The sequence below is a fragment of the Lagopus muta genome, chromosome 13 (genome assembly GCF_023343835.1).
Source record: "Lagopus muta isolate bLagMut1 chromosome 13, bLagMut1 primary, whole genome shotgun sequence".
NCBI classification, from domain to species: Eukaryota; Metazoa; Chordata; class Aves; order Galliformes; family Phasianidae; genus Lagopus; species Lagopus muta.
Window position 1 is genome coordinate 17,768,206 of NC_064445.1, and position 70,877 is coordinate 17,839,082.

Genomic DNA, 70,877 nt, shown 5'->3' on the forward strand with positions numbered 1-70,877 from the left:
TGCATAGGGAATTATTGCCTGACTGTGGTAACTGGCAGTTACAAGAAATACATATATATGTAGATAAATAGAGTAGGTGTTACATTTCTAATGCAAGTAGGCATTTACCAAATAGAATAGCTGCACTGTGTGAGTTACTAAGGACATTTGGTTTCCATAAGCAGAACGTCGTACAGGTGACAACTGATGCTTCTGGCAGCTTGCAGTGCATGCTACATGCATTTTAAACAGCAAGAAGATACGTAAAAGGTATTCAGGTAAATACTGTAGTGGTTTCCAAGTCCTGGAGGCTTTCACAGCAATGTGACACCGCACCTCAGGAGGAGGCAACAAACAATCGTGGCTTTAGATTTTAAGCACCAGGTAAAGAAACACTTTCCTTGTGGAATCCTAAAGCTGCAAAACTTTGATATGTTGCATTCGCCCCATGCCGTGTTCACAGGCACTAACAGCACGTTAGGTTCTGCTGTCTTCAGCTCTGCCAAAACCAATAGATCAGATTTCAAGTGGGTTTAAATACTTCTCTCTGGATCTGCTATTTTCAGGCTCTGCATTCAAGCCTAGCAACTTGTGCACACGCTCTCAACCCAAGCGCGCCGGGTGTTCACATGGCACAGAGGATGACGATAGCTGTGCTGGTGCTGCAGCTCCCTCCGCAGCAGGCAGACCCTGGCAGGAAGGCAGGGCTCAGCCACCCCCAGCCTGGCTGGGGCAGGACTCCATCACTGACTCATTGCACAAACTCACAGCGTTCTCAGCGGTGAGATCATGAATTAAAAATGTTCCCGTTTTCTCAGGCGAAACATACGTAGCCGTGCTTCAAAAGTTTTGCCTTCTTTATAACTAATGTTTGCGAGAGGAATCAAAATATTTAAGGAAACCACGCTGTGAAATGACACTTGTTATATAAGTGTAAAAATACAGAATTCTTAGCCAAAAAATACCAAGGAAACAGGGCTGCAATTCTGATTTAAGACCAGATTTTTAAACACTACTTTCCTACTAGAAAGATGTCCTTCCAAGAACATTTACCTGTACAACCCCCCAGGGGTCAGTGCTGGAACTGATATTCTTTAGTATCTTCATCAATTACACTGATAGTGGGAATGAGTGAAACTTCAGCAGTCTGCAGATGACACCAAGCCGTGGGGTGTAGTCGAAACACCCAAAGGATGGGATGGCATCCAGAGAGACCCAGACAGGCTGAGCAGGGGACCCAGGAGAACCCAAAGAGGGTCAACAAAGCCAAGTGCAAGGTCTGGCACCCGGGTCATGGCAACCCTCACTACCAATACAAGCTTGGGAATATAACAATATGCCAAAAGGGACCGGGGGGTGCTGGTGGATGGCAGCTGGAATGAGCCAGCACTGTGCCCTCACAGACCAGAAATCCAACTGGATCCTGGGTGCATCCAAAGCAGCACAGCCAGCAGGGCGAGAAGAGGGGATCTGTGCATGTCCCTGTTTATCTGTGCATGTCCCTGTTTATTGCAGGGGACTTGGACTAGATGACTTTTGGAAGTCTCTTCCAACTCTGTAACACAATTCTATGATTCTAAACATACCACCCTTCACAGTAAAACCGTTTTTACTGACACCTGAATTCTCTATTGGAAACAAACACCCTGACTAGCCTGCCTGTAGTCACCTCCAGTGCCACATGGCCCCAGCTGCTTCTTTCTTTACCAACGAGTGCACTCCTGACCTTGCATGCTGGTACTTCCACCATCACTGTTGGAAAGCCACCCAGACAGAGCAGTGGGCATCACACCAGGAATCACATGTTGGGAATTACACCACACAAGCTATATTCACACAGAATACTTGTACCAAGACTGGTCCCCCTAAAAGTCAATGCCTTGGTCTTAGAGCTTCCTCCAAATGCAAGAACAGGAATCACAACAAAAATTCAGAAAGAACTGATGGCCTGTAGCAGAACATTTCTGATCCACAGCACCAACTGACAATATTTAGCTGCAGAAGAACACTGTCTTTCCAAATATGAATTTCAACGGTGATTAATGTTTTATTAAAACAAAAGGAAATAACTCGGTAAGACTTTGCTTTGCTAAGCAATCATATGAATAAGATCTGTTGGAGAAAGCCCATTAGATGAGCAGTAACAAGTTGTCAGAAAAGGAATGAGAATTTACAATTACTACTAAACAAGCACTCTATCCTTCTGTGCCTAACAAAGCATAGGTACAACAGACACCACACAGGACATCTCAGCTGAGAGGCTGCACTGCTGCTTTAGACGAAGTGTAACCAGACACTGAGGGCCTATCAAAAATTCCAAAAGAGTCTGTGTGAGATTTTAAGCTACTTACTGCTCATGGAACATCATTGGTTTGGTGCTCTCAGGTGCAGCAATACAGGTTGCATCTATAATGGTATTTTAGTTCAGATCAGGAACTTCTGAAGCACAGGATGTGAAATGGACCGGATGGGGTCAGAGCAGAGCCAGTCTCATCCCCTGAAACACACACCCTGTGTGCAGCAGGTTCTCAGCTCCAGCTCTGCACCCTGCTAGCTTCTGATACAGGCAGCCACAAGGAACAACTCTAACAGATGAAGACAAGCAGGAAAGAGATACGTGGGTTTTGTTACTAGAACTTTGTGCAACTGACAGCAAATAGATGACAGTCACAACCAAGCAGGTATTAAAATCAAAGACAACTTTTTCACCAAGAACTGCAGCCTTGGGATAATTACTATTAATAGTAATTTCATTATTTGTTGCTTACTGCATTCTCCATTCTCTGTATTTTTACATGTCAAAAAACATCCTCCTGCCTGACGATAGTTAATGGTCAGTTAGTCTGTGGTTCGCAAGAGAAGCATTCTAGAACACAGCTCCGAACTCTCTACGATAGCCAAATTAACTCAGAAAATATGCGTTCTATTAGTTCTAAAAGAATTTTAAAAATCAACAAAACCCAGAATCATGCTCCAAACTGAAGACCACAAAAATGTCTCATAATACCAATTCTTCACGAGACACCACTGCATCCATTCCACCTCCCTTTTTATTATGTGAAAATTCTCAAACAACCTGCAGGGCTGGGCACTGGATATCATGCTGCCCTTCAAATTCAGCTCTGTCATCCATACAACTCCAGCTGCAAAAGATTCCCAATTCCTCTCTGTCCAAAGCATCTAATGTCATACCTCAGAAGATCCATGTGAAGTAAACTTGTGTGTAGTCTGCTTGGGAAGCATGAAAGCATGGCAGCTGCTGCAGACAAACATTTCCTCTGCCAGCACACCAAAAATACCATGCCACTTTTGATCGTGTAGTAATTGTGGAATCATTGCTAGCGGTGACTTAGAAGTTAGATTTATATTAAAGATACAGAGTTCTTTACAAATTAAGGAAAAGTGCAAAAGCAGAGTGCAGCTGGTGTGCAAAGAATCCATTCTACAGAAGCTCCCTAGGAAACCTTCAAGTGTTGTCAACATGAAAGGAGCTTGATGTGCTGGCTCTAAGAGAAACAGCATGGAGGTGGAGCAGAGTGAAGACACCATGGCCAGGTCTGTGATACCACTGCCAGGATGGGAACCTGACAGTACTACAGAACTGATCAGCTGCCTGGTTGTTACCCAGAGCCAATGCTCTGTCATTCTTTGAGAAAATACCATCCTCTGGGTGAAATTTGCTCATTATAATAATAAAACACACATCCAACACAAAAGCTGCCTGCCTTGAAGATGTGACTACTCCTCATTGAGCATGCACCCTGAATTCTTCTAGTCAGTACCTTGAAAAATGAAGCAAGAGCATTGTACACCTATCATAACAAAGGTATGACGCCAGGGACAGACCACCTCTGACTCCTGGAAGCAGTTGGCAGGCTTCTCCTTCCACCCATAGGGGCACCTCTGGGTAAGATTTGAACTCTTGATAATATTCAGCATTTCCTCAGGAAACTCAGACATCCCTGTAGAGTTGGTCTTATAACTGATGCGTTTGTGGACAGGCTTCTCCTTCCTTTGTGTGTGCTTTGCAGGCAGTAAAGTTATGACCAGGAATCCCAAGAATTGGTGCATCTGTTGCTTCAACGTAGTACACTATTCATGAATGTAGCCATAAGAGTTCTCACTGAATGCAACCAGATTCCTTAAGTATGACCATAGGAGCTCACTGAATGCAACTAGATTGGAAGTGTATCATGCTGTTAGTACATCTGTAATTGTCACAGTTCAATACATTGAATGCTGCCGGGCTATTATTACTGAATTAGGGCATCACTTAGAATCTAAGCCCAGCCATCCCCTCTGGTATCTGGGGGCAGTCTGGAACGCAAGGGTTTTATTTTCTGCCAAATTGTGTTACACCTTAATGAAACAGTGGTGGAAACACTGGCTCTAGAAAGCTCACAACATACCTGTTATTGGTATGGTATATATTGGTATATATATGGTATATATTGGTAACATCTATTGATAAGAAATGTAGACACTAACATTAGTAACTTACTAAAGCAACTTACTATCTGATACTCTTATCCAGATACGAATAACTGTAACAAAACAAGCTGCTAGGAACAAGCTTTTTTTGGTTTTGTTTTGTTTTGGTTTTGGTTTGTTTTTTTTTGCTATCATTATCAAATCTCAGTTGCCAAAGAGGAATTGTTCCAGTGAGGAAGCAGTACTTTCCTCTTGAGAACAAAAACAAAACACGAATCTAGTGATGTCACACTGTAGTCCTCTTAGTAAAGTGAATCATGTTTTTGGTTTTTTTTTTTTTCAGAAGAGATTAAATGCTTCATACTTAATGTTTGACAACCAGAACTTTCATGTGTCCCACACGTCCTTGCACTTAGCAGCCACACAAGCGATAGATGCAGGAGTGGTAACAGTGCCAGCACAGCAGGACCAGGACTGGAGCTGTGCTAGGAGCACTTACACCAACAGCAGCTCCTTGCAAACGGAGCTCAAGCATGTCACAGCCTATTGCACTGCTCGGTGTCCTTCCTTGCTTTACTGCAAAGGAATTAAGTTATCTACATCAGACGCTTCCAAGTTGATTTTCCAAGTTCATAACAACTAAAACCATTAGTTGATCGAGTTCTAATCACTAGCATTTGTGACTTAGCAGGACAACAACGCTGTCTCTGGAGGAATGGTAGCAGTAACTAAAGGATGGGCAACCACTGAGCGCTCAACAGAGTGTTTCTGCGGTGCCACCAGCAGCTCTGGGGCCTTTTCGGAAGGCAGGGGGCCGTTCTGTGGGTCCTGGTGCCACCTAGGGGACAGCTGCAAAAGACCGAGGAACACGGCACAAACAGGACAGCAGCGTTCAACATAACTCTCAAAATTTGGTCCAGTTGACCTAACTTTGAGAAATTAAGAGCACATACTAAATTATTTAACTTGTTTAATTAAAAACGTGACTTGGCACACATGGGCTTATTAGAAAGAGTAAGCAATTTGAAAATCCTAGGAATGCTAGAACAAGAATTTTACCACTAGCCAGCAAACCAATCTGCTCTAGATGTGGCATTTATCTGTTTTTCTAATCACCACAAACATACGCAAGTGCATCAAGTCTTCTATACACACATCTGTTTTACAAGCCTCCATTTTATCTCAAATCCCTTAGACAACATGTAACTACCCTGCATTGGCTGTCCTTCCTAAGCTGTTTGATAACATCCCTGCCAGAAATATAATAGATCATTGCTTACTTCCTTCTCTAACACAGTGTTGACACCAATGAATGCCATTAACAAAAGCACACCATCACCACCAGCAGGAAAAGAAACAAAAACCAGAAGCAGCACTGGGCTGACTCCCCAGGTGGGGGCACTTCTCCCAGTGGAGGTGGTGCTGAGAGTTTTTCACTTAATCCGGAGACAGAAACTGCCTTTTCTATTTTTACTAATGCTTTAATAAGAGTAAAAAAGAAATGTTTTATTTGCAAAAGAGCTTTACAGGAACAGTGTGAAAATGCATTTACTTCTGCATATGAATTCTTTTTCTCATAGTTCCTCCCAGAAATATCTTCTGTTATTAATTCAAAGGGATGAGACAAGTCCTTTTCTCCTCCTTCCTTATGAGTCTTCTGATGAGACGGAACAAAAAGGCACTTAGCTAAACACAGTAAGAACCGAGGACGATTTCCTAACCTGCGTAAGTGTCATGTAAGATATATACTACTAAAGAAACAAAGGAAAGCTGTCCATATTTTAGAACAAATTGCATCTGAAAACGAAAGAAAAACTGAGATAATTGTGAAGCTGGAAGGAAAGCATCTATCAGATGGACTAAGAATGCACTCTTTAAAGTGGGACTGGAAAGATGTATTATCAAAAAAAAAGCCTTCAGCATTTCAGAGGAGATGAAACATGGGCAGGGATCCACGGACACACAGAGGTGCTGCTCAGTTTTATCTTTAAAAATCTTTTATGCAGTTGTACTGCACCCAGAGTTGCCTGTGGAATAGGATATCATAATCAGCATGGAAAGGCAACGAGCTCTCCTTCCCCTGCAGCTTACCTCAGCGTGAAGCCATACATCTCAATAACAGCAACAAAAATCAATTGCTACTGAGAGCTTCCCAAGGTGTTTCTAAATCAGCTAGCTTGGTGCTCACCCTGAAGTCATCACCTTCTTTTAACCTTCAGAAAAGCTCCAGCACAGTCTCTGAATACTGGCAGCCTTCCAGTTTAGGATCACTAAGTGGGCAACACCAGCAGCAGAGCAGGCCTGCCCCATGCTCATGTAACTGGGTCTGCTTTCACACGGGTGGAACATTCAGAAGCAAGACCTGGTGTAAAAGGGACAAGGTGGGACGTTCAGTATTTAGGGAAGGTGGTGCAGAGAGCGTCTACTACACTGTAGGACAACGAGAAAAACCTTATACTGGCCTGTCAGAAATCTACAGACTCCCACTTACAGAAGAAGTCCAAATTGTAACAATCAGTGCCTGGGCAACTTCATAATCAGAAAGTGCAGTTCTGGAAAGAAATCATTTCTTTGCAAACAAGTAGGAAAATTAGGGATCTGTGGCAATCCTTAGTATAAAAGATGCCATAAGATTGGAGATTGGTATGCAACATGAAGATTGCCAAAATGATGATGTAAAAAAATGCTATGAAATGACCAGAAAAAAAGAAAAAAAGAAAAGAAAACTCATTGTCTACAATGGAATTTTAGAAGTTTAACTCCTGTGTTAATAGGACGTTAATGAGGCAGTCACTATTTGCACTACATCTAATCTATCTCAGTACATGGAATTGCTGACTCCTCCTTCCACAACAAAGCTATACAAACAGTGTGCGCAGCTCCAGCCTGCATTCTCAGTAGGAACACGTCTAAGCTTCGGTCCCTTTGCCAAAATGTGACACATTTGTATACATTCTGTATGCATCTCTTTCCCACAGCCGAAGGAAGACTTGAACAGTGTTTTAATGCAAATGCATGACTAGAACCTGGTTTAAATGTTCATTTAAACGTCTGATCAAAGAATGTAAATCTTCTATCTCATTTGCAGCTCACTTTTGTCCAGCCTACAAGCTTCTGTACCAACCAAAGCATTCCTGTTCTTCATAAAGATGTGCATTGAGGCATTTTCTGAAGATGTTTGTTCTCTTCTTACTCAAGTCTTTGAAATTAAAAGGCACTCAACTGCTTGAACAACAGATGAAAGCAAACAGACATGAGCACAGCCAAAACACATTGCATTCATTTTTAATTTTTGGCAATGTGCCTGAAAGTTTCCTTGCACTCTTTTTCACAGAATCATAGACTGGCTTAGGTTGGAATGGACCTTAAAGATCATCAAGCTTCAACCCCTGCTGTGGGCTGGCTGCTCCCCCAGCTCAGGCTGCCCAGGGCCCAGCCAGCCTGGCCTGGCACCTCCAGGGATGGGACCACAGCTCAGGGCAGCAGTGCCAGGGCCTCGCCACCCTCTGTGTAAAGAATTTTCTCCTAACATATAAGCCCCCACTAACTTCTCCCCTCTTTTATTCAAACTCATTCCCCTTTGTCCTATCACTATCAGATCACGGATAAGTTGGTTTCCTTCCTGCTTATAAACTCCCTTCAAGTATTTGAAGGCTGCAGTGAGATCTGCCTGGATCCTTCTCCTTTCTAGGCAGAACAAACCCAGCTCCCTCAGCCTTCTTCTTCTTCACAGGAGAGGTGCACCAGCCCTACGAGCATCTTCCTCCTCTGGACCGCTCCAACAGCCCCACATCCTTCTTGTGCTGGGGGCCCCATGCTGTACTGCAGATGGGGTCTCACAAGAGCAAAGCAGAGGGGACAATCACCTCCCTGCCCACTGCCAGCCCCCTGTTGATGCAGCCCAGGACACTGTTGACCTGGGCTGTGAGCACACACTGCTGACTCATGTCTGGATTTTCACCCACCAGGAAGCCCCAGGTCCTTCTCTGCAGGGCTGCTCTCAATCAATTCTCCCCATCTGTACACGGATCTGGCACTGCACCAATCCACGACCAACACCTGGCACTTGGCCTTGTTCAACCTCATTCTGCTCACATGTGCCCACTTGTCAAGCCTGTCCATGTCATCCCTTTCTTATATCATATCAACTCACCACACAGCTTGGTGCCATCATTTACCAGAGGCTTACACTCTCCTTGGCCAGTCTCTTCTGACAAATGCACCTGTAAAATCCCTTCTTGTTATTTTTCATATTCCTTGCCAAGTTCAGTAGATGTTTTCTAGTAGTAAATGTATTCATTCTGAACAACAACAAATAAAACACCTATTTATGAAAATGCTTTCCATTTTGTTTAGGGAAATAATTCTAACTGAGGAAAGCAAGGCTTTCTTAGAACACCACAGCAGGCTTGATAATCTTCAGTGATGGTTTTTTTTGTTTGTTTTCTGTACAGAAAGGAAGTTACATTCAATAAATCAGGAAAAACTACCAGTACTTGGCTACTACATACCACCACGATTGGTGTCACAAACCATTACAAAAGGCAATATGTTTGACTGCAAACATGCAGAAGAGTAATGCTTGCAATCTAACTTATACTTTCATACATGTTTCATTCATGTTTCTTACTTAAAAATGAATAGTTGCTACCATGGAATTCAACAGTCTGTATGTTCTTATATAAGATTTGTCATACGCATATAATCTGATAGGAAAGCATACTGAAATCTGCATAAGAAAATTCAATGTGCATGCATTTTATTCTTCAGCAGCACTTAAATACATGTAAATTTTCAACACCAAGTTACCTACGCTGAGAAACCTCACGGAAACAGACAGGAGAAAATTCTGCTATAAGTAACCAACCATTCATTCAGCAGTCATTACTGCTCACAGTACATACAAAGAAACAGAGATCAGCATGGTAAAATGTAAGTATTTAAGTTCATTCACAATTAAAGGCTCTTTATTTGGCTTGAAGAATAACATGAAGCTGGAGCTGTTTTTTCAACACATACTCAGGCTATGTAAATGATAGTTTTTAAAGTTTGGGGCTGTTGGATGGCTAGGCTTTTTTAATAGTTACAGTAAATTTTATTCACTTTTAGAAGCAGATTACTTCTATTTGGAATCTAGCAAAGTTACTACCATGTCCTTTAGCAATCAGTTGAAGGTTTCACCGTGAGAAGTTACAGGCTCTTTAAATTAATGTAATTTATTCTACCACCCAAAATTTCCTGAAAACTTTTGGCATCTCTTACTGATTAAATCAAAATCAGCAGCCAGCTGAATGCCTCAGACCAAATTTGTTTTGATTCTGGAGTTTTTATTAATGTGATTGTTATATGTAATGAACATGCAAGATATAAAAGAGGTTTACAAGTCCTTGACTGCAGAAGCTTGAATAATAATAAAAAAGTAATGGCAGACACTTATGTCAGCTGTATAAAACAGCAGGTCTTCTCCCTCTGAACGCACTGGAGGGAATATGTAATTTACAGAATACACTTCCTTTCTGAAACAGACTACATCATGCAAATGTTGTAATAAAGAATCTTTTCCGAAGCTACTGTAAAACACATGGACAAAAACTAAACCAAAACGAGTAACAGCAACAACAGATTGATCAGACCATATGATCCACTGAGCTGGGCATAGCACAAAACCTACACAACTCCAAGACAAAAAATGCTTCTGCATTGCTACTACTAGATCAAAACTTCCACAATCACACAAAACAAAGCACTTTTGGGGTCACAAATATTTTGACCACTTAAACCTTTTGACATTCAGCATCCAATATTAACTAGTAGTGAATCATCAGCACACACTGCACACCATGTCTTGTGTTTATTTGTCAGAAGTGTAGCCTCACGGTATACATGATGACGACCAACCATATCTTGGGTTGTGCCAACTGCACCCTGGGCTGCATCAAGGGAAGTGTGACCAGTAGTTTGAGAGAGGTGATTCTGCCCATCTCCTCTGCTCTCACTCCTACCTGTACTGCATCCACTTCTGGGATCCCCAGCACAAGGACACAGAGCTGCTGGAGCGGGTCCAGAGGAGGGGCATGAAGGTGATCAGAGGGTTGGAGTACCTCCCCTATGAAGACAGGCTGAGAGAGCTTGGGGCTGTTCAGACCAGAGAAGAGAAGGCCCTGGGGGGACCTTATAGCAGCCTTCCAGTACCTAAAGGGGGCATACAGGAAAGATGGGCAGAGACTTCCTATAAGGGCAGGTAGCAACAGGACAAGGGGAAATGGTTTTAAACTGGCAGAGAGTAGGTTTAGACTAGATATTAAGATGAAATTCTTTACTGTGAGGGAGGTGAGGCACTGGAACAGGTTGCCCAGAGAGGCTGTGGATGCCCCATCCCTGGAAGCATTCAAGGCCAGGCTGGATGCAGCTCTAAGCAATCTGATCTAGAGGGAGGTGTCCATGCCTACAGCAGGGAGGTTGGAACTAGATCATCTTAAAGGTCCCTTCCAACCCAAACCATTCTATGATTCCATGATTTTATGTTCTGCTACAAGATCCTGTGAAGTATGTTTCCAGCATTAATTACAGTGGAACCTGTGTTCCAAATATTTTTAAATCACCAAGATTCTGAACACAACTCGGTCTTGGAATAATGGACTTTAAGCAAATTCTTAATCGTTAATTCTGCAGTTGAAAGGCCAAAATGGTAGGTGAAATGTGGAAAAGTTAGGAATGAATGTAAAGCCCTTGTTCCATTTACTCTCCCCCTGACAGCAAAGCCACAGTATGAGTTCCATGCCCCAGTTTCACCTCCATGTTTTCACTCAATTTTTAGGGGCTGTTGCATCAGTGAAATATTGCTAAAAACATTACTGACATGTGGAACCAAGCCCCTTTGCCCCAGTTCTGTATACAGTTTCAGGAAATGACAGTGAGAAAGGAAGGCTGAGCAGAATTAAGGGAAAAAAGAGATAATGCAGAAGGTTGGTAGGACGCCTTCAGATGGAATCACTGTCAAAAACTACTGAATCACATTTCACATTGATGTCCTAAAAGATGGGAAATAGCAGCGAGTGTCCATATGTCAGTATGTCCTGTATCTTTTTGTGAATGATGATTTTTGACAAGTGACCGCTCAGTACAAGTAATTGCAGTGCACAGTATGTGATGTGTTTCATGGTTTGTTAACACCTGAAATTTCATTTCTGTCTTCCAGTATCGTGGAGCATACAGCGCAGTGCCTCTACCAGCTTCTGAAATAAACTGTAACTGATCACCAAGAATCTCGCCCTGATTTTGACCCAAGATATTCCAGCACATTCCACTTTGCACTGAATCATGTAAAATCAGTTCTTGAACAAATTTGACAGGAAACACAGCAATGCTTGCTTATCTAGATGAGATCAAGCCTGAGTCCTTGTAAATGATGTACTAGGCATTGCTTAACTCCACAGAAAGAGGTAATTCTGCAATGAGAATTATGCAGTCTTTATTGGACCATAAAATTAAAGTGAGGAATACCCTAAGGAAAACAAATTTAGAGATACTGAAGTGAGATACACTTTCCTGAAAAGTAGACCAAACTTGTAGAATTTTCTGTAGTTGGAACATTAATGTTATCATGTTAAACACTGTTCTGCAAATAGATAAATTGGTGTTAGAATCTGAAGGAGCCGAAGGTGTAAAAATCATATGGATCTAAGACCTTCAAAATAAGCTGATCATCTGCCAAGATCAGAATGCTTGCTTGGCTGTCTTACATCCCACTAAATCCACTAAAGTCGGCTTTCCACTCACCACACCAAGTGCTAACGCACACACACAGAACAAGACCATGTCACAGCCTTATTTACGTGCTGCTGCTAATTGCTTTTCAGTCTTCTAGTGAATGTCTCAGTGTAACGGACAAGGCTTCTACAAACCGTGACAGGCAGTTCTCTGACATAACATTTAATCACCCTTAGTAACAGCATGAGTCTTTTGCCATTCACATTTTACTTAAAATTGTTAAACTTGAGAGCTTAATTAACAGTGAGATTTTTGCTTCAATCAGGAAAAAAAAATATTTTATTTGTGCAACCAAACGTCATACACATCTTGCTAAAATTTCTATGAGAGTAAAGCAAACCAAGCATACAACACAGAAGAAAACCTCCCCCGAGCCCTCATATAAACGAATAATGCAGGGGAAAAATACTGAAATACAAGAAAAAGCACAAAAGCTTATTACATACTTGCAATGCTAATCAGATTCAACAGGTTCCTCAACTAATGCACATCTAGTAAGATGGAAATAGCTTAAAGCTAAGGGACATTTAAAATAATAACCCCGTAAAAACTACAACGACCTTAAATTCACGTCATCCATTACTCTCTCCTGATATGACATTATATAAAAGGCTGAAATGATTCCATCTGGAACATCTGGAACACTTCATTAGCTGCAGGAAAGAAGGGGACAGGCTCTTCAGCACGGTCTGTTGTGACACAACAAGGGGAGATGGTTTCAAGCTTAAAGAGGGTAGATTTAGGTTGGATGTAAGGAAAAAGTCTTTTACAGTGTGGGTGGTGAGGGACTGGCACAGGTTGCCCAGGGAGGTGCTGGTGCCCCATTCCTGGAGATGCACAAGGTCAGGCTGGACAGGCCCTGAGTACCTGATGGAGCTGTGGGTGTCCTTGTTCGCTGCAGGGGAGTTGGACCAGATGGTCTTTAAGGGTCCCTTCCAATTCTAAGGATTCTATGACTCTATGAAGTGTCCAAGGAAAAAAAAAAAAAAAAAAAGGAAACTCAGACAACAGAAATATGATAAATGAGCTCTCAGCATTTAAATGCTATCAGCCATTAAATAATTCAGCGTACAAAATAATCACCGAGGGGGCGCTGGGAGCGCTCAGCAGAAGAAGCCCCTAAAGCGCCGCTCATCAACCCCCGCCGCCACTGCCCTGGGCGGCTGCAGAGCCGCGCGGTGACGGCGGAGCCCCGCTGCTACACAGCGCTGACAAACAACTGCACAGAACAAAAGCATCCTCTCGATCTTACCTTTCGCCAGTGAACTTCCTCTGCCTTTCTCAACTAAACGAGCGGCCCGTCTCTGATTCTACCGGATCATCCTTCTCTTCCTGCCTTTGAGATCCCGCTATTTTGAGACTTCTCGTGGTTTAGAACGCGTTTTCACACAGCGCTAAAAGCCACCGCAGCCAGGATTCACCGTCGGCGAGCTCGGTCGCTTTCCCGCGTGTGAGCGTGACTATTCCTCCCTGCAGCTCCCGCAGCTCTCCTCCCCGCTCAGCCATCCAGCAGGCGGCAGCGCCTCGGCTCGGCAGCGCCACGGCCGCCCAGCGCCGCTCCGCCCCGTCTCGCTCCTTCCGCCGGCAGCCCTGAGCGCGGTGCGGAACGGGAGCGGGGCCGGCCGCGCCGTGCTGGGCGGTGAGGGCCGGGTAAGGGCCGGCGATAGCGGGGTGCTGCCGGCCGCGCTTGCGTATCCGAAAACCGGCGGGTGCCGATGAACGCAGAGATGAAGGTCGGGTGCCTCTCCTTCCGCCAGCCCTACGCTGGTCTGGTTTTAAACCGGATCAAGACCATAGAGACTCGCTGGCGGCCGGTGCTCGCCAAGTACCGGAACCGCACCGTGGCTGTTCATATCGCCGTTAAGGACTGGGAGGATGAGTCGTGGAGGGCGATTCTTTTGGAGAGGTGGGGAATGACGCTGCAGGAGGTGCAGGAGCTGCTGGAAAAAGGGGAGCAGTTCGGCAGAGGAGTTATCGCAGGTGGGCAGCTGTGGGCCGTGCATTTCCGAGCAAGCTTTTCATCTCTCGGCGTGTTTTCTTCGGATGGGTGCCTGCTTTGCACGGCCGGGCTCGTCACGGCATCGCCATCCAGCTGTGCTGGGCAATGCTGCTCCCCGAGCTGAGCAGCTCTGGGCAGGGTGGCAGTTCCACTTTTTTTATTACATCTTTGAGTGTATGAAAACCTGCAGCGTTTTGCAGTGCAGTACAGTCAAGTGAACTTGTGATACGGCATTGCTTTTCATGTCATGTTAGATCAATTCTGTTTCAGTTCTACAGCTGCTCTATCGGTCTTATTACTTGGGCAGCGAATTATTTTATTTCTGTAGTACAAAGTTAGGATTGAGTGATGCTTCTTGAATTATTTTGTGCAGAATGTAGGAATGGAATGTTGTTTCTGCATTAGATATTAAAAAGGGAAATTGATCTGAAGAAGTAGAGCACAATGTATTTGTATTTTGTAACTTAGAAATAGCTGTTGTGAAAAAGTAGAAATACCATCTATGTTACAAATATAGTTGCTGAATTGTGATTAATTTTTGCTTGCAACACTGCAATAGTTTTTAAATGTTCCAAATAGCATAGGTATAGTGGTATGGACTAGAAAGCATGTTGTAGGGCTATTCTGTTTGGATAAGAGACCCTCAGCAAAAGAAAAACAGACTTAACAAACATCGTAGAAGCCAGGGCCTCTACACAAGGCTGGCTTGCCTTGCTCTGTGGGTAGGTTGGGATGCAACAGGCAGGCATCAAGATGCTCCCCCTTGTCCTCCTTCCAAGCTTATCTCTATGCAAGGACGAGCAGAAGTCCAGAAACAATGACCAAGTGTTGAATGAGCAAATGTGAGAACTTAACTAATTAGTGATATATACTTAGCTAGCAGAAATTGATGTTTAGCAAGTATCTGTATGTTTAGTTGAGTGTCGGGAAGACTGTGATCCTGAAGTACCCAGCCAACGAGGAACCAGGGGAGAAAGAGATCAGCATCAAGTAGTGGGGCATAAAAGATGTAAGGCTGCTTTCTGCAAGCTCTCCTGCTTGCAGGAGGCCCAACATTGCAACTGCGAATAAAATCTGCTTTATCAGAGATACCGTCCTGATACATTATTTGAATATTTCCAACAGGAAGAATAATGTGTGTTACTGCTCTGAATACTCAAAGTGTGTGTCAAACATTCCTTCTAGGTATCAGTTCAGTTTTCACACCCTGTATCTCACATTCTCATTTGCATATTTTTAGCAATTCCTTCTATTGCTTGTTCCAGAAGACTGGTTCTAGGGTGCAAAAAATTGTTAGGTATTAAGCAATGTGTGGATTGGTAACCTTCATGTAAACTGCGTGCTAAACTGGGTAGTTGTAAAAGCTTCCTTGGTAATTTAGTATTTTTAATCTTTAGACAACATTGAAATTCCCTCTTGCAACAAGCTGTCTTCTGCAACGACCAACACTTGTTTAAGGTGTGCATATTTTGTACTGTCTTCTTCTGGCAGCATAAATCAGCAGCTTTGTATGTCCTCTGGGAGGTTTTACTTTTGGAAAACTTTTTTCTAGTTTCTCAAACTGTTTTGTTTTCTGATACAGGATTAATTGACATTGGAGAGACATCCTTGTATCCAGAAGATGTACCTCCTGAAAAGACTTTGGAGCTGGAAAACAAAGCTGTTCTCAGTAATCTAGAACAGAAATACCTGACTGTTGTTTCAAATCCAAGATGGCTTCTGGAACCAATCCCTGCAAAAGGGAGCAGAGGAGTGTGGCAGGTCGACATCCCTGATGAATTGATCCCTTCAGCATCATAGGAGTTGCCCCACACTGTGTTTTCTTCTGCCTAAGTGCAAACTTCTTGACAGATCGCCTTCTTAAATACCAGTGAATTGAACAGTATTCCTTCCAAAAGTAATTGCTTGAAGAATTGCTATTCTGAAGAGAGAGAATCAAGATCCCATTTTTTACGATCATTACTGAAAATGAGTCACGTTTCACTAGATGTTTTATGTACATACAAGTGTAAATAAATCATAAGTTTATAATGCATGGTCAAGGTAATGTGTTCCGATTTAAAATCCAATCTAATGCTGTGTGATGCATGTGTGTCTGGTTATACATATACATATACATATACATATACATATACATATACATATACATATACATATACATATACATATACATATACATATACATATACATATACATATACATATACATATACATATACATATACATATACATATACATATACATATATATATATAAAGAACTAACAAACACTAGACCTCTCAGTCAGCTGCTAAATCTGAAGCAGTTTCTTCAAGATTGGAATTACAAACCACCACTGGGAAACAATTGCTTAAAAGATTATGTGAATCTCATACACTGATCTTGAACTCTTTTTCTCACATGAAACAGAGGCATTACCATAGTATTTTCATTTCTGAATGAAACATTATTTCCTGATAGCAAGCCCACACATTCTCTTCAATGAAAACCAGTGACACTCACCCCTCTTAGTTTTGGTCTGAAGCTGTTCTCTTTTAGGAGCTAAGCAGGATTCCAGTTCAAAAAAAAAAAAAAAAACAAAAAAAAAAACACCCAAAAAAGGATAAGAGAACTGGAGAACATTTTTCATTAAGACAGATTATTGGAACATTTGCATGTCTTGCCTTGGAGCTGCTGAGAACGGAGCAGCTCCCCATGCAGGCAGAACACCCCTGCTTCTCCCTGGGTGGCATTTATTCCACTTTGGACACAGGGCAGATGCAGGGAATATGCTCTTCTTTTCTTGTACCAAAGCTTTACTTGCATTTTGGACAATCCTTATTAAGTTTGGGCTGCACTAGAAACATCAGTGTAAAATGCAAAGGAGACAGTTGTCATCATTTCAAGATTGAAGAACTAAAAATTTTAATCTCATAATATATTAAAAAGAACTTTCAGGAGCATTCTCTCCCTTTCACAGGTTCAGAAGAGCTTGTTTGGGCATAAATGTGCCACACAAGAGTGTTCTGAGAAATTAGCTCACATAAAGAGGATCCGACATACGCCCCCCAGCTGCTGCTCCATCTAAAGAGCTTTTGAACATGCCGAAGCTTGGAAGTATTTTCTGCTGAATCCCCAGAGATGAAGGTCATGAGTGAAATGTTTCATGTTTCCAATTTCAGAACATCCCAGCAGCCCTCTCCTTACTTGCACTTCCTCTTCAAGCTGTTCTAGGTACCACACACCACAGTGTCCTCATCTCACTGAAGAGTCTGAAATGGAATGCTTCCAGAAAGGTTCCAGGGCTGCTTAAAAAGAAAATATATATATATTATTATTATTTTTTTTTTTATATATATATATATATAAATATGGAAAGCTACCAGCTCCCATAGAGCTCTCCCTAGTAGAATTAAGCACATTCTTTTTACCTGAGGTTGATGGAAAAGCCTCTTCAACTGGAGTTCCTGAGATTGTACCAGAAGCTTCTCTTCTGTCACATACTAGGACAGAAGTTGAGACTGCCAAGTTAACTAGCTTGTTCAGAAGACCAGACCAGAAGACCTCCTGGTCAAGAAAGCTCTATTTTTTCCTCAGCTTAGCTGAATCCTTCAGCAGAAGGTAGTTAGAGCACCAGCTGGGCTGCATCCTGCTAGCCAGGCCACTAGGAACAAATGGCACCAACTGAGAAGGGAGGAACAAGGTGGGCTGCAGCACTAGAAATTAAGTTCTTTGCAGCTTTTCAGTTGAAGGCCTTTCATACACACAGAAGTGTCCATACACTCTTATATCACTGCCATACTAAGAGAGAGGAAATATGATCCATGATATTTAAATAAGCCGTGGGTTTGTGCAAACAGAAAGAGGAAGTACAAGGTACAGGCAGCTGATGGTAGGTGGTAGAACTTAATGGAATATAGGTTTCAAAGACTAATTTCTTGAAATCAGCTGGATGCTAAGTAAACCAGTAAATACAGATCTCTCCTCAAATGAAAAAAACTATACCAACATGGACCAGTTCCTATTTTCAACAGTTTAATCATCTGTACTAAAGATATCATACAAAAAAGTTGGTAACGAAGACTGAGTTAAGATATTTATATCAGCAAACCAACCTGAAAACTAATCTTTCTGGCATAGATTACGCACACAATGCAAGAGGCAACAGTTTATTAAACAGCCAAACTAATGACAGGGTGGCATACATAATGCTCAGGAGGAGTTAGAAAGTGAACCTGGAAAAGCAACTTCACTCCCAAGCCACTGCAAAAATTGAAATATGTACCAATCTACGTAGCTAACTCAAAAGCATCAAGTAAGCTGCTATACATTCAATTTCCTCCCCAAAATCTTTCCAGTCCTTCCTCAGAAGCACAACACACCAGTGCTTTCACAATTAAACTAATGATTGTGGCTGAGCAGAAAAGAAAAAAGAGGTACTATATCAAGACATCCACAACTACTCAGCACAGACATGGAAAATGAGCGTATATTTATAACCCGAAAGACACTTGGAATAGAACAGGCATTTCATACAGGCTTTTTAAAAAAATACTTTTAGATAATACTTATACTGTACAGGACGAGACTTTTAAACAATATATTACACTGCTAAAATGTTCATATAAATACTATACAGGCATGTGTGCCAAGTGAACCATTAGGGAGGTTCACAAAATCTCTGTGGAAAAACTCTCAATCTTCAAGATCTCCGATTTTTGTGATCCACGCCACTGAATCAAGCAAAAGCTATTTTAAATTAATTGGGACGAGGCATGAGATGAACTGCATTTGTCTGTTGATTCCCAGTTCCAGTTTTAACAGGCTGCTGTCATCTTAATCTGGCATATCGATATTTAATTTGGGAGGTGGAATCACATATTTCCCAGGACTCTGTGTAATGACCACTCCAGTCTTTTTTCGAAACATCGGTGCAATTTTTGGTGGCTCAGGAACTGGGGTTTCTTCTGCTTCCTCGTTATCTTCGTGATGAAGATCATAGGAAATATTTCCATATTCACGTAGGAATGGGAAAATCTCAAGCAGGAACTGGCAGAAGTCTTTGCGAATTCCAAACCACCCTAAAAAAAAACAACCAAACAAACCACCACCTTTCACATGACTGCAAACAGTTAGAAGTAAACTGAAGAAACCAAGACTGCTTCATCTGCCTTCTTAGGTTCTCCTGACTGTTTTCATTAGCAATCTAAAATTTACATTAGTGCTGTTTCTCTGCACCACTGACAGCAGCCATAACATTACAGGTCAGGTGATACATACACAAGTGTGTGTGCACATGTACACATTACAGCTATACACTATAGCAAGAAGCCAGTACAATTCATGTTAAGCAGCACATCAGTAAATAAACAGAACAAGAAAGGCCTTGCATCACTCCAGCAATCAAAAACTGCCACCTGAGAAGACATTCATGCCTATTTTCACAGATATGCATAGGCTACAGTACCAGAGATGCTGCAATGACATAGATTTACTAATGTATGTCAGGCTATGTGTCCAGTATTCCCCAAATACTTCTGTTGTTAGCTACAGAGTAGCATCTCATCCTCGGCATTTATTCTAGATTAAAACAACAGCACCTCTTCTGTTTATCATGTACTTTCTATCTAAACATTTGAAAGAGAGCATTTAATGAAGTGCCACTTGTGATTCAGTAGATGGCACTCTTCTGTCAATGAATACCAAGGTCAGCGTTGAGCAGTCTGCCCCAAGTCAAACCTTTCAGTGAACCAAGTTAAGATAATTAAAGATTTGCCTATAAAACCCACACCCATCTTTTCGCAGAGATTATACCTGATGACCAACTGCTCTACTTCATATATCATACAACCCTAACAAAAGATAAATTGGATGTTTGCCTTTCCAAACTAATTTGGCTGCAAATTAGCAACAGCATGAAAATTCACCCAGAACAATTTTCTGTGCAGGCTTCTTTTCAACTCTGAAAAATCCTATTAAGTTACATTGCCTTGTTGTGAAAGAACACCAAACTGCAACATCCATAGCATCAATTAATAAATACTTACAGTGATTTCCTCCTTTTTGCCCAAATGTTGTTGCCATTAAAGTTATCAGTGAAAGCCACAGAGGAACAAATATGGGTATAAAAGAGAAAGAATTGTGCCCATCTAGTCTGTGTACTAGTAAAATCTAAACAGGAAAAAAAAATAATGTCAGTTTGTAATATCCATCTCCAAAGTTCTCAAAAACGTGCAGTGATCTTGGACCTTTAGCTTCAGAAATTTAAGGAAAATGGCCTCTACAGAAATAGGAATTAGCAGATTCATTGTGAAACAGATTTTACACACACACAAACAAAAACGTGATTCTTGGTTTTCCTATTTACAGTTTATATTTATTCCCAAACAAAACAGGGCATCTTAATTTCAAGTTTAGAGAGAGAGAGAGCACACACAGTATTCATTACTCACTGAACAAAGAAGATACACAAAACTCCTCACACTTCATCCTACCTCAAAGGTGAGCAGAGGAACCACAATTGTCATCCAGCTGACAGCCATTGTGATGTGCGTCCTCCTCTGTTCAGCAATCACATCCATTGAACGCAAGAACAGAACAGACCAAACGATGTAATAGAGCACCACCAGGCAGAGAAAGGACATCAAGATCCACAATGGAACGCAGACAACCTGAAAGAAAAAAGAAGTTTACTGCTTTCTGCCCTACCCAGTGATGCATTTTCATTAGCCTTTATTTATTTACATAAGGCACTAACGGTAAGTTACAATAAGGACCCACATATTAAGACTAAAAAAGAAGAATAAAATCGAGGGTAATCCTCCAACCCATTTCATCTCTAACAAAAGAGCTTCACAAGTCATATGGACTGTTATGAGCCATATCAACTCTCTGGGACTCCCCAGTAAGCTCTGTGAACTCCATCAAGCCAAAACAATCAAAAATGAAGATAGGTCTGCTTGAATAAAACTTCTTGTGATTTTGAATGGACTCAAACAGTATTGAAATTGACTTCAACGTTTTCTACATTGGACAACTTACTCAAGGAGGTTTCTACAGGAGATCCTTTACCATGCTGCTTGGAAAATAACAATCGTAATCATGACAGGCTACTAGCTTTATGCAGTTTATAGAAATCCAGATACAGAACTTCTGTATTCTAAAACCACGTGCTTAAATCTACTGCTTCATATTTTGATAGCGACCACAGTAAATGGATTTAGACACATGGTAGCATAACAAAAGTTACTTATCACACAATATTTACCTACACATTTCTTAAGTCAACAATCATTTTCCTGGCTAGTTCACTGTTCCAACTGGGAACTTCTGTTGAGGTTTTTATTTTCTCCAGCAATTGGACAGGGATTGATTACCGTTGATGGCATGCCTCTCTTCCCCTGAAGGAAGGAATGCTATGCTCTTATCCAAAGAACAGCCTGTCTCCTATGACTACTGAATGAAATGTCAGACTTTCAGCAAAGGACTGTTAAATAAGCAAAATAGAGATCACAGACTCTGACCATACACATTAACTGTTCCCTGCAGCAAATACTTATATAAAATTTAGTATTTGAACAAGTTTAAGAAGAAAATACTTTACATACAAGCCACGGCCATCTGATGATCTCATCAAGTCTGAGGGCAATAAATATGAATTGCAGAATATTAACTGAACACAAGATCTCCAGCTAGAAAGAAAAGATACATTGGTTAACATTAGCATTATGAGGTTAGTTGCAAGACAACTTGGGAATCTGTCAAAGGAAAAAGCCAAACTGTCCAGGCTGGAAAAACAAAAAAGAAATTAGGAAATAACTTTAACTATTTTCTTTAGATAATAAATATTGATAGATTTTTTTTTTTAAGTCCTTAAATTCAAAGTTATGAAGTCTTAAAAAAAAAAAAAAAGTATTTTAATTGCTGCACTAATACATTAAATCTATGTGATTTTCATCTTTAACTAAGAGCAATCCAGTTTCTTTAACTAAGAGCAATCCAGTTGAAGCTCTGAGGAAAAAGAAATACACAGAATAAAAGACCACATGAGAATCTGAATTATAATTAGTTATTGAATTTGCAAGATACCTAGTTTGTGAAGCAATATAGAAAAACAATAGCTTTCATAACAAATATTAAATGAAAGCTTGCATGCACCCCAATTGCTGCTATGTAGGTAGCTCTGAAAAAAACACCTCATAACTATTTCCATGGAAAATACATCAGATACAAAGAGCACAATGACTGTATTTGATAAAGAAAAATTCTCAACTACAGAACACTGCTTTTCAACTTCACCACTATTAGCTACGCATTTTTGCCAGAGATGAACACGAGCCTGCATGGAGTACTTGTCAAAATCTGCACCAGTGAAGGTGATCCACTGTTTCAGAGCTGCTATGATTACATCATTGCGAGGAAAACATTGCCCACATAGTCCATCTTTCATCAGCCCAAAGAGAAGTCAGTGCATACGAATTTGGTGCCTTCTGACTATCTGGTGGGTGTGTTAGGACAGTCCAGCCAAGATCGGTGATGCGCTCCACAATTTGCAGACAATTACGGGGCTTGGTGTTATCATGTTGCAAGACTAAGGTTGTGTTCTCTGGCCAGACTCTGCAAAGTCAAGCCTTCAGCTCAGTCAGCATCATGATGTGGTCAGAATTGATGGCCTGTCCAGGTTCCAGGAAATCCAGAAAGGCAACATCTTTCCTATCACAAAAGACACTGTACACTGCTTTATCTGCTGAGGGGGCTGCATCATGAACTTTCTCTCTCATGGGGAAATCACATGTTGCTACTCCACAGACTGCTGTTTTGACTGTAGCTCATAGTAATGCCATCATGTCTTGTTACCAGTAATTATACAATCCAGGGAACTCACAATGATTCAATAGGTCCTAACAAATTTGCATAGGGTGTTCTTTCTATTCCTGTGTCAGCATTCATGGGACCATCCTGGCATAAACTGTGATTTTCCAACACTGTGACCATTGTTTCCCATGCACTGCAGTCAATATTCAACTCTGTATACAATCTCCTGGTCAGGATCCACTGATTCATGCAGATGAGCTGACTGAGATGCTCTTCACTTTGTGGTGTGATAGCTGTGCATGGCTGTCTGGAACATGACTTCAGTGACTTTCAGGTCACTGCTGCCACTGCTGAGATGCACCACTGCGCTCACATCCATTGTTTGGTCTCCATACATGTTCAGAAAGTGCCAGTGAATGTCAATGCGTGCCATTTTTTCCCACATGGAGGAATTCAATTCTGCCCCTCTGCTTCATACACATTTCCACGTCAGATGGCATTTTCTAACACTGCTCTTCTGCTACCATCCATCACACAGCAATGAAGGGGAACAGAACACTGGTTGGTGCTGCGACAGTAGAGGTTGAACCTTCCCACATCTGTCTCTGATATTGTGGGCAAACATAACAAACACTGGACTCAGCAAGATGCTAATCCTGAAGTTTATGAGCCAATCCTAGGCGGGTAGGAATTTCAAAGATCAAACAGAAACATTAACTGAAAAAAACCTCAAGAATATCTGTAGTTAAGCTTAGAACATTTTCTATTTTACTTAACATGTGAATACATAAGCCACCTTTGAAATGAAGTATTTCTCAGAGGCAGACAACGTGCTCTACTTCTCAGTAACACACGCACACTGTGTTCTCTTGCATAAATGCCTTCGGAATTCATAACATTGGGAGGGAAAAACTACATTCTAACAGGTGTCAGGCACTTCCATACTTCAGAAGTCTGCACTGTTTAAGTAGGCGTTTAACAAAGTAGGCTTTAACAAAGCTAAAAAAAAAAATGGATTTAAAGTAATTTTCTAACATTAACCTTCTGAAAAGTATAAACACGTAAAAAAACATGCACACAAACAACTCACACTTCAGCGTAAGACCAACCAACTACAAGAATGCAAACAGAGAAAAGAATAACTAATGAATATCACATACAAAAACAAGCTTTTTCTGAGCTCACAGTGATGTTCATATGCTACTACAATTGCCATAACCATGGGAAGTTCTTGAAAAGTCTCTTTTGGGTTTAAGGAGCATTTCCTGAATTTAGTTAGAGAGGAAAGGAGCTAGAGGCAGAAAACATGGAATTATCATTTTATACCTGCTGCCTGCATTCCCAAATTACAAATTAATCACACTGATTAAGAAGGTAAGAAACTTTCAACTCTGATTATCCAGGGCTCAGGAAGTCCAGGGGTACTGCTGCCTAACATGGAAGGTACTTTTCAGTAATTTCAGTTTCCAAGTTTCTATTATTTTATAGTCAGTTTGTGGCACGTTCTTATAGCATATAATAATAAACAGACAGGTTTAAGACGTACTGCTATCTGGTAGTTGAAAAGAGATAATAAATGGAAGAGATAATTCAAAGCATTATTCCCAATCCTAACTTTTCATTTTAGTAGGTCAGGACAAACAAAGTAAGGCAGCCATGTATGCTATGTTTTTGTAAGAGGAACTCTTAAGAAACTCTGTCTTGCACTGTCCTAGTTTTTATACATCACAACAATTACCTCCAGGGACCTGTCATGTCGGAATCCCCACACGCAGGCTGCAACTGACACAGGAGATACAAAGAACAACGGCATGAAGACCAGAAGCCAAAAATGAGTTCCTCTTTCGATTCTGTCACACACCAGGACTTCGAACATCAGCAGCAGCAGGTGGATGCCCACTGCAATTAACATCGCTTTGAACTCCACACACGTTTCTCCTTCTGCTCTAAAAAGAGGTAAAGAAGGTATTCAGTTCACTTGCCAAAGAGAAAGCACGCTGCTCTGCGAACAGCCCAAAACATTTTGCTTACAGGGATTAGTTTTGAGATGGTAACTCCGTTGTTCAAATAAATGTATGTCTTACTCCCAATTACCACTGTTAAAATACAGCACTGAAGAAGAAACAGGACTTCCTCCCCATAAAGCTGTGCAATTAGGTTATTTCCTATTCAGGAAATATTCCTGAATATAACCTGAATAGATTATTCCTATTCAGACAAAAGAGCAAACGGAATTTTCACAATTTGAAAACTCTCTAAGGATTCAATACCTATGCAGATAAAAAGCAGGATTTCTGTGTTATTTCCTAGCAGCGTGCATGATAACCAAGTCTAAAATTACCTGCTTGGCTCCTGTCCCAGCTCTCACTGACTCTACACCTTTCCCCACAAAATGTCTTTAGTCCCCTAAATCTGCATATTCCAGCAGAATATTACCTATTTTTTATTTTTTAAAAAGTCTCTATAGTAACAGCACAGACAGAGAAACTGTGCTTTTTTCCTATACAAAGGCAAATCAGACAGTCTTGAACCACACAACAGAATGCATCAGAACAAGATCTGCGCATAAGACTTTCCATTTTATATCCATCATAGAAAGAAAAGTGGTATGAATTCATAACATTTGATTCAAGGTAGTTTCCTTTCCTTAGCACGTTCAAGTTCACATCCCATTGAGATTGTCAGAAAAGTCAGCACGCGTGCATTTAAAAGACTGAAAGCTATTTTAGCTTACACTGATAATTAAAATATCACAGTTACGCACCTTTGGCAAAAAACAAACAGGAATTCATAATAGTACCTCACTTTGGAAATGTTACATGTCTGCGTATATCAGTGATTATTACATGTCTGTGTACATTAGTTGTTACTATGTGGTTATTTCTTATCAAAATGTAATTCTAGCCTAAAGAGAATTATCCATCTTCATTGCATGTTCAAGAATAACTAAATACTCATTCATCTGTACACTGAAGTCACATATCAAGGTGAAGAAAAATCCTCCATCCTTCAAAATGATCTGTATATTTAAGAAGCTGATTTAAGAAAATAATCCAATTAAGTATAGCAGATCTCTAGCGCTATAAAGACACATTTTTATATAGATCACATTAAAGAGAAGAATTCTCAACGTTCAAACAGAAAGATGAGTTCCCCCATGGCAGGTTTTAACTTCCCAAAGACAATATTCTCGAAACTTGTGAGAAGCTGTTGCAGCTCCGATGAAGACATCCATAGCCATCAAACACTGTCTGCACTCACTTTAAAAGATTATCACAAGCTGCACATTAAAAACAAACCTTCCGGATGTTGTTATGTCTCACAGTTTTTAAAAACCTATTTTGGGGTTTATTTCAGTAGCAAGATGGCCTACGTTCCCTCTGTTCTGCAAGTCAAACAGCCACAACTTACCGATACTGCGGGTTTCGGGCCCACACTCCTGTTCCCACTGAGGCGCCAACAATCACCATCAGCTTCCACAGCCATATTGGTGCAAACACAGCCCAGTAACTCCACTGAATTTTGTCATCCAGACGTAGGGATAGCAACACAGAGAAAAGCAGCAGGCAGGCGTAAATGAGAAATTTGCTAGAAAACAAGCAAAAAGAAATTTAGGCAGGCAACTCAATTTGCTAAAGAAGAAGTAAATCGGTCGCAGCTAACACTGAACAGGACAATTCCTATCAGGAAACGTCTTTCAAAGTCCTTCGCAAGGAATCATATCAGGTCTGAAGAGTCAAAGATTCTACCACAAACATAACATGTAATCTTTCACATATAAAATCCCTGCTTCAAGGGAACACATCTAAAGCATTCCTTCATGACAAACATAACGAATGGACTTCTATAAATAGCTCCCTCCCACAAGGATCCAGTCCAGAGCTGTGCTATTACAGGCTTAGAAACATGCCAGCTGTATGTGTTGTGGGGAAATGCATTCTTTCATAGAAATCAAATAATATAAGTTAAAAATAGGGTGGACAAAGCTACAAAAACGATGTAATTTTGTTCTGAAGAATGATTAAAGACAGAAGATTGTTACATGCTGCGATGCAGCAGGCTCCACAGATTGCTTTTACAGTCTGTTAATTGAAAGCAACGTTATACAAAAACAAACAAGCAAAAAAAAAAAACAACCACAGGTTAAGCTTTTAACACAGTTAGCAACTATCAAGTCAACCTTGTCACTGCAATGCTGAGGGTCTCCACGTGAGTTTAAAATAGTTACAATGGCACCCTCCATAAGCAAGTGAATCTAAGGAGTAAGAACATCAGGGAAGGGGCACAGGAGCCGTCTGCAGCAGCAGGAATGACACGAATAACTGCGCAGGACACAACTTGCTCACACCGCAGGAAGGAAAAAAAAGTCACCCACGCTCACGCTGCCATTCACCAGAGGATCTGCTCCATAAAGCGCATCATCACGCTGCAGCAACGCGCCAGTAATTACGTGTATCCCAAAGCGCGGATAACACAGCACGGCACTCACTGAGGAGCAGAACAGCCCAGCAGGAGCACTGCCTTCATCCCAGCGCCGTAACTCGCACTGCCTGCTTTCACCCTCATCACACAGCCATCGAGAACGCAGCAAGTCAGGCTGCCTTGCTTCTATTCAGATCAAGGATCTCAGATGTCCCTTAAAGACAACGAGCAGCACTCGGCAACAACAAACCCCCATACAGTTCCGGAACGCATTTCCCTGCTTTTCCATTACTTTCGAGTGGGTGTCGAACATCGCCGCAACAACGCATTTCCTGAAACGTCCGTCGCTCTTCCTCTGGTGCACGGAGCTGACCGAGCACCGCCCTTCGGCACCGCTCCGCGAGCCCGGAACGCGGCCAGCCTGCCGCCCCGCACACACCTTAAGGGCTTCCTCGTTTGCCAATCCTTCGTAACGTTAGCGTCGCTGAGACCGAGCTCATCTTCCCAGCCTGCTCGGCAAGGCAGCGGAAGCCCCGCATTCAGAGGGCCAAAACAAAGGAACGCCGCCCGCGATCCCCGTGCCCGGACGGCGCACCGCACGCAGCCCCGCACCGCACGGACTCCCCCCCGCCCTCCCGCAGCCACCAGTGCCGGAGCGGGCCGCCCTCACCTGGGGTTGAAGTCCTGGAACAGGCCCCGCAGATTCATGGCAGCACAACGCCGCTACGCCCGCGCTCTACCAGCCGTGCATGGCGTACTGCCGCCGCTTAGGCTCGGTTTGGCCTGACCCGGCCTCGCGCCGCTCCGCCCCGCCGGAACCGGGCGGGCAGCCGGCCCAGCGCACGCGCACCGCGTTCCCTCCGCCGGGAAGAAGGCGGCCCGCTCCACGGCTTCGGGCGAGCTGCTGCGCATGCGCCGAGCGGAAGCGCTGTGCCGTACAGGGTCGGTCCTGTATCCGGACCCTGACCTACGAGTAGCGGTGTGGGTCAAGGCTGTGCAGTGAAATTGCTGCCGTCTCGTGCGCTCGTGGGTTAAATTCATCTCCAGCGTAATCCCTGGGATGAGTGATCTCAAAGTGTTATTTCAAGGTGGGAAAGTAAGCTGATTGTTTCACCCGGCATCACCCAGCCGGCTGCATTGTGGTTAACGGGCTTTGCAGTGATGAGGAGGAGGCAGGATTTTTGCCAGCATTCTTCCTAACTACACTGTTATCAGCAGCACCTCAGCTGTGGGCAGGATTTCAGGCGTTTTCTCTGGCTTATTGCTGTGGAAGCTGTACAGTGCATTTCCTCGTTGCTGTAGGTGTATGTCAGCGTGCACAGATGGGAAAAAGCAAATGCAACGTGGAAAGGGAAAGACTCCTCTCAAATGTTCTTTGATATGAGAATGGTGAGGTGCTGGAACAGCTGCGCAGAGGGGCTGTGGGTGCCCCGTCCATCCCTGGAGGTGTCCAAGGCCAGGTTGGATGGGGCCCTGGGCAGCCTGGGCTGCTGTGAAATGTGGAGGTTGGTGGCCCTGTGTGTAGCAGGGGGTTTGGAGCTTCGTGATCTTGAGGTCTCTTCCAGCCCAGGCCATTCTGTGATTCTGTGAAAAGGTTGGCAGCTGCTTTCATTTCTGTTCTGGATGTGATCACATCTGCTGTTTAAATGTCCCTGAATCGGGTTGAAATTCACAATTGCACAGATAAGAGCTGCAAGAGTGATTAAATGCTGAGGAAATAACATGTCCTAATGAACTGAGTATTTCAGTGACACTGAGATTGCTTACGTTGTGTAAGTACTGAGAAAACTGTAGGTACTGAAGAACTTCAACAAGAATGAAGGCTGAGAACTTAAGCTAAATACATTCTGATTAAAAATGAGAGGTTTTTTTTCCCCTTCATCCATTCTATAAATGCACCTTATTAGCTACTGGAACAAATTGCTCTGAGAAACAGATTTTTCATTTTTAATGAAATTCAGGTGCTGTCTGGAAGGTACATACTAATTAAACTGAACTCAATGGGCTTAACAGTAACAAGGGTTATGAAATCAAACAGCAGGTCAGGACGATATTGGTGGTAGGTGGACTAGATGATCTTAGAGGTCTTTTCCAACTTTGGTGATTCTATGATTCTATGGTGATTTGCACTGAGTCTATCTTGTGATAGGTTATCTGATGATTCTTTCTGAACTTAACATTTCCATACCTCCTCAATAATCAGGATTGCATTGTAACTAAAATGTTAACAAAAGAAAAAGCAATTGTATCTTGACTTCTAGAGTTTTCTAGCTCCATCATAAAAAAAAAAAGATTTTAAAAAAAAATTAAAAAGAACAGGAAAAGGAAATTATCTAATTAATCTTCATCCAATGCTAACAAGGCTGCTAATTTATATCAGCTAAGGAACTTATATGCAGTGTGATGACTTCTTAAAAGCCATAGCTGGTTGTAGCCTCTGACAGCATTCATCAGTTAATGTGGTTCAAATAAAAAATGTGATTATTTCATGGCAAAGTGCAGGTGCAATTTTAACCCTGTTGGCAACAGCACAAATACCTAACATATTTCCACACCAGGAGCTTTCTACATAATATTTTCAGTTCCAAGAAGGCAAGCGTATGTCAGGGCATATGAGAAAGCAAAGACAAGTTGACACAAGTAATATTAGCAGGGAGGGTGTGTGAGGAGACTGGCAAGCAATCAGGTTGAGAGAGATGTGTGAAAACCTAATGGAAGAAAGGAGACGGAAAGGAAAGGATGAAGGCTAGGCAGTCTTCAGATACTGATGAGATAAACAGTGCCATGTAATAGGACCTGTGGCAGTGCACTACACAAACTTCTGAAAAAAAAAAAAACAAGTTACAAAGCTTAAAGAAATTAAAATTAGAACTTTGTTTTTCATTCTGCTCTTTCAAATGTTGAGCTTTACTAGTTTGAAAAAGAGAACACGTGCATAATCTATTTATTCAAGACAAATCTTTCACAACATACAAAGAAACTACTAGACAAGGCAGTAGCTGTGGTCATTATCCTCAGACAGATGTGATTATAAAATAAAGTCAAAATAATATTAACAAGAAATTAACTTAGAATAATTTAGAACCTTAGTAAAGCAGCGTGTGTATTTAAAAAATATTCATTAAGATCCATAGGAGTAAATCAAGAAAGATTTCTTCTGCAGTTGCAGTGTTGGCTGACTGCCCAGCAAAATCGTTCCTGTAAGTGACAAAGAATCATAGAATTGTAGAACTAGAAAATAAATCCCAAGTTCCAGAAGATGGAGAGACAAAAGCTAAACAAATAAGTAAATACATAGACAGAGGGAAGGGGCGGAGATAACTGGGTAAAACAGCCCTTGGCTGTTGGACCCAACCTGCAGGGCCACAGCTGAGAAAATGTCCACTTTATTTGCTTTTATTTATTCTTTTTCCTGAAGAAATATGTAACACATTTAGATTGCTATAAGATTGTGGACTTTCCCCCCAGAAGAAAGGTTAAGTTTTGTCTGCTAAGCAGATGCTGTCAGATCTGACACATTCTGTGCGTTGTTTCTCTGTCTGTGAAATAGCTGTTCTTGCTGCAAGTGATGAAGATGGGCTGTGAAGAGGTGGGCACAGAAAAGATGATGCACACAGGGCTGTTTCGTGGTGCTGCTGGAGTGCTCCCTGGGATGCAAGCATGCATACATCACAGACAAATCTATGTGTGCACCGGTGCCTCCCTGCTGCACTCCAGCTTCCACGCTCACTTGGGGACATACAACCTGTGGGGTCAAAGCTGTTTTCCCTACATTCTTCCTTTTCACCATCCTGCTCATCCTTTGTGCGATCTTCTGGTACATCAGTACGAGTGGGAACAATGAAGATGCCTGAGTGCAGGCAGGCTGGGAGGCTGGACTCAGCACCGAGCCCAGGGCTCACAAGTACTGTGGTGTCCATGCTGAGTGCATTCATGTGCATGTCTGTGTAGGAACCCTGGGAAATCACTGCCTGGCCTTGCAGCTGGCGAATGTCAGTGGTGTTACCACTCAGAGCCAAATTAAATGCTTTTCTTCTCTCCTCCTGACTGCTAAGTTTCTTCAGTTTGCTTATAGCCTGTTCAGATAGTCTTTTATTTTGGATATTTTATTTATATCTGGGAAGTTCATAAGTATCCCTAGGGCTGCTATAGGGTTTCAGAGCCAAAAGACAGAGAGCAGAGCAGTTGAGAAGTGGCTACTGAAGGATGTATGTTCATTTTTGTCAAGCCCAGTAAAACAAAAAACAAATTGACATGGGGAGCAGACAGCAGGCTATGGTATCAGTCACCTCCATTCAACCCCTTTCAGCTAAATCTAATAGCTTAGAAATGAAAATTATTTATTTTCCTGATCTGAGCAATTAGTCAAAATGCTTCTTCACAATGCCATCCAAATGTTTATGATGCTGTGAGAAAGCAGCTAATAGCTCATAATACATAGAGCAGAGCCGTTAGAGAGAAAACAACAGCAATACTTTCTACTGTAGATTAGACAGTCCATCTTTCCATCCAAACTTGATTCATTTGAGATTAATGATGACCTGTTTGCCTTTTTTTTTCCTGGCTCATAGGCAATAGGGTATTAGAAGAGACATCATTAATTGTAATATCCTACTTTCCTTCCATTAAATTGTCAGTTGAAGTTGTTACTTTCAGATAACCTGAAACTCACATTATTAGCCATAATTAAATTCCTATTAAATTCTTGCCTAAAATGAGGTGAAATACTTTTGAATTTAAAATAGTAATTAATCTAACTGTAAGTTGTGTGCCTGAATACAATTTTCTTTCTGTGTTCCAGTGGATTTCTGTGTAAAGGTGGAAATGTTATCCAATACAATTTTCTTTCTGTGTTCCAGTGGATTTCTGTGTAAAGGTGGAAATGTTATCCATTAATTGTTAATTTTGCACAGCCACTGGTCTGGACTAGCAGCCTTTCCCTACAACAAGTGTAAAGTTTATTAAAATTTGATCACGTGTAAGAAGTGCATGTAAATATCAGCTGAGTTATTCATGTACATATGCATCCCCTTATTTGTCCATTTTCTGCAGTGTTCAATGTCTGGCAGGATCAAGCCCAAAATTAGAGGGCTCTGTAGTTTAGAGGTTCAGTTAAACCCATCTGCCAGAAGATTACAGAGAAGGACTTGTCCCACAAGCATCTGTGACTTCAGAACAACTCCTCTAAGTTTACTTGGAAGTATTGAGAAGGAGGTACCTATATTTTCAGGTGAGAGAAGGCATTAGAATGTTTTCCTAGACAATGAAGCAGCAATTTTCCATGTTAGCTGTGGTTGTAGAAGAATGTAATAGTGTAATGACAAAAGGACCATTTTCTATAGTAATCGGATGTAAAACTGAGGGCAGAAGTGTTGCTTCTTGTTGTTCAAAGATCTTTTAAGTTTTTCATGAAAATGAAGAAGTAAGGGCTAGATATTTCATGTTAAGAAGACAGGGAAAAAACTGAAAATATCTTCATTTACCCAAAAGGGAAACATCAAATGCATTTGCTCTTTACTTGATAATAATATTTTTTCTTTTAAGGAAAGCCAGTTGAAAAGAATGTGTTTACATTTAGTTAGGGTTGTTTCCTTAAGTGGTGGGACTTGCTTTGCTTGCCCTTGGGAGCCTCCAGAACACTCAGCAAAGAATAATGCTTGCAGGCTGAGTATGCTGAGTAGATAAAACGCACAATTTGGAATATTTGTGCTGCTAATTATGTGGTCTTACTGGTGTATTATCTGCTAAAATTACTTAAGCTAAAAATTGTTGCAGAGTATGGATTTCCAACTCTTGGGATAGAAGGCCCTGGTTGCCCTTCTTGTGAATTTGAATGGAGATTATAAAAGAAGTCTCTCAAAAGGTCATTTTGTGGCCTCTGTCATTGAGCAGGTATTATGACTGAAGAAATTTTGTGCAGAAAACTATATGTACCCTGAGCTGAGAAAATGGCAGTTGAAGTGCGACACAGCAACGTAAGAAAAACCTGTCCCTTCCAGATCTCTGTTTCACTCTGAAGTAACTTGCAGTCTAGTCCTTGTCTTTTGTATCTTTTGGCTAAAAACAAACATCTGATGATCTTTCTGAGCCTACCTATTCAGTTGCATGTATCAAAGAGAACTGTGAGTAAGGAAGCTCATTCTATTGAATTACTGTGCACCTGAAATTAATTCTTCTAAAGGTGATTGCAAGATGTTCAGGGGGTGAAAGTTGTGCAAAATGTAAATGTTCAGAGTGTGCACTGATAATTAATGATGTCTTTTTTTTACTCCTAAGAAAAAGCTTTACAAAAATTGTCCTTCATCAAGCTTTGACCTACCTGGCACCTCTTGGTGCAGCCACTCACAACTAGCTTTCTTCAGCTTTTCTGCTACAACAGTTTGTTCCTCAAGGTGGGCAGGGCCCTGAGCGCTTCTGCAGAAAGAAGAATAATTCTTCATGTTGGTGCCCTCTGCTTAACGTAACTGTGCAGAAAACACAAATATTTTGGTGATATTGAACTGTTCAGAAGTAAGTTGTTCTTAAATTCTTCAGTGTGTCAACATTTCTGAAGAACTCTACAAGCTCATATTCATTTATGCTCGTAGTAAAGCTCTAATACTGATCAACACAATGGGCTGTATTTTACAGATTAAAACGGTGCAGAGAAAGGGCTGTGACAGGCTCCTTTGTCAGCAAGTTTAAATTAAATGTAAGGCAAAAAGCTGTGGTGGCTAAGAAAACATGCACTGCAATTGCAATGGAAAAGCGATGTATACATGCTAAATATTTGCAAACATGTATTTTTGTCAATATACATTCACTGGGCACTGCAGTGTAACAGTAAGAATGCCAGTGCTGTGTGATCCGTGCAACAATTCTGCTGTGAGTTAGTAAGACCTCTTAGCCATTCAAGATGCTGTTTCGCAAAAGGAACTAAGTAGCCCCATATCCACCAATGTAAAGGTGTTTTAAACCCAGTTTTCCTTTTGGGTAGTTTTGCTGTTCTTAATGAGAAGCAGTCAAGTAGTTTGCTTCAATATCATAAAAAATAGAATGGGTATCATGGAGCCTGGTGCTATCGATCTGCATACAAACACCAGCTCTGCTGCTTGTCTGCTTCCAAAAACCCCAGGGCAAAAGTGTTACCTAGCCATAAAAATCAGTAAAATGAAGGAAATATTAGAGCCAACCTCCACAGACAGTATTACATCAGGAAAGCTCAAGCTAAATTTTTGATCAGATAATGTGGCAATGAGGATTTTAGTGCCTTCCTTAGATGTCTTGGTAGTCTCAGCTTTCTTGATTGCTGTGGCCAGATACTGTAGTTGTGAAGGTGATGTGGAGAAGGGCTAGGCAGCAAAGAACAGCCTGAACTTCAAGAATTGCATTTCTCTTGAATTTACATTTTATTTTAAGGAGTGTGTTTGTGTGTGTGTTGGGGGGGGGGGGGGGGCAGTAAGTATAGAGAGGGGATAAACAAAGCACATTATCTATCCAGTTCTTGTCCGCTGCTGATTGTCTTGAGCGCTAGAAATTGAATCCCCTGGGATGGCTTATGTTGGGGACCAAACAGACATTTCATTTTCATTCCATATTCCCAGTACCTCACATTTCAAGAAGACATCATATAATGTCTGCTTTATAATCAGTGTCGTTACTTCTTCTGTAAGCCATCTACTTATAGTTGTGTTGTGTATAAAAACCATAACTCAGAACATTCCCTGTGCTTGGCTGAACAAAGTGAAGTGATGGAAAATAAACTGAATCAGCCTTCTAATTTGTCAAGCCTGCTTTTCTGTTGCTCACAGCCTTGACTCCTGTCTAACATACCTGATGATTCACGTGTCCCGTTTGCTTTCCAAATGTCTCCAAGTCACACTATTAGATTACTGGAATATAGTAGCATTTAAAGTGAGGGTAGTAGCTCAGTAATAATTCAGTTATGTGGACAACAGCATAGCCATGACCTATTTCCAGGATCATTATTCCTGTTCTGTGACAGAACAGTGAATTTTTTACAAGAAGACTTCTCTCTGGGCTTGAAAACCCCAATTTGAAATTCTGTGGATTTTACTGTATGCCTCAGTGTTAACATTTGTTCACAGAGTGGAGATTGATTGGTAATTGGCAAAGAACATCTCTCTCAATCTGTTAGAAAATCTTTAGGCCAGCCTGCAATTTTGCACCATTAAAAACAGCAATGATCCTACAAAGAGGCAGTTGGTGTTGGCATTAAATGCAGCTGCTTAGTTTTGGAATTAAGGCCTTCTGAAACTGAACTTTGAAATCATTTCTGTGACAATACTGTTTGTGTTTTATTTGGCAAATTAGTTTAAGGGCAAAGGCTTTTTTTATTTTTGTATACTGAATGTGCCCCTAAATCATTGTCCTGCAGCCCAAAACTATTATTGACTTGTAAAGTATTACTTCAGCAAGTTGCTGTTCACATTAATGCCATTTGGGATTGTAATTTGAGGAAATCCAGAAGCCTATGGATTTCATAAACTATTCTGCCAGTATGGTGCTAGAAAATGTGTAGCTGTTTGGCCAAAACAGGATTTGATGCAGTGTTTTGTAATCATCTGCAAAAGCTGTATCTACTTCAATTATAGACTCTCTACTTTTTCATCTTAATCTGTTTTACTCATTCATTACTTGCCTTCCTGTTAAGAGGAAGAAAATTTAGGCAATCTGTGCTCCATCCCGCTTTGCTCACCTTTGCAGTCTTCATCCTGCCCCGCCAGTGCCTTACAAGTTACTCGTGTTTGGTGCTACTCTGTGTCACTCCTTTCCCTCCCAGTGTTCTGGAGTTTTTGAAGCAACATGGAAGAGCAGGTGTTGGATCCTTCTTCTCAAGTAGAACTATTAATTTCATTGTAATGGTGATTTATTTAGAGCCAGTGTTTCCTTCAAGGCCTTCCTAACTTTATGAGGCTTTGATGGTGGATCGGATCACCCACTGTCCTGGCAATATTCTTAAAATCCATGCATAGCATCCAGCACTTGATATCAGGCTAGTTGGACCAGCCAAACTCATAATGTTCCACAAGTTTCTCAGTGGACATATTCTGAAACAGGAAAGAAGTGACCTTTCCAGGAAGAGGACAACTGGGAGATATTTGGCTCCAAAATACAAAGGCTGTTTCAGAAAGCTTGAGCAAAACAGAAAACCAAATTATCTCTATTTTTGCTATCATCTGCAAAAGAAGTCAATAGCAATGCTACTGACTTTAAAAGAGTAAGAACAACGTGAGAGCTTATACCAAATCAGCGCTGTGGGTACCATGGGTAATCCCTGCTATTATGCAATGGGTGACTGGAGTTGGGGATACATTCAGAGACATCTCAGTTGTCATAAAAGCTATGTGGTTTTCTCTACTTGCATTTCTAATTTTTGAAATTAGAACTACAGAACTACTGTACCAAATAATTTGTCAGATCACTGCAGCATTGGTACACAGTACCTGATAAGGTACCCCCGAAGCTGCTTTGTGGGCATTGAAATGGCAGCCCAATGGGGCTCTGGCAAAAATCAGTGGTGATGGCATCGTTACTGACTCTAACAGAACCCAGGTGAGGTCTGTTTTGTATTAACTGGAGAACACAGGTCAATCTGACCTGGGCTTAGATTTCTTTAGTGCTATGTATTTAGGTAAGATTTTCTACATTAAGTAAAATTATATAAATCTAAAAATCAATGAGAATTGATTTTTGCTTATTTTAACAGCTTTTTGAACAGTGCCACTGTCTTTGATTTGTTTGTTGATATTCCTCTCGCGTGCCTTGCAGAGTTTTGTTTTTTTAATCAGAATTGAACTTTGTCTGCTCAAGATAGCTTGTTAGCCCTCAGATTTTTATGTTTTTTGTTAAGCTCACACTTTGTTCTTCACTTGCCAAAAGTAGTAGTCACCCAAATTCTAAACACAGATAACATCAGTGCAGATTTGTAACCCTGCAGTACTTTATTTTATGACTAGAATTAAGGAAAGTTTTGTTTTTTAATAGCAAGGGATCACGTCTTTGGTAATCTTAGGGTGTTTTCTTTCATGCTTATCATTACAAAAATGCATTTGAAGCAGAAATGTTATCATATAAATAGAAAAGAGAATTAATTTGCAGAATGTTTGAACAAAATTTTGTATAAGTTTACCTTTAGGAAGAAATAGAATCACAGAATCATAGACTGGCTTAGGTTGGAATGGACTTAAAGCTCACCACCCCCAGCCCCTGACGTGGGCTGGCTGCCCCCCAGCTCAGGCTGCCCAGGGCCCACCCAGCCCAGCCTTGGGCACCTCTAGGGATGGGACCCACAGCTCTGGGCAGCAGTGCCAGGGCCTCGCCACCCTCTGAGCAAGGAATTTTTTCTTAGTGTCTATTCTAAATCTTCTCTCTTTTAGTTTAAAACCATTCCCCCTTGTCCTATCACTATCTATGTAAAATGTTGCTCTCCTCCTGTTTGTAAGATCCCCTCAAGTAACTGGATGGCTGCAATGAGATCTCCCCAGAGCCATTTCTTCTCTGGGCTGAATAAGCCCAGCTGCCTCATCCTTTCTTCACTAGAGAGGTGCTCCAGCCCTATAAGCATGTTTGTGGCCCTCCTCTAGACCCGCTCCAACAGCCCCACATCCTCCTTGTGCTGAGGGCCCCAGTACTGCAGGTGGGGTCTCATGAGGGCAGAGCAGATGCATAACAATCCCCTCCCTTCCTGCTGACACCCCTCTGAGTAATGCAGCCCAGGACACAGTTGGCTTTCCAGGCTGCAAGCACACATTTCTGGCTCATATCCAGTTTGTTGTCCAATAGGAACCCCCAAGTGCTTCTCTGCAGGTCTGCTCTTGAGGAGTTCTTCCACTCTGTCCTCTATTTGGAATTGCACCAACCTAAGTGCAGCACCCTTCACTTGGCCTTTTTGAATCTCATTAAGCTCACATGTGCCCGCTTTTCAAGCCTGTCCAGGTTCCTCTGCATTACATCCCTTCCTTCTATTGTGTCAACTGCACCACTCAGCTTGCTGTCATCAGGAAACTTGCTGAGGGTGCACTTGATCCTACTGGCTGTGTTATTGGGAAAGATGTTGAAGAACACCAGCCCCAAGACAGACTCCCATTACCTTCTCCCAGCAAATCTGTTTCCCAAAACTTACTGCTGCTAGAATGTTTCAGAGTAAGGGTTGGTTGTGGCTTTAGTTGTTGTTTTTTTTTTCTTTCTGTTTTGTTTTGTTTTTCATTTTTGTCACTTAACATGATCCATATGAAAGTTATTGAAGTAAACAGTGATAAAATATATTATTTCACAAACATGCCCTTGAACACATTTATTGTTCTCACCTGAGCCTTCATAGAACAGCACTGCCAAATTGCAGGACAGAGGGCCCACTCATTGAACAGCTCTTGCAAACACCTTCTCATTGAATAGAAGGGACTGTTTATATCCAGAATGATAGAGAAAAGACTAGTTATCTTAAGTATCATGTTCAGGAGTACAGAGTACACTCAGCATAGGGCATTTGGGAGCAAGCACTTCTGACAACAGTGCTGTTGTGGCAGGGGAGTGGATGCAGGTTAGACAAAGGAATAGCCTTGGAATTTCGTCTCCACTCACACTAATTAAAGAATGAAATGCTGACTCACTCTTTTAGTAACCAGACACAAGCTATTCAATTCTGCAGCTGTACTAAGGATAGCACCAACTTCGGAATATTCTGTTGATTGTATCTTTATCTGTTAGTTAATGAATTGGGTGAGTGACTGTTAGAGAAACAACATTTGCAAGAACTTTTCTTCTGGTGGATCGGAAAGTCTGCTGCAGGGCTTGTTGTGGTCATAAGTGGCTCTTTAATGGGATGTTCTGGAGGTGTGGACATTTTAGCATATGAAAGGGTGTTACTCACGGGCAGCTGGAGATCAGCGAGTACGGCCTTATGAGTCAGAATCTGGAAATTGCTGGGTAGTAACCGACCCACTCTGCTATTGTGTAGGCAGTGAACTTGGAATACCGCGGGAAATGTTTACAGCAGCAGTAAGCAAAAAATGATTCTTTGTAGTTTTGAATTTTCTGCCTCACAGATCTTTTCCCCTGATGAGCTGTGAAGAAAGGAGATAATAGAAAAAGAAAGAATTTGATTTTGTCAAAAAACATGATTATCTATTGCAATTTCTGTATCTTTGTTGTTTACTCCTGTAGTGTATTATCAAGCATAATAACAAGTGTCATTAAAAAAATTGTACAGCAGTACGTCCTTGCTCATTTCCAAAGGGACCTATCCTAACTTTAAGCAATTCTTAGTGTTACCTTATTACAGAACCCCACTCGTCCCCTCCTGCTTTCCCCCTTGTAACACTATGCATAGATAGAAGGCAGGGTCCTTATCTTTCCAGGAATCGCCTCTCCTGTGCTTTGTAAGCAGAATGACACTGTATAAAACATCATCTTAGTCTAAGTGAAATAGTCCTGTACTTCTCATAATTTACTAATTGTGAGGTTATAATGTTTGAAACAGAGTTGCTTAACAGAGCTGGAGATCCCTGTTAGAAGTACCTGAACACTGATGAGCTTATTCCCTCCCTTTGCAGCAGCTGCTATGGGTTGCTTTGATTTCACTGTTAGCAACAGAGGTCAGATTTTTGTAACAACTGTATTTTGTAGTTACACTGAAAATATCATTCAGACACCAAAATTTGCAAGTGAACAAGTTTGTAAATGTTTAAGTCACAGGATCAGTCCCTCATTAAAGAATTCTGCAGCATTACATGATCTCTTTATTGCATTCACTGTGTAACCTGAGCATCTGCCCTTACCAATGCTTGTGGACAGAGAGGTTATTTCTCAGGGGCTATGCTGCAGTGTACTTGCCCACAATCCTATTCCATCATTTATTGTAAGAGTTGTAACAAGGTGTATGCAGATGTGTTTGATTCAGTGTTTTTGGCTTACCCTTGGGTGCTAAGGTTCACAAAAGACATAAAGGACATTTGATTTGGTTCTGGAAATACACCTATGACATCTATCAGAAATAAAAACGTTATTTAGAGACATCAACTTTATTTCTCAGTGGTTCTGGCAGACCCATGTCTGCTCTTGGATTTCACTTCCTCACCATATATGCTAGAGAAGACTGCAGATATCAGTGCATGCTGATATCTGATTAGTATTTTCACCAGGCCTCTTTCTCATTTGCTATACATCAACTTTTACAGAAATAAAGTCGATTGGTACATAAAACAAAAAGGAAAACAGTGCTTTTTGAAAATCACTATAGAGATAAGTGACTTTTGCCACTTAGAAGCTTCTTGATTAGTCAAATGCTTTCTCTAAAGCATGAGAAATGAATAATAATCAATATTCCATGTATGTTAGTAGTGTTGATTCATTGAAAATAGCGTAGCTCAGAATTTGAGTGAAACAATCATTGTACCCAACCATTTGGTTATGGAAACCTGCTTTCTTAGAAAGACTTCCTGAGCAATACAGAAACAAATCCCTTAGACTTGCTAATGAATTTAACATGGATTTGGAGATACAGTTTAAGACAAATGCAACTTGTTGTGCATTCAGTGAGGCCATGTGCAAGAACAGGATGCAGATGTGCAGAGCCAAGACATCCTTCCAAAGCTGAGCTCCACACCTGCGATCTATTATTTTTCCTGACCATACTGACTTTGTCATAAAAGCACCTCCTGTCTTCCTCTTCAGAGGAAAGGAAGAACATGAAAACCTGTAAGTTTTAAAGTATTTTTTAGTTCTTGTTTTGGTCGTTAACCCTTGGCACGTTGCTGCCCTCCATCCAGCAAGAGGATCAAAGTCATTTTACTGCACAGGTAAACAGCAGAGAAAACCAAAGTGATCACATACTTTGTATGGCAAAGTAATGTTATTGCTGTGATACTTGTATGTGCTTCTTTACAAGCCTATTCCTTAGATGCTGAATTGGCAGCATTAATTATCTTGTTGGATTTTGGCTCAAGATCTTTGAACACTAAAAAAAGCAATTTCCAAACAAAACTGAGGAAATTCTCTCTCAAACAAGAACTGTGCATGTGGCATTTTTTCCTGGAAGGTATCCCCAGACATGAAGACAGTACCTTATAAGATCTGCTATGGGTCTGATAGTACAGCCATTCCTTATGGAGTTGCATTAATGGGATTTTTTACTACTAAAATATTGCTGTGCTATTTTTTTACTGTGTCTTCAATTGAGTCTATCATAAAAGCTGGTTGATTTTACGATGTCCAGCTGTTGTGATGGTGGCCCATCTATGTTGTTAATATTTGTGCAAGCGGTATTGCAGACCCCCAGGTCCTCAGTAAATGTCTCAGCACACTGTTAGGCTGTGCCAGATTTGATACTCAGTGGCGGTGGCAGTAGGTAGAAGATCCTGGCTGATTTGATAGGAATTTCTAGTGGAATGGCTAAGGAGGAGTGTTGTCTCTAGCTCAGGCAACGTCTGGATTTAACCTTTCTTTACTGTCCTGACTCATCACAGCCAATACAGTGGTGTTAGTTCAGGAACTGAATCACAGGCAGCTTGGATGACCTTACATCCAGGGTGGAGCGAACATCTGAGCTGTGGGAACAGTTTGTCAAAGACAAACTATTAGGGCTCTGATTTCAGTGCCTGCAATAATTGCAGCTCACTTTTTAGCATCAAGCTTGCGTGATCTTTGAAAAGAATTTCTGTGCAGTTTGTTCTCTAGTGGACTGAACTTGAGATGATTGCTAAGTGATGTGTATCAGGCAAACCTTATCAAGTGCCACTTAACATATTTGCATTTGAGAGAGGTAAGTTTTATGGTAATTAAATCCATGTACAACAGCAGAAAAATTCCTCTGCCTCCAAAAATTCCTCTTCCTCCATGAAAAGTCTCCAAATGAAGAAGTCTCACTTAGGGATGCACTGTTCAATATTTCTAGCAGCTCATCTTTGCTAGGAGAGATGCTGTGAGATACGCTTACATACAAAACTAATTCAAAAATATGTATCAAATTAACTGAATGAGCTGGTTACTCTCTACATGCTTTGCAGTAACTGAATTTATAGTAACAGGATTCCTCATGTACTTTAGGCATTTTTAATGTTTCTAGAAAGGAATAAAAGTACACATTACTGTAATTATTTTAGAGAAAGTTCATGTGATTGAATGCCTTGAGAAGGCATTGAGGTTTTTTTGTGTGCTTTTTGCTGCTTGGATCTGCTGTGAACTAATTACACCTGGTAGGCTGGAGGGCACAAGACTACTTAACTACCCAGTGGGGTGAGGTTGGTTACGTTTGAACTTCTGCTCAGCTATTGATTTTGTTTTGAAATGCTTGTTCTGAGTACACAGAAAAAAAAAACAATGGATTAGGTCATTTTTCTCTTAAAGGTCACACTGGCAACATTTTAATTTTCATAAAAAAGAGCAACCAGCTCTTGAGGCACATAAAGAATAAAATTACAGATTCACAGAATCTCAGAATGGTCTGGGTTGAAAAGGACCACAATGGTCATCTCACTTCAACCCCCTGCTATGTGCAGGGTCGCCAAGCACCAGACCAGGCCTCTTCCTGTCACCTGTCACCAGTGAGAAGAGACCAACCCGCTCCCACTGCAATCACCTTTCAGATACTGGAGGAGAGCAATCAGGTCTGCCCGCAGCCTCCTTTTCCCCAGACTGAACAGCCCCAGTTCCTTCAGTCTCTCCTTACAGGCCATATTCTCCAAGCCCTTCACCATCCTTGCTGCCCTTCTTTGGACCTGCTCCAGCACCTCCATGTCCTTTCTGTACTGAGCTGCCCAAAACTGAGCACAGCACTCGAGGTGAGGCCTCACCAGTGCCGAGTACAGGAGTAAATCACTATCAAATCACTATCAAATCACTATCAACCCATGCAAACAGTAATTCCCTGCCCTGTTTATCCGCTCCCTGAAAGTATTGGAAGGCCACAATGAGGTCTTCCTGGAGCCTCCTCCAAGCTAAACAGCCCAGTTCCCTCAGTCTTTCCTCATAGGAGAGATACTCCAGCTCTCTGATCATCTTAGTGGCCCTCCGAGTGACCCTTTCCAAGGGCTCTGCATCTTTCTTCTATTGGAGATTACTTTGTTTGAATTGTAGAATCATTGATTCCTTAGAGTTGGAAGGGACTTTTAAAGGCCATCCGGTACAACTCCCCTCCACTGACCAGGTACATCTACTGCTCCATCAGGTGCTCATAGCCTGCCCAGCCTGACCTTTGGTGTCTCCGTGGATGGAGCACTACTGCCTCTCTGGGCAACCTGTGCCAGTGCCTCACCACCCTTAGTGTAAAAGGCTTTTTCCTTATATCCATTTGCTTTGCATTTTTCTGTAAAAAAATCTGCATGTTTTCTGTAGTAGAGACTTTTCCTCTAGTTTTATTTTTGATAGTCTGATCACAGATGCATAGATATTTGCCATTCTGTTTCACTGCTGATCTGCTGTTTGTAGTCAAAGGAGCACTTGACTGAAAAAAGAAAGAAAAACACAATGTGCCATCTTGGTTAGCATCACCAGACCGCAGTATTTGCATGCCACTGAGTGAAAACTTGGTGTTTGCTTTTTGTACTCGTATTTTTTATATTTAGTCACTTCACCTGCTTGTTAAGTGTTTAAGAACATATAACTACGGTCTTTTAACTCTTCTGTAATTCCTTTGGTTGGCTTGATGCAGCCAAAGGGTTGTGATCAATGGTTCTGTGTCAGAGTGGTGGCCAATCACAAGCAGCGTCCCTCAGGGGTCAGTCTTGGGACCGTGTTGTTGCTCTTCAACATCTTCATCAACGACACAGACGATGGCATTGAGTGCACCCTCAGCAAGTCTGCAAAGGACACCAAGCTGAGTGGTGCAGTCGATACATTGGAAGGAAGGGAAGCCATTCAGAGAGACCTGGACAGACTAGAGAAGTGGGCCCATGAAAACCTAATGAGGTTCAACAAGGGTTGAAGGAAATTCAACAGGGTGCTGCACTTGGGTCGGGGCAAACCCAGTTGTTTATAAAAACTGGGGGAAGATCTCCTTGAGAGCAGCCCTGCGGAGGACTTGGGGGTCCTACTGGATGAGAAGCAGGACATGAGCCAGCAGTGAGCGCCTGCAGCCCAGAAGGCCAGCTGTGTTCTGGGCTGCATTAAAAAAGGGGTGGCCAGCAGGAAGAGGGAGGTGATCGTCCCCCTCTGCTCGGCTCTTGTGAGGCCCCATCTGCAGCGCTGCGTCCAGGCCTGGGGCCCCCAGCACAGGAAGGATGTGGAGCTCTTGGAGCGGGTCCAGAGGGGCACTGAGATGAGCAGAAGGCTGGAGCAGCTCTGCTGTGAGGAAAGGTTGAGGGAACTGGGCTTGTTTAGCTTGGAGAAGAGAAGGCTGTGGGGAGACCTCATTGTGGCCTTCCAGTACTTGAGGGGAGCGTAGAAAAAGGAGGGGGAATGGCTGTTTGCAAAGGTGAATAGTGATAGGACAAGGGGAATGGTTTTAAACTGAGACAGGAGGTTTAGGTTGGATATTAGGAGGAAGTTTTTCACTGAGAGGGTGGTGAGGCACTGGAACAGGTTGCCCAAGGAGGCTGTGGATGCCCCATCCCTGGAGGCATTCAAGGCCAGGCTGGATGTGGCTCTGGGCAGCCTGGTCTGGTGGTTGGCGACCTTGCCTGTGGCAGGGGTGTTGAAATGAGAGGATCTTTGAGGTCCTGTTCAACCCAGGCAATTCTATGTTTCTATGATTCTTTTCCAAGTTGCCATATTGCTCTTTGATAACCTTACAGTTGCAAATGGGAAGCATTTGTAAGGTTAACTTCAAGTTTATGTCCTTCAGGAATACCAGCAATAAATCCCTTCCCTCTTCCACTATTCAAAACATAAAGCATGCAGAGTTTTCAGAGCTTTTTATGGAGTATGTTCTTCCTGGACATTTTAATACTGCAGAGGGGAAACAACATGCGGGTTTCCTGTCCACTGAGGCCAGCAATGGGCACATCTCAGCCCTGGCACTGCCAGCACCCAGCGCATGCTGCCTGCTGTACAGAGCATCCCAATGGACTGCATCAACTCAGCCCTTGGATCTCATAATAGTTCTGGACACACAAATACATGTTTACAGAAAATGAGCATTAACTAGCAGCAGATCTGATTAACAAATGGGATGAGAGCTAAACTCAGAGACAACTTCTCTAAATATGAAGTGTAACGCACCTGACTTCCTCAATCCTCAACGCTGTGATCTGCATGGGGAAGACATAATTACCCGGGTACAATTCCCTTAACGAGGAGTAGCGTTGCAGTAAGTGCCTAGAGACTCCCGGTAGGAGAGTCACTGAACAGTGCTAAGAACACAAACCCGCGCCCTCACTCTGCAGCGTTGTCCCTGACAGACCGTAACGCCGCCTCAGCCGTACCGCAGAGCCGACCTGCCGCTCTCCCCGCACTCCCTCCCGGCCGCCCACTGCGCTGAGCGCTCCCGCGGAGAACCGCGGCCGGGCCGCGCCCGACGCAGCCCAGCTCTGCGCGTGGCTACGGCGCCACCATGCGGGAGAACGGCGCGGCGACTGACCCAGGGCTCAGAGCCCCGCCGGGTCTGCCCGCTCCCGTCCCCGCCCCGCGGCACTGCGACATGGCGGCCGCCGCTCGACTCTTCCTCTGTTTGCTGGCGGCCCCGAGCGCGGTCTTCGCGCTCTCCTCCGTGGCAGCGGCGGTCCCCAGACTCCGCACTCGCAAGACGGCGGGGCCCGGAGGTGCGGCGGGGCCCGGGTGGCTCTCGTCCTTCCCCGCAGCAGAAAGGGAGGGCCGAATCGGGCCGGGCTTCCCGGGGCCAGGGTTAAGGCGCCTTGCGAGGGCGCGGCTCCCGCCGGGCCGCTGCGTGGAGAGCCGAGCTCTGGGCGCGGACGCCGTGCTGCAGCCTGGGCTCCTTCCCGCCCGGGCTTCTGCGGGGCTCTGAGGGCTGCTGGCTGCCGGTGGTTTCTGTTGTGTTGGAGCTGTAGTACAGCGTGCTGCCTTCAGAGAGTGTTTAATAACGTACGCATCATATTAGATAGCTTGTCGCTTTATTTTACTCTGTTTGGAGCAGGATTATGCGGCTTAGTAATCCTCCTTTGGCCCTAGCTTGTAAAGTTCAAGAGGAGATAGAACCAGAAGACTGCAGGTTTGGTGTTGGTTTTTTTTTGTTTTGTTTTGTTTTGTTTTTTGTTTTTCTGTACAGAACTGGAGGTAGCTGAAGAAAATGCTGTGGAGGGAAACAAGGAGGCCAAGAAAGCCAACGATGGCATCCTGGCTTCTATCAGCACTAGTGCAGGCAGCAGAAGCAGGAGGTGATCATCGTTTTGTGCACTGGTGAGGTCACAGCTCAGTGCTGTGTTGGGCCCATCACTGCAATATGGACATGGAGGCACTGGAGAGTGTCCCGAGGATGGGCAATGGAGCTGTGAGGGCTCTGGAGCACAAGTGTGACGGGGAGCGGCTGAGGGAGCTGGGATGGGTCAGTCTGGAGCACAGGAGGCTCAGTGGAGATCTTAAAGCACAGCTCCTCAAATGGAGGCTGTGGTGAGGTGGCAGTTGGCCTCTGCTCCCAAGTAACAGCGATAGGACTGGAGGTGATGGCTTCGAGTTGCACCAGGGGAGGTTCAGGCTGGATGTTAGGAAAGATTTATTGTTAGAAAGAGTACAGAGGCTGCCCAGTTGGTGGAGTCACTGTCCTTCAAGGTGTTAAAGAGCTGTGGAGATGTGGCACTGAGGGACATGGTAGGGATGGGTTGATGATTGGACAAAATGATCTTACTGGTCTTTTCCAACTTTGCTCATTCTATGATTCTGTGAAAAAGGGAAGTGAAAGGGAAGGGAAGTTGTTCTGCCTAGGCCGAATAAAAACCTTTGAATTTGTCTGTGTTGGTTGAGGGATTGAATCCCAGTATTTACATTTCCTTATAAAGATATTAGATGTTCTTGCTGACTTATTTTATTTCTCTTAAGTATTCTTCCAGGTTAAATTTTCCAGAACATTTCTGGGCTGCATGAAGTCTGTAAAATAGCTTTTACTTGCTGAAGCTCAAGTTAGCATATCCTTATTTTGTTTCCTCTTAGATGGCATGAATGTCCTGTTTATAGTTGTGGATGACCTGCGTCCTGTTTTGGGTTGTTATGGAGATAACCTTGTGAAATCTCCAAACATTGATCAACTTGCTTCTCATAGTATTGTGTTCAGCAATGCATATGCACAGGTGAGATAAAAATGAAAATGTTTTCTCTCTGCAAAATACATGCTGGTATTATAACAGTAGGTTTTAGGCAGATCTTTGGGGAAAAAAAAGTATTTCATTACTTAACTACTTAAATAATTGTATTAGAAAAGAATGGTTATGCTGAAATGTAATGTATGAACTTTAGCGTAGAGGAATTGGTTATCAAAGAATAATGATAAGTAGGTAAATGTATGTCTTGATAAAGTTTTCCAGTTGGGAATTTGGGTTCCCAATAAAGATGCTGTTCAGCCCAGCTTGAAGTATATCACTTTCACTGCAGTTCTGAGCCCGTGGATGTTTTGTCCAGCCGTGCTGAAGTTGGTAGGTTGCAGTTGCTAGGTGTGCTTTGTTTCATGTTCAGAACTGATTTTCCTTTTGCCTGGCTCTCTCCTCAGCAAGCTGTATGTGCTCCAAGTAGAGTGTCCTTCCTTACTGGACGCAGACCTGACACTACCCGGCTGTATGACTTCTACTCCTACTGGAGAGTGCATTCAGGAAACTATTCCACAATGCCCCAGTATTTCAAAGAGAATGGCTACGTGACCATGTCTGTGGGGAAAGTTTTTCATCCTGGTAAGGTTTGAATTGTCGTCTGCATAACATACCTGTATATGAGGTCTGTTTTTGAGAATGTGTGTGTATGAATGACATGATTTTTATCTGTATGGACAACTTAAATCGTTATCGTGGGGCAGATTGTACAATGGTTAAAGGTTATCATTTAAGGCAATCTTGTGCTCATCTCTAATGCCTCAAGATTTATTAGATGACTACTATCTAATACATGTTTTCATGTGCTGTCTAGGGGTTATGGGAACAAATGTGTGCCATTTTCAAAACGCATCTTGAAATTAGGTGTCTACTAAAGGTGAACAGCCTCACTGTCCCATTTTTGCATACACACATTTCATGTTACGCAATAGGCTGTCTGGATCTGGAGGTATAGACCATATGGCTGATGTTACTGGTTAAATAGGAGATTTGGTTCTTTGGTTAAAAACTAATGACACCACTGAGATGAAAAATAGTATAATACTTAGACGATTCTCTCTCTGGTAAATCTTTACCCCAGAGCTTAACTTACATGGGTATACAGATGTTCAGTTGATGAAAAATCTGATTAGGAATGTATGTATTATTAGTTCTGTTTCTTCTGCTCCTAAAGTAAGGTTCTTTGAAAAGCTGAAGTGCCTTTCCTCAATAACAGGTGTACTTCAGGGAAGATGGCCTACGTTTAGAATGTGGAATTACAAATATACATATATTTTGAAAACAACTCACGTTTGCATTGGAGCTTCCTGATTCAGTGAATTGCTAGAACACTTGTATGTCTTTGCTTTTGTCAGGAGTTTCATCCAACTACAGCGATGACTATCCATACAGCTGGTCCATTCCACCCTTTCATCCTTCTACTGAAAAGTATGAAAATGATAAGGTAAAAGTGGTTTGTGGGATGCTAACAAAGAATGGTTTTCAGGTATAACAAAGTTCTTTGTGTCTAACAAAAGCCAGTGGTCTGGCTTTTGAGACTGTAACATTGGACAAGGAAATAAGTACTCCAGTTTGATGGTGCTGCTAAAACTTCCAAGGGAGGTCTGTACTCCATGGTAAGTTGTGTCATGTTAATTCATGAGCCCGTTCTGAATTGAACTATCTAGAAATTAGAATTTGGTAATGTTACTGAGATATAAAGATGAATTCAAGATAAAGTGATCTTAACCATACGTCTAGGTCATGAAATTCTTTATCTGAAAAGTTATCAGCTTTCATGCTAGCCTTACTGTATTCAGTTACAAAACATTGTCATAGGATTGGTGAATTTGTATCACAGATACAGAGCTGAGCCAGAGAGGGGAACTCATAATTGAAATAAGCTTTAAGTAATCTGAAATTTTGATTTGATTTTCTAGAGTGTTTGTTACTCTTACACATGGCCTAAAAGAATCCATTTTACACTTGTGCACATACTGGGATAACGCTGTGTGCTGAGTCTGTAAATGTCAGAGCTAGGAGATCCAGCCGTGAGGGTACAGGCAGCCTTGGTGATACTTAGTTCTTGCATTTACTGCTGAAAAATACCGATTCTAACTACAGCATTTGTATCCACAACATAAATGTGTTCATTTATGTTCTCTTTATGTTCATTTAACAGCTCTCCCAAGCTGCCTGCTGAGGGCGCCTTTTCTTGGCAGCCGTTTGTGTGAATCTATCTTTCCTTGCTGACCATAAATGGCTGGCACTTGCTCAGAAATTAATGACTCAGTAATAGCTTTCAGGCAGCTTTCTATGGGACCAGAGGAATCACAAAATGCATGTGTATAGTGTAACCAAAAGAACCCTGCTTCTTAATAGGTCAGAGTCTCTATTCGTTATAGGAGCTGTGTATTTTTTTGTGTAGCTACTTTTCATCTTCTGGCCAGCTTTAGAAAAGATTCTGCTTTTCTTTAGACATGACAATTGTATGTTTTGTGCGTTCATCAGCCCCTGAAACTTTCTGCCTCAGTCATCAAGCTGATTGGTGCTTTCAGCGTTCATAGAAGTTGAGAAATTCATTTTTGCGTATGATCTGCAGACCATTTATTGGTGAAAGGGTTGAGAAATGAATTTATTTGATAATTACAGAACTGAAGATTATTTCTTTGCTTGTACAGAAATTAAATTACATAACTGGTTTTTTTTTCTTTTCTTTTTTTTTTTTTTTTTTTAAAGACCTGCAAGGGGAAAGATGGAAGACTTTATGCTAACTTGGTGTGCCCAGTAGATGTGACAGAAATGCCCAGTGGTACTCTGCCTGATATTCAAACCACTGAAGAGGCCATACGCTTACTGAACGTTATGAAAACCAGGAAGCAAAAATTCTTCCTGGCTGTTGGCTACCATAAGCCACATATCCCTTTGAGGTATCCACAGGTGAGGAACCTAAAGCCTGTGGTGAAAGGAACTTAGAAAAGTGTTTTTCTTATTGAAACTGTTTCACAGGTGCTTTGTTATTATTGTTTCTGAGAAGAAAACTGAAAAACAGCCTTTACTCCATGTAATTTTAGCAGCTGTGTTGAATTTCTGGATGTTTAATGAGAGAGTTGTGACCAGTTTTTTCGGAATTAATTAACATAGCAGTATAACCTCTTTATACTTGGAGGTGGGTGAAGTGTTATAACTGCAAGAACATTAAGAAAGGGTCATGCAAGGAGAAATGGTTAATGGTTTGCAATGCAATTTTACAGTAGACCTTAGAGGTGAGGACAGTCTTTGTGTGCTTGCGTTGCAAAGGAATTTCTGAAGTTGTACCCCCTGGAAAACATCACGTTAGCTCCAGATCCCTGGGTGCCTGAGAAACTGCCTCCTGTGGCATACAACCCCTGGATGGATATCAGACAGAGGGATGATGTGAAAGCATTAAATGTTACCTTCCCTTATGGACCGCTTCCAGATGACTTCCAGGTAAGCCGTCAATACAGTGAAGTCAAACTTCCATAACTCATTTGAATGCAAGGGAGCAATAGGCTGCTTTTAGATGTTCTGAGGTACCCAGCTTTTTTTTTTTCTTCTTGTATTCCTTCTCCTGTTTCTTAATTTTCAGAGGTTGATTCGTCAGAGCTACTATGCAGCAGTTTCTTACCTGGATATGCAGGTCGGCCTGCTCTTGAATGCTTTAGATGATGTAGGACTCTCAAATAGCACGATAGTAGTTTTTACTGCTGATCATGGTAAGCATCTCAATCTTCCTCCAGCTCACTGCTACTAAATTCTTAATTGTGCAACTCATATAAATATTAATTATTAATATTTATTATATTAATATTAATTAGGCATATTAATTAGGCGTGTGTTTTTATAACGCATAGCAGAGCTGCTGTACCTTGTATATCTGGCTGGTCTGTCCCTGCTTCATGGACCGACACGGAGTTCTGTGACTGTGGCTCTGTTCCTCTGCAGGCATCTCTGTGTCTTTCATCAGGCTGAGGGTTGGCTCTGAGTAATAAAGACGAGTGGGTGATGAGGCTGTCTGCCAGAACACTGGGCTGAGCTTACTACATTCCCACTTCCTGCCCCAGGGAGTGACTTCTGCTGGGAGGATTGCTGCTAAAGGATTGCCACCATGTTGCCCTCTTTGCAATTTGTAAAGGGCATCTGCTATAGCGGGCAACAAGCTTTCTCATTAACCACTAAAATGTTGGGTTATTTTCTTTTTTTTGTATGTCATTGCTGCTAGCAGCATCTAAACTGATAACAATTTGTTTTCCCCCCTCATATTTGGGGTCTTTGGATTATGGGAAAAATACCTCAAGCTTGTAATTGCTTCAGTATTCTAACATTCATTAAGATAATCTTCCTGTGGTCCTCTTAATTGCCAATTTAATTAATTTAAAGTCACGTGTTTGGTTAATTTGGTTGTTTTGGGTTTGTGAGCATGTCTGTGTAAAAAAAGCCCTTGTGAATTGCAGAGTAATAGAATTAACACTTCATGTACAAAAGTAGCTCTAGATGTAGCTCCTGACTTGCCAATCTGCCACTCAGTCTGTAGACCGAATTTCCTTCTTTCATTTCTTTATTTTTCTTTCTTTTTTTTTTTTTTCCTGTTTCTCTTGCTGTGGTTAACTGTAAACAAGTGGTGTTTGTGGTGTTTCCATGCCACAGCAGCAAAGCGAGACAAAAAATTTTGGAAATAGTGAAGTTAACAATCAGTCTGCCATGAAAGGAAGTCATGTTGGTATCTCTTCCAGGAGGATGAGGAAAGCTAAAGAGATTTTACCTCTATTGCTTCCTTCAGGGTAGCATCCTGCTGTGGCAGTCTGGTTTAGATAGCAGTATTGGCTCCAAGGGATATTCAGTTACAGTGTAACTGGTATTGGAGAGCTGACAGCTGCACAAAGCTGAAACTAGTGCTTTGTGGACACAGTGTGGAGATCCCTGCAGGTGCGATGACTAACCCCAGCTCCTCTTTCATTCTCTTTTAATACTGATTTCCTAATTCTAATCTAAGGTAATGGAAATAGAGACAGGTGTAATTGTTTCCTTGATATGAGAATATCAAGTTGCAAGATTTACATGGCTGTGGAAATAGTTTTCGTATTAGAAAAATCTTGTTATGTTTAAACATAGATAGGTTATGTGCATTTTAATATGACCTTGGTAAGACTAATGGCCTCAACTGCCAAAGTCACTTTACAGTGAAAAAGAAATGACTTCTAGATTACAAGTCTGTATCTGCTCTGAATTACACTCTGTCGTCTAGGATGGTCCCTGGGAGAGCATGGTGAATGGGCAAAATACAGCAATTTTGATGTTGCTACCCGAGTGCCGCTGATGTTTTATGTACCAGGAATGACGACTTCCTCTGCTAGTCGAGGAGGGAGAGTCTTCCCCTACCTTGATCCCTTTAGCCATATTTTAGGCTTGGTTCCGCAAGGTAAATTTTTGGCTTTGTTTGTTTGCACTGAATATATTTAAAAAACAAGGGGTGATACAATGGTGCTTCCAATATGAGCAGCTTCTGTGTTATTGAGCGTGCTTCTGTACTAATAGGGAACAAAGTGATGAAGGGAATGTTCCGTGTTTGGACACAGACTTTTACTATGGTTAGCTACACCTTTGCAGTAGATGCCTGCATTAATCCAGCAGGTAATTTAGGCATCTGCACTACATAAGAATACTGTGGAAACAATGCTCAACCTCCCTTTTGTAGTGGCAGCTGCTTTGAAACAGTAATAACTAAGAGTTCTCTGTGTAGCACTGTGACATTAGGAACTGTTTTGATAAAGGCAGACGCATTAAACAGTTGACACTGGAATTTGCTTTGTGTTTCCGAATTTTTTTTCTCAAAGTAATGAGTATCGTTGTCTTGAAGAGTTTGCACATTTGAGAACTGTAAGTGCAAAAATTTCTTCTTGTTAAAATACGTACAGCCTAGCATCCTCAGAGCAGACTGCCACACCTTGATTGTTACTCCACAAACCTAGTACAGAGCACTTGCAATAAAATACCAATTTAATTATGTAAGTTTCAAATATGCACCAATGTCAAGTCATCATGTTCAGTAATATGTTTTTCGGTGTTTCTTCCAGGACGAAGCGAAAAAATGGTGGAGCTTGTCTCCCTCTTTTCAACGCTTGCTGAACTTGCTGGCCTGCAGGTTCCTCCTGCGTGCCCACAGACTTCATTTCGTGTTGCACTGTGCACTGAGGGGGCAAGCATTGTCCGGTATTTTAAGTCCTCTGAACAGACGGTACAGAAGGAGGATGTTTGTAATGATACTAAGAGGTGTTACAGTGAAGAACCTGTTGCTTTCAGCCAATATCCCCGGCCTGCAGACACTCCACAGTGGGACTCTGACAAGCCGAAGCTAAAAGACATCAGAATCATGGGCTATTCCATGCGTACAGTTGGCTACAGATACACCGTGTGGGTTCGGTTCAATCCTGAGAACTTTAGTGCTGACTTTGAGGATGTCCATGCAGGAGAGTTGTATATGATGGCGACTGATCCAAACCAGGATAATAACATCTATAACAATACCTTGCATGGTCGTCTTTTAAAAAAAATTGTTGACTTCCTGAAGCATTAGGCATCAGGAGCTTTGTGTGGAGCACTTGCTTTTTTTGCTGTGACACCCTTCTGTTGTGCAGAAAGCACATGGACTAAATTAAAATCCTATTTGTAAAAAAAGCACCAGCTAATGCTTTTCTCATGTTACAACTCTTACTAAACTATGCTAGTCAGTGAAATTACTTCTGCAGTTGTGTTGTATGCTTGTTTTAAAACACTTTTGGGAAGATCACATGCAGACCCATACTGTGAAACAACTTTGTGATCTTCAGTGTAGTAGTGACTGAAGAAACATTGGTCACTTGTGCTGCAGCTGCTGTGGAATGTGAAAAAAGAGGAACTTTTCTACTTGAAGGGCTATGCAATGTAGTAGTGAACAGGTCCTATCCAATCCACTTCACCCTGAGTTAGAGTAATCAAGGGGACATTTGGTACCAGTGAGGAACTGGGGTGTCATCAGCCTGGAGTACAACTGAGTAGAACTTCAAGGGAAATCTTACGTGTTTCATTGAAAAATGTTAAACATTTATTCTGACAAGGAGATACTCCTTCTTAACCTATGGGAGAGGGTCTGAATTTTCATAGTGTATGTGAATGGTTTCATTACTAAAATGCTAAACAAGATTGAGGGGTTAATGTAACACCACGGTACTCTCCTGTGGTTTTTAGTGAGGATCAGTCCAGTGAGGTCCCACCGTTGGAAACCGTTAGCTGTTGTAGCTTGCTGGTGTCTATTTGTTGAACAGCTTGGCACACTTGTGAGTTGTCGTGTCCTGTCACTTCTTATCTTCAGTGATAGGTACTTGGATATTTGTTTTCTGAAATGCTAAGTGGGGTTTGGCAGTTTATTTAGAATCATAGAATCACTCAGGTTGGAAAAGACCTTAAAGATCATCAAGTCCAACTACGGCCTAACCACACTACCTTAACTCTAACAACCTTCTGCTAAATCATGTCCATGAGCACCCCATCCAAATGGATTTTAAACGCATCCAGGGATGGTGACTCAACCACCTCCCTGGGCAGCCCACTGCAGTGCTTAACAACCCTTTCTGTAAAGAACTTTGTCCTGATCTCCAATCTAAACTTACTGTGGCACAACTTGAGGCCATTTCCCCTCATCCTGTCACCAGTGAGAAGAGACCAACCCGCTCTCCTGTAAGCACCTTTCAGATATTGGAGGAGAGCAATCAGGTCTGCCCTCAGCCTCCTCTTCCCCAGGCTGAACAGCCCCAGTTCCTTCAGTCTCTCCTCACAGGACACATCCTCCAGGCCCTTCCCCAGCCTTGCTGCCCTTCTTTGGACCTGCTCCAGCACCTCCATTCCTTTCTGTACTGAGGTGCCCAAAACTGAGCACAGCACTGGAGGTGAGGCCTCACCAGTGCTGAGTTCAGGGCAGGATGACTTCCCTGGTCCTGCTCACCACAGCATTCCTGATCCAAGCCAGGCTGCCATTGGCCTTCTTGGCCACCTGGGCACACTGCTGGCTCATCTTCAGCCGACTGCACATCAACACACCAAGGTCCCTTTCCATCAGGCAGCTTTCCAGCCATTCCTCCTCAAGCCTGTAGGGTTGCCTGGGGTTGTTGTGACCAAAATGCAGGGCCCGACACTTGGCCCTATTGAAACTCATACAGTTTACCTTGGTCCATCGATCCAGTCTGTCCAGGTCCCTCTGTATTGCCTTTCTCCCCTCAGGCAGATCAACACTCCCTCCTGACTTGGTGTTGTACTGGACTAAGACAGCTAAAAACCTTTCATTTAGATTGAAGTTCTCTTGCGTTTAGCAGCACAAGACGGGAAGCAGTAGTTGTCTAATACGATGCTGGCAAGTATATTTCTGTGTGGCCAGATGATTTGAGGCCAGCATGATTGGGAGCTCATAGCTGAAAAATGTTTTGGCTGCATTCTGTATTATCTAAGTCCTGGCTATGCATCATGCTCACTGCCATGAGCACTGCTCTAGCATGATGGCAGTATGACTTGTTCTATCAGCCTGCTGGATTTCTATAATTCCATCTTGGTGATTGAGGCTTTCAGAATATCAAAATCTGTGCCTTAGCAGATAAGACCTTGTTCTGAATGCTAACTCCTGCTTACCTTCTTCAGTGTACTGTTCTTCCAATTCCTATGAAAAGAAAAAGCCAGCTGTTATGTGTCTTCCTCAGATAAATTGACTTCAATATCCTAGAGAAGCCACAGACATAACTTTATTTCATTAAAATCCATGTGACAGTCTTGCTCCTAATTAATGTAGAGATACTCTCCATGAATCTGATTCTCTGTTAGAAGACAGCAGTTATTTAGTGCCCTAAACTCAATTAGAAGAATATATTTCTTATGAACTTGTCATTTGTTTTACTCAGCTTGAGATGCTCTGTGTTCTGCAGTGTTATTAATCCAGATGAGAACGTATGCTTCCTTCACTTATACATGTATACTTCGATCCTCAGTTGGTGTGAAATACTGCAGCTGCATGTAGCAGATCCAGTGTAGCTATACCAATTTCACACTGGCTGAGGATGTGTTTTATTGACAGTGGTGCCAGGCGAAGATTTGGAGTCTGCAGCTAGAGCTGATTATGTCTCTTGATATTCTTACCTTCAAAGGCAAATCAAATACTGGGGAAGTTGGAAAGTTGGGGTTTTTTTTTTGGTTTTGTTTTGTTTCTTTTTTTTTTTTTTTAATGTATTGAAGCATTAAGGATTAATTTAAGTCTCCAATATGCTAGGTCAGTAACAATACACATTTAAAATTGCTCTGGCAAACGATATTGTCTTAGATGCTGCCTGAGCATCGCTTTGTTCTTCTGTAAAAATACTTCTTAGGGGATTTAACCTACATGCTGTAGTTTTGGGAACCTATTTGCATAGCAACGTTCTTGTACGTACTGCTATCTATGGCTTCTGTCATTTCAGGCAATTTGATATTTTTCAAGTGGAGATAAAAGGTGATGAGTACTTTTTTTTCTTTTTTCTTTTTTTTTTTCCCCTCAAGTCTCAATATTGGAAGGGAAAAGCCATCCTTGACCTTCCTTAATCAAAATCTGGTAATGTTTTTAGGGGACGTGAAACAGAATTGTATCTGACAGCTAGTGAATCAAGACACATATCCACATGCTCAGAGCAAGGACGTTCTTGAATAATTGCACAAGTCAATGAGCAGGACTGCAGTCCACCTAGCAAGCAATTTCCTTCTGCCTGCTGCTGTTTGAGGCTTAATGCTTTTTTAGGACATGAGTGAGGCACACAGTGAAAGATCTCTGCTCTCAGAAGCGTTGTGTGAGTTGGATTTGTTGTGGAATTTTTTGTGAGAAGTGCGACAGCAGCAGAAGCAAAGGCAGGAGACGTTTCTCAAACCAAAACACTGCTTCCACTGGAGAGCCTGCGCTCTGGGTTTTGCTAGGCTGAGCAGCCTCTGCTGAAGAGCAAAAGAGCTTAACAGGAGCAATAAAAATAAAGTGCTTTTGTGAACAATGCTCTCTCTAGAGGGAAGGAGGATGCAAGTCAAGCATCAGGAAACAAATAAGATACCAATGCTGACCCTATTTCTCTGGCTGGCACCAGAACAGCTGGAAGAACAGCATGATGCTGCATCAGCAGGAATTGTTACCTGCGGTATGTGTATAGAGAGATTCCACTGGGGACCCTAGAGTAGCTGTTGTAAGCACTTGGCACAAAGCAGAGTCAATAAACAGGCCTCTGTTAATAAGTTAATGTACAGGGAGCAATTAAGCGATGCATTTGAAAACACTCCTTAACCAGCCATAGCTCAGTCAGTCATAACTCTGAAGTTTCTAGAGTATAGCTGTACAGCATTCTAAAGTCACGACATACAAACTAACAGGAATCATTTAAAAATTAAGATGACTGTGTACTTGGGTGTATTTTGTAATATTCGAGTAGAATGTTGACGACTTGCTGTCTGCAGAGGTAGGGTTTGGGTCTAATTTCCAGCATGCTGTGCATGCTGGGGTGTATGGAAATGTTGCTTCATACTGCACTGTGCAACAGATTGGAATGCTCCCTTTGGCCTGTGTTCTGCACTTGCTGGGGGAAGTAGGGTATGTTTGAATTAATAGCTGTCTGTGGGAGTTGCAAATGTTTCTGTGTTGTGAGGCAGGCAAAAGCAGCTGAATGTCATGGTTATTGGTCAGATGCTGAGTAATTAATTGTTGTTGTATGTTAATTATATATTAACGACTTGCTACTACCTTCTGCTGGTCAAGTGGAGTCCCCTGCTGGAATGAGTGTTCCACAGCATGGCAGAAGGGATGAAGACATGATGCCTCTAATCAGGATATTTCTTAATTCCTAATGTTAACGTGCATTTTCTCTGATGGGGAGCAAAGTCACCATTGGCAAATGGCTGTAGTATCATGATCGAGATCCAGGTTTTATAGGGCACTGCAGCTTATGTTTCATCTCTTCAGGTTAGTCAGTTTCAGACTAAATTTGGGAAGTGCCTAGTGGTGGCAACTGAGATCCTTAGGTGAATATGGATATTTCTGTCTAATGGGCATTGAGCTTTTAAATGTGAAACACAATGTAAAGAATGAAACAGCCCTCTTGGTAGCTAGGCTTTCTGACAGTTACAGTTTTCTAGGCTGCAGACCACCTTGCTGTTCACGTTGAAAATTCCCAACCAAGTTGAATTGTCTGTGTCAACTTTTAAACGTCTGACTGGCTTCCTAGCTAATGAAAATTATCTTTAGATCTGCATGGGTAGATCTTGACTCCAATATTCTCCTCTGCCCACATGTGCAGATCTCCTTTTTGAAGCCTGTGGCAGATCTGCTTCTGAAAGGAGTTTGACTATCAGCATCGAGATCCACCATATGAAGCAGCAAAGGGCTGTTTGCCCTTTCATTAACACCTGACTCAGTGCTGGGCAGCAGTGTGTGAAAGTCCAGGTATGTGCTATAATGGAGCTTTGAGTAAGCAAGAGGAACTGACAGAGCGTGATATTTCTGTATGTGCATTTGGATATGGAGTGGGGATAACAGCTGAACTGAAGCAGCAGAGAGGAAAAAAACAGGAAGATATAAGGAATAGTGAAATTAAATATGAATGGTCTGAAGGATTAGAATCCAGCAAGAAAATAGAACAGAAATCTAGAAAAGAGCAGGATTCAAAAGAGAAATGTTGTATCTGTCTGGTTTAATAGCAGAATTAATTAGGTACTGCTAGGTACTCAGATCTTCTTTCTGACGTAATTTATTTTTGTATTTTAAGTATAATATCTGTCAGATTTGTACAACTTGTGATTAACTATGCAAATTCAAAACTGCTTTACAGAGAAGCTCAAAGAAGACCTACCTCTGGACAGCGTTTTCTGATTTTTGTACTGAGTGTAGTCCATTGGTATTTTCCACGTATTCTGATCTCTCGCTCTTTTTTTTTGCCCTGGTACAGCCCTAGCAGAATCTGCAATTTCTAGTACGTTGTACATTCTGCTGAAGTTGCCCAGCTTACTCCTTACAGCGCCACTGATGAGCAGCTTCCAGTAGACCATGTATTCCTGTTAGTTTCAGTGTGCTCCATGGCCAGCTTCAATATTGAGCGGAGTTCTGGAGCGGGTTCCTCTTCCAAGGGAGCTGGAGCCATGCTTAAGGGTTGTCTTGGACTGCAGAGCACTGCTGAAGTTCAGCTGCAAGTCTTCTGAGCAAAGCCTTGCCTATGCATCATCTGAAGAAATTATAAGAGCTCTCTGAGTATCATCAGACTGCATGTTTTCTGTCAGGAAAACATTTTTTGGGTTAAATCAGACTTCAACGTAGAAAAACTGTTTTGCTGGCGGTTTATTGAAACTTATGTTTTGGTAAAATGAGGGGCCTTCAGTTTCATCATTTTGAGTTTTCTCACTGTATAATTTTGACACACTACAGAATTACAACGAATGAGAATGCAATTAGTTTGTCAAAATAATGAAATCAAAGCAAAAGATCTTGACCAGAATTGTTCAATTCTGTCGAAATGAAATGACTCAACATCACTAATGTTAGTTCTAGTTTCTAAAACAGATTATTTTTTTTTTTTAAATAAGAGCCTTATCTTCCAAAGAAATATCAAACTATTGTCACTAAGAAAGTAATGGGAAATCCCAGTAAGTGCAGCTTCTTATCTGGCACCATTAAACAATTATCATTAGTAGTGTTGAAGATTTATGCCTGTTCTGTTTTCAGTGCTCAAGAGCAGTGATAAGCCCAGCTCTCAGCCCGAATAAGCAGAGAGGGGCAGTCAGAGATTATTCCTATTTTACAGACCGAGGACTCCAGCCTGCAGAGCTAACACTTTTACACTCGAGGTCAGATGAGCTGCAATGAAAGGACATTGAATTCCATATCCCAGTGCTTTTAACCCAAGGCAGTTCACGCTTTTCCAAAGCTCTCTGAAGGTGGTTTACAAATAACATGAGGTAGTCCTAATAGAGGACACACTACTATGAAGAACAGGTGCCCAACTGAAAAACCCAATAATCATTTTTCTCAAAAAACCGAGCTGTGTTTTTTTCTTACATTTTCCATCCAACACAACACTCCCCAGCCCTGCTCTGTTCCTGCCTGATCCTGCTGCCTGGAAGCACTCCTACCACCCCTCCCTCCTGAGAAGCCAGGCTGCACAATCCCTGCAGAGTCACAGAAAATGTTCTCCTGACCCGAGAGCTGCAGTGAATGTTAAGCAGTGCTTGCCCTTTCAACAAGTTCCCTAACGCAAGGGCAAGTATTAATCACACGGCTGGAAAAAGTTTATTTTGATTTCTGTGTCTGCTGTTGCAGCTTTCAAGAACAGAGGCTGTTCTGAAATAGTTCCCTAGTAAAAGAATTAGGATATAATTCCTAGAAGACAAACCTTGGCAGGTGTGAAGTGTATAATATCTATCCTTGACTGAACCTGCAGCCTATTCTAATACTCCCCACGTTTTCCTGTTTTCAAAGTGAGCTTGATCTTGTGCTGGATGAAATGATTCTTTTTACTGGAGCCCTCTTGAATCTCTCACAGCAAGAAGGATGTGATCCATTACTCAGGGAGCCCTTGTAACATGCAGCTGTGGAATACTCATCTTTTTCCTTTATCTCCTCCACTGGAGAATTCAGATAGCTTGTTTTGCTAAGCAAAATCAAGGTCAGAGGTGTTAAAAACAAATAGATTGGCTTATTGAACTTGATTAATCTTTTTCCTGTTGCCAGCTTTACCTTCTTTTTGGTGAAATAAGATTAGCACAGATTAAAGCTGTTTATTTTGGAGGTATGGCACTGTGGACAGGAAACTGTGATAGGCTTACTTCAAATGGGTCTTCATATTTTAAGAATTTTCAAACCCTCCTCTCTTAAAGGTGATTAGTTTCAGAAAGTGTTGCTCTTATCTGCATTTATTCTTTTCCAAGACAATACTCAGTGAAAATGCCTGAGTATGTTGTGTACATCAATGTCATGTGTATGTTCTGTAGTAAGTTTCGATGCAGGTGTTGCTGGAATGCCAAGCTGTCGTGCTATTCTGCCATTTAGTTTGAAGTCTGGGTTTGAAGATTTCAGAAGTAAAATTTCTGAGTTTGAAGTTTTGGCAGCCTGAGTCTTACAAAATTTATTTTCTGATGGAAAAACGCAGGCTCGCCATGTTTTTGGGTCAGTTGTTTACATGTGGATCTTTGTGGTTTTGGGATCTTCAAAAGTCATAAAATGGTTGGGAGGGCAGGGAGGCATCTTTGGAGGCATTCAGGGCCAGGCTGGATGGGGCCGGGGCAGCCCGATCTGGTGGCTGGCAGCCATGCCCATCCATGGCAGAGGGGTGGATGAGATGATCTTGGAGGACCCTTCCAAGCTAAGCCATTCCGTGACAGTGTGCCGCAAACCTAACAAAGCTCCCTCCTCCTGCTCCCCTCCCTCTCTTTCTCATTTATTAGTTTAAAATATTAGGTCTGGATTTCTCAACGTTTTTTCCTGTTCATTGTTGCAGATCAGTAATCCCTCACTTCATTTAAATTAGTCAGGAGACATTAGAATTCAAATCTTGGAAGCAAAAATGTGTTGTGTTCCTACACTAAATCTCTCCCACCAATCTATTACAAACTCTCCATCTGCTTGTCTATGCTTTGCATTGCGCCTTCAGGCTTTGTCTCATGACCACAGCTGAGAGGAGGCAAAAGTCTTTCAGCCTTCTGCTTCTTTGTTTGGATTTTGTATTAGTGCTTCAGATGTTGTCTGCTTATGTGGGAGAGGCCAGAGCCTGTATTTCCAGATCTCCCCAACTAGAGGTCAGCAACACATCGGGTAACATGTGAGACAAAACCGTGAGCTGTGGTGCCTCAGCTACTGCAAGACATGTTTCGCTTTACGCTTGGAATAAAGAATTCTGATGTAGTTAATCATCGTCAGCTGTACACTGCTGAGATATGTCAGCCAGAGTAGCGGAATGCTTCTATCATCTTTTCATTTTACGTTATTAGAAGCACTGAAAGTAGTGCTTCCAAGTTTTAAACAAGAAAAAATCATTATCCTTTTGATATGGTTTGTTTTTATATGAGGATAAGTTTCCATAAAGCATGCACTTAAAAACACACAGTGGTTTTCAGAGATGCTTTACTGCTGCCTCAGTGTCTACAGTGCCTTCAGTTGCATTGGTGGCTTCTTCTCACAGTGCTGAGCAATTTGCTTGGAAGACAAGATCTGCGTGAGGCAGAGGAGGTTAAAAGTTATTTGTTTTTTAAACAGACACCAAGTTCTGATTCCCACATCCCTACAGCTTCAGGGAGTATGGAGTAGTCAAGTTTTAATATAAAAAAGGTTTAGGGATGCTCAGAGGTAAAATAAAAAATAATAAACAGGTATCTATTTTTCAATTTATTTTTATAATTCTTACTGTTCCTGTATTTCTTTCTTTATTTGTTTGTTTCCTGCTGGACTGTTCTTGCTCAGTGACAGAGGAACTGATCATCCAAACAATTAGAGAACAATTTATGGAATGGCTTTCTTCTCCAGACGCATTCCTTGAACGGATATCTTGAATTGCCCTGTTATTTTAGGAGCAAGTTGTTCAAATATACACTCTGAATCATCTCTCCATACAAGAAAGCACAAAAGATTCTGTTTGTATTCTTTGAGTGTATCCTATCCTGAAAATACTCAGTTCCTTTATCATGACTAATGCCATTACTGAGTGGTTTTGCTGAGACTTTTAGTTCAGCTGTGTTCATGGCCATGATTAGCGCATTTGTCTCCAGCTAAAATGCTGATTCTTATTTGAATGCTGCACTCTTAAGAGCTGCACACTAATTCTTTATGAGGGAGAAACTGCTGTTTCCCAGCATTCTTGTCTCAGCTAAGTTGGTGTTTTTCTGTGTGAGGAAACCTGGGACAAGGCACATCAGTGGTCTTACGCTAGGGCTGCTTCCTTTCCTCCTACTGGTTTTACACTCAGAGGCTACTTTGGGATTTATGCAACAAGGAGTGAGAGTGGGACCAGATTTGGTACTTTTGAAATGTGAAACATGAACAATTATAATGAATGGTGTAATACTAATGAGTAATATCGGACTGAGAGATTCCTATCCTATTTCCTATCCTATTGCAGTCTGAAACCTTTTTGAAGCAGAAGTAAAGGTGGTTGTAGTGTCCAGCACAGGATTTGTGTGAGCCTGGCTCAGAACTGAGTAAAAGAGATAATTTTAGATCAATTTTGCAGTTTGGCTGTGGTTTTTTTTTCTCCTTCTTCCCAATCCCAAGCAGAAGAAGCATAAGAAAGAATAAAACAAAGTACAGAGACTTATTTATGCTTTCTCAATGCAGGTTGGTTGCTATCTGTCCAAGGGAAGTTCCTAGGAGGCAGTCAGTGACTGTTTTTATAAGCCCACTGCAGACAGCTCGTAGGTCTGGTATCTCTGTTTTTGAGCTTGCACATAAGGCAAACTGCCAGTTCCTAAAGGAAATGCTGACAGGCCATCACCATCCACTATCTGTCATTCAGTCAACTTGCAAAAGGAAACTCAGGCCTGTGGGTTAAATAGGACTTTGTTGCATTTGATGACTGAATGACTAGGGTAGAAGGAAATGTAATATTTTAACCTCTTTATTAAAGTAAATCAGGTCGTGTGCTGGTATGACTCCATGAAGGCCACTGGGATTAGCTTGGATTTGCTTCACTCAAAGGACAAAGATAATATCTGGTTTAAGTGGTGCCGTGTGGATTCCTTACTACAAGTTCAGTGTTTCAAATTTCCAGTTCTCAGTTGGGTCAACAGACCCTAACTGGGTAAGGCTTAGTTGTGCAAGCCATTGTAAGGGCGAGGTTTTTTAATGGCCAATCTGACTGCCAGGAACTGGAATGGTCCCACCTTTCTGCTGCTGTTCAGCTGCCAGGCTCTGCCCTCGCCCTTCTGATGAGAGCTGTTTCAACTTGCAAAACTAACAAAAGTTTGTCTTTTCTTTCTACTGATCTCGTTCTCCAGGGAGTTAGAGGAGTGTCAGAGTAAGCAGCGTGTGACCTATGATGGCTTTAGTCTTGCAAACCTAGCACCTACACAAAGATGGATGAAAGTAATGCAATTACTGGTCCTTTTCCTAGCAACGTGTCTGAACTTTTCAAGTGGTTTTGTAAGCAGAGAGAGGCAGTAGTGTGATTAGGGAGTACACATTATATGTTGTTGCAGGGGGAGGGGATGGCAGTCTGGCCTGATTCCAGAAGATGGTGAATGTTAGGTGACAACTGGGGGAGGTAAGCTCAAAGCACTAACAGCTTTCTGAATAATAAAGCCAAGGGAGTCTGGTACATTCACTTCACAAACTAGGCAAGCTCCAGTTCCTAAGGCACTGGCTTTCTTGTCACATACGAAGAAACTGCTTAAATACTGCCACTCGAGCATCATATGGTTGGTTTTCTTTTGACAAAAATTAAGAAAAAGCCACCAGGAAAAGTGCAACAAAAAACAATAATAATAGTAATATTGAGATGCTATTTTATCCTGTGTTCTTCTGAAGATTAATTCTTGCACAGTGTAGAATTTAGCACGATGGAGAAAGTGAGAAAACAATGAAGTCCAGTGGAAAAACAATGAAGTTGTAAAATATAAGGTGGCAACTAATACAGTGTTTATTTAGGAGAAAAGCTGCTCCAGCTCCAGGTGAAATCATGGGCATGTTAGAGTTGACTTTGAAAGTCCGGAACTTTGCCAATTTCATGCCTCTTCCCCAAAACTCTCAGTGGTTTATGCAGCCTACTGTCCTGGGCTAAGAAAGAAGGTCTTACAGCTGCATGGTGGCATGGTTACACAGAAAGCCCAGCAATAGTCCCATTATTGCCTTATCTCCATACAGTTATTTTTGTTACTGTTTGTAGCTTGTGTAAATGGGGTTGCTGCCAGTGAGAAAGTAAAGAGAAAAACTCTGCTTGTGACAATTCTTGTACATCTGCTATATTTATAAATATTTTATGTTATTAATAATAAATACCAGCTTTATAGAAATAGTTTACTTTCACAGGCTATGGCAGGAGAGCTATCCGGTCTGTAATTTTATGATAATCTTACAGGAATGTTGTACTTATGGCATATTGACTTCAGTGAGGAGTTCTGCTTAAAACCTGGGGCACAATAGGTAACTGTATTCCTGGGAAAGCAGGTGTAGGCATTTATATGCCCACTGCCTGTCTCTGAGTTCAGAGGAGCTCTGGAGGAGGAAATCGATGGGCTTTCCAGGTGCATTCTCACATGAAAGGTGAACTTGCTAAGTACAGTTACTGACCCACAGTGTCGAGATGTTGGAAAGTTACTTGTCCTTGCCTATAGAATTTCTTTCATCTGTCCAGAATCCCTTGGGGCTTTAAAACTAGGCACAGGATCATAACTTAAATGGATGCTATGAAATTGCAGTGACTCATCAAAGCTTTACCAAAGAAGAAGGCCCACGGCTGTAACACTGTACAAGTACAAAGGTCTGTTCTTCTGTTTCCTAATGTGTGCTGGAAAACATCTCTAACCCCATCAGTGGCCCTGTATTTCAGTGGGACTTCTTTGAGAAGCAAGGGTTATTCACTTTATCTGAAGGATAATATGATCAATCTAACTGGTAGTTGCAATCCCAAAGAACAGCCAGGAGCACAGCAAGCAGCTGATTGTATTTAGCAGAGCTCTCCAGGTCTCTTGAGGAGAGCTAAGCTGCTCTCTAGCAGGTGAATCAGAATGCTAAGAAGCAGTAAATATCTGGAACAGTTATTACTTTCCCCTGACCAAACTCTGACTGGCAAGTTGGGTTTAATACTTCTAATATTAATAGCAAAAATGAGGCAACCTACTGATTAGCTCTTAGACACAAACCAGACACCAGAGATTGAGTATATGAAATCTTAACCCCTGAGGCTATTGGCCCATTCTTTTTGCTCTTTCAAATAACCTTGCCTCTCATAAACCTGTTGCTCATTTAAACCAAACTTTCAGCTTGCGTCAGAAATTACTTCCAGCATTGGATATGAAACATGCTGCAATATGTTATAAAATGAGGGCTAGATTCACTGCTTAAATAAAGAAAGGCAGTTTGCTTCAAACAGATCATTTATTGCTACCTTCATGCTGTATATTTATTGTGAGGATATTGTCACATTTCCTTCAGTTTTGAAAATGTAAGTTGGATTTTCTCTTTCAGGTTGCCATCTGGTGTATTGCAAACAGTCTCGGAGAGTAAGAGGCCATCTGTTAATACTTTTTCAGGAAGCTTTTTATAGAGCAGTGAAGTGGCAAATCTCAAAAACACGTTGTAATGACTTACAAGATCTTGGGTACGTGTACAAGTAAAGGCTGATATTTTATTCTTATTAACAATACAGTTATCAAGCTGGGAAGAAAAGGAAGAGAAGAAAGAGAACTTGCACGCAAATGCACATGCATTTTAATGGCTCTATTCCGTGTATTATTTTTCCTATTTTTACATAAAATATAAAGTAAGCTTCTGAAGCTTGATTCAGTTTACACTCATGTACTTTAGTAAGACTGATTGCTCATTTGAGAAACCAGTTTCCTTCTTTAACTACTAATAAAAGTCAAGTGGTCCCAGGATCTTACCTAAAAATGCTGAAAATGAATGTGGCTTGTGTTACTGTAGCGTGTGATTTTTACATCTCCAGTTGTTACTATTTCATGGTTCTACTCGATGATCTTTTAAGTCTTTTCCAACCTGAATGATTCGATGATTCTGTTCATAAGAGGCCATCCTGCAGGACATCTGACATGTGGGAGGCCTCTAGTTCAGACCTTCTGCTTTGAAGGCCAGCAACCTCAGGTTTGATATCTGCTATATTTCTATGGCAGAAGGTTACTCAGCTCCACAAGTACCACAAGTACAGAGATCTTCAACCCAAATTTGATGTGCTCACTCCACTGTGAATGGTAACAGTATGGAACACAGCTGACAAAAGTGTTGCCTCTTCAACCGCTCAAGTACTTTGATTATTGTGGAATGAAACAAATCAGGAAGGAGCTAGATAAGAGTCACCAATTAGATGAAAGCGTTGAAGCCGATGAGGAGCACTACAGTAGTCAGCAGTAGCATGTGCGCCCGCATGTGGGTTTGCCAGTAGTTCCTTGGATTTTAATGCCCACAGCTGTGTTGGGCAAGGAACAAAACAAGTACATCCTTGTAAGAGGCTGTGCTACTGGTGGAGGTTCAAAAACCAAATTGTGCTGTTGACCTGTGCTGTCATTCTATAGTAAGGTAAATAAAAGACCTAAGGAAGGGGAGAGGTGACCTTTTGTAGGATATCCATTAGGCCTCCAGTACGTATCGGAGTGGGTGCTGGGTTTCCCAACCAATCTGGTGGTCTTCTATGATGGAGTGATGGTGGACAAAGAGAAGGCAGCCGATGTCATTTACCTGGTCTTGAGCAAGGTCTTTCACACGGTCCCCCACCACATCCTTATCTCCAAATTGGAGGGATGTGGATTTGACAGGTGGACCACCTGATGGATAAGGAATTGGTTGAAAAGCTGCAGACAGGGTGGTGATCTATGGCTCTGTGTCCAGGTGGAGACCAGTAATGACCAGCGTCCCCCAGGGCTCTGTCTTGGGATCAGTGCTCTGTACCATCTTCATCAGTGACGTTGATGATGGAATTGAGTGCACCCTCAGCAAGTCTGCTGCCGACACCAAGCTGAGCGGTGCAGTTGTCACAGAGGAAGGAAGGGAAGCCATTCAGAGGGACCTCAGCAGGCTTGAAAGGTGGGCCTGGGTGAACCTGATGAGGTTCAGCACAGCACAGTGCAAGGTTTGGCACTTGGGCCACAGGAATCCCAGGCATCCATACAGACTGGAAGGAGCTCCTTGAGAGCAGCCCTGCAGAGAAGGACCTGGGGGTCCTGATGGATGAAAAACTGAACATGAGCCAGCAGTGTGCATTGCAGCTCGGGAAGCAAGTGGGATCCTGGGCTCCGTCAGCAGAGGGGTGGCCAGCAGGGACAGGGAGGTGATTGTGCCTCTCTATGCTGCTCTTGTGAGGTCCCATCTGCAGCACTGTGTCCAGGTCTGGAGCCCCCAGTACCAGAAAGACAGGGAGTTGTTGGAGAGGGTCCAGAGGAGGCCACAGAGATGATCAGGGGACTGGAGCACCTCCCCTACAAAGACAGGTTGAGGAAGGTGGGCTTGTTCAGCATGGAGAAAAGAAGGCTGCGGGGTGACCTCATTGCATCCTGCAGTACCTAAAGGGAGCCTGCAAACAGGAGGGGAATCAACTCTTTGAAAGGGGAGATGACAGCAGGACAAGGGGAAATGGTTTGAAGTTGAGGGAGGGAAGATGGAGGTTGGATGTCAGGAGGAAGTTCTTTACTATGAGAGCAGTGAGGTGCTGGAACAGCTGCCCAGAGAGGCTGTGATGCCCCGTCCATCCCTGGAGGTGTTCAAGGCCAGGTTGGATGGGGCCCTGGGCAGCCTGGGCTGCTGTGAAATGTGGAGGTTGGTGGCCCTGCCTGTGGCTGGGGGGTTGGAGATTCATGATCCTTGAGGTCCCTTCCGACCCTGGCCATTCTGTGATTCCCAAGATCCCCTCTGGCTTTTCACACTGAGCCACTTTTCTTCCACTTGTGCTGACTGCCTTGTTGTTTTGTGGTACAGCAGAAGCACAGAGCACTAAGCTGTGTGCCTCTGTGTGCAGGACTGAGGTTCGTCTCTTTTGTCTCTGCTCTGCTTTGTCTTCTGCAGCTACAAGATGTAATTGGTGATGTTTTGGAGCCACCCTCTTCAGAATCAGTGCTGCTTCAGTGAAGACTAATAGTAAATTGTTTTCTCTTCAGTGGTTTAGAATTTGATAGTGGGACATCAAAAATACTGGTCAAGTATCACTGATAATAGATGTCAGTGCTGCTCCACATCAAGGTCATGGAAACCTGTTGTAAAGGCTCCTCAGACTAGCATTGTACTTTCAGATTAGCATCATTTAAACAAAACTATCTGCCTGTAAAAGCAAAGGCAGAGTTGATATCATCATAAAATTAAGCACATAAGCCAATGAGAGAATCTGGAGCCTATCTGTTTTAAAAGCAACACAGAACAGAGCGAACCCAGCTTTGTTTAGTATAATGGGATTCAGCTCTGCCTAATGGTATCTGGTCAGAAAGCAGTGGTCAGAATATCTTCTAGAAGTCTCACTTAAAACAAGCAAACAAAAAAACATGAAGAACACAAAAAAACCCACTTTATTCACAATGATATTTAATGGTCTCTATATGCTCTATTTTTAATTGAAGGAACTAAAAAAAAACTTTGTCTCATGCTTATATTTTTAATGGAGAAGGAATTGAAAAGGAATGATAATAATTGGAGCGGGATTATTTTCTTGTCCAAAAAAGGACAGCGTCATCTACAGTTTTTGTTATGAGGTATAGGTTTTTCCCTCACTTAATACATGTGTGATGCTGTTATCATTAGTGACTAAGGCAATAGAAAAATAGTCATAATTGTATTATCACGTTATTTGATAATGCCATTAGAAAGATCAAGGATTGATGAGTCTAATAAGGATAGGACAAAAAACAGTTTTATTTTCTCTATCCTTTCCTATAAAACAAGCCTCTGTAGTCTTGGCTGGCAGCTGCCCTGGGCTCCAACATCTTTCTTCCTTTGTTAAGCTTGTGAAACTGATGAGAGACCTCTTGGTCAGTAAGTTAAGTGCCAGTATGAAGATGCATATTGTCCTTGGTTCGTTCTGTATCTTTTAAGCCAGATCAGCTTCTGAGCAAAAAAAAACCTCATGAAAATGGGAATCATGAAAATGACTCCACAGAGAGAGGTGGGAGGCAAATCATCGAGCCCAGGCTCCTCTCAGTGTGTATAGCAATAGGACAAGGACTAATGTTCTAAAACTTGAATGTAGGATGCTCTGTACTAACGTTCAGAAGAACTTCTTTATGATAAGGGTGACGGAGCACTGGAACAGGCTGCCCAGGGAGGAGGTGAAGTCTCCTTCTCTGGAGATATTGAAGACCTGTCTGGACGTCTACCTGTGCAACCTGTTGTAGGGAACCTGCTTTAGCACAGAAATCGGACTCGATCTCATGATGTCCCTTCTAACCCCTGCGATTCTGTGATGACCTGTCCCTGTGGCCTTTCAGAGTATCAGTCCTGGGTTGTGGTTTACCTTATGTTGCTACACTTTGGGTCTGCTAGCTGGCACTGCTGACTAACCCACTGACTGTAATGTTGGCTTTCGGATCATCACCCAGCTCCTTGGGGACGTTCTGCCTGTACCTGAGCACTGACAGCAAGAGC

General features: G+C 42.1%; 3 protein-coding genes and 1 long non-coding RNA gene across 8 annotated transcripts; 2 read left to right on the forward strand and 2 right to left on the reverse strand.

Moving 5' to 3' along the window:
- Positions 1-12,441: 12,441 nt before the first annotated feature.
- LOC125699907 (uncharacterized) lies at positions 12,442-13,728 on the reverse strand. Its single transcript, XR_007379733.1, has 2 exons — positions 13,433-13,728; positions 12,442-13,138 (listed from the first exon to the last, which is right to left on the reverse strand). It is a non-coding gene; the product is annotated as an uncharacterized LOC125699907 (long non-coding RNA).
- Positions 13,729-13,763: 35 nt separating this feature from the next.
- LOC125699906 (protein EOLA1-like) lies at positions 13,764-16,214 on the forward strand. Its single transcript, XM_048959942.1, has 2 exons — positions 13,764-14,160; positions 15,762-16,214. The coding sequence occupies exons 1-2, from the start codon at positions 13,896-13,898 to the stop codon at positions 15,977-15,979; spliced, it is 483 nt and encodes a 160-aa protein (XP_048815899.1). The 5' UTR covers positions 13,764-13,895; the 3' UTR covers positions 15,980-16,214.
- Positions 16,215-18,312: 2,098 nt separating this feature from the next.
- Positions 18,313-28,233, reverse strand: TMEM185A (transmembrane protein 185A). 2 transcript variants are annotated; one of them, XM_048959936.1, is made up of 7 exons: positions 28,066-28,233; positions 26,385-26,561; positions 24,712-24,919; positions 21,767-21,850; positions 20,654-20,830; positions 20,207-20,330; positions 18,313-19,240 (listed from the first exon to the last, which is right to left on the reverse strand). In XM_048959936.1, exons 1-7 carry the CDS (start codon positions 28,101-28,103, stop codon positions 18,996-18,998), a joined length of 1,053 nt encoding a protein of 350 aa, XP_048815893.1. In that variant the 5' UTR covers positions 28,104-28,233; the 3' UTR covers positions 18,313-18,995. The 2 variants fall into 2 exon arrangements, with proteins under 2 accessions (XP_048815893.1, XP_048815892.1); XM_048959935.1 differs by lacking the exon at positions 28,066-28,233 and adding an exon at positions 27,463-27,762.
- A 122-nt stretch (positions 28,234-28,355) lies between these two features.
- Positions 28,356-54,747, forward strand: IDS (iduronate 2-sulfatase). 4 transcript variants are annotated; one of them, XM_048959932.1, is made up of 9 exons: positions 28,356-28,483; positions 47,433-47,569; positions 47,986-48,163; positions 48,937-49,025; positions 50,300-50,500; positions 50,861-51,031; positions 51,171-51,297; positions 52,827-53,000; positions 53,656-54,747. In XM_048959932.1, exons 1-9 carry the CDS (start codon positions 28,456-28,458, stop codon positions 54,153-54,155), a joined length of 1,605 nt encoding a protein of 534 aa, XP_048815889.1. In that variant the 5' UTR covers positions 28,356-28,455; the 3' UTR covers positions 54,156-54,747. The 4 variants fall into 4 exon arrangements, with proteins under 4 accessions (XP_048815889.1, XP_048815888.1, XP_048815890.1 ...); XM_048959931.1 differs by lacking the exon at positions 28,356-28,483 and adding an exon at positions 45,932-46,090 and having other exon boundaries at positions 53,656-54,746; XM_048959933.1 differs by lacking the exon at positions 28,356-28,483 and adding an exon at positions 46,099-46,370 and having other exon boundaries at positions 53,656-54,745.
- Positions 54,748-70,877: the final 16,130 nt, after the last annotated feature.

Excerpts from the sequence above, each read along its gene's own strand:
- LOC125699906 (XM_048959942.1), top strand. The coding sequence starts at position 13,896 with ATGAACGCAGAGATGAAGGTCGGGTGCCTCTCCTTCCGCCAGCCCTAC. Across the intron at positions 14,161-15,761 it reads CGGCAGAGGAGTTATCGCAG|GATTAATTGACATTGGAGAG; the intron begins GTGGGCAGCTGT and ends TTTCTGATACAG.
- TMEM185A (XM_048959935.1), bottom strand. The coding sequence starts at position 27,539 with ATGAGGGTGAAAGCAGGCAGTGCGAGTTACGGCGCTGGGATGAAGGCA. Across the intron at positions 26,562-27,462 it reads CTGGGCTGTTCTGCTCCTCA|CAAATTTCTCATTTACGCCT; the intron begins GTGAGTGCCGTG and ends CTTGTTTTCTAG. Across the intron at positions 20,331-20,653 it reads TTCCTCTGCTCACCTTTGAG|ATTTTACTAGTACACAGACT; the intron begins GTAGGATGAAGT and ends TTTCCTGTTTAG.
- IDS (XM_048959931.1), top strand. The coding sequence starts at position 45,970 with ATGGCGGCCGCCGCTCGACTCTTCCTCTGTTTGCTGGCGGCCCCGAGC. Across the intron at positions 46,091-47,432 it reads CAAGACGGCGGGGCCCGGAG|ATGGCATGAATGTCCTGTTT; the intron begins GTGCGGCGGGGC and ends GTTTCCTCTTAG. Across the intron at positions 48,164-48,936 it reads GGGGAAAGTTTTTCATCCTG|GAGTTTCATCCAACTACAGC; the intron begins GTAAGGTTTGAA and ends TGCTTTTGTCAG.